Raw genomic sequence first — 72,089 nt, 5'->3', positions numbered from 1 at the left:
AACTTAAGGTACACATGAATCAATAACTCTCTGCTTCTTTCATTCTTGTCGAACTCAAACAATCACCACCATCCACCACAAATCACAACCATCACCTCCACCACCTTTGTCTCTCTTCTATACTTGTTCAAGAACCAACAACTTATATCATCATACATGCATCATGATTCATGAGAACCATAAAAACCCCTTCACTTACTCATTGTTGACGTCTATGTCTCCTGCTCGAACTGCAAACAACACCAACTTCAACAACATTAGTTAACTACTAACACTTTTTGTTGGATGTCGATCAACCAAACAACCACCACTCCGATTTCCTCCTTCATTTTCTGTTTTGAATCACCATACCACACAAACACTGTGAACTTTTGATGTTCGGTTACATATCATTATTTCTGTTCGATCACCCTTATTACTGCTACCGTTGCCTTATGATGATGAAGACCACCATTAACGCACCTGCAACCTTTGTACAACCGTCACCATGAACACCCACAATCGCTCCTATCATAACTGGCAACCATCTACATTTACACAACCGCCATCATCATGTTTGATCAACAATCACGTCCATCATTGTTGCCACTCTTATTATCATTTCTGTCTGTTTTGAATTCACAATCAAGCATCATCATCAACCGTAATCATCCAATCACCACCATTCTGGCTGTCCTCAACAGCCACCAAGAACCATCACCACCGTCTCTAACGCCACCATCAACCCACCATAAAATACTCGATACTTTTTATGTTTCAGTAAAGAGAACATAACAAACACCACCACCCTTTTCTTCAACCACTACCTTCACCATGATAAAATACCACCACTTCACCCATCGTTGAACTCACCTACATGACCACCATCATAATTTAATCACCACCACCATCGGTTTTATTCACTTTCTATTTCTAATTAATATCTTCGAAACAACTTATTTCTGTTTTGATTCAACACGAGCACCATCTTTCCAGCGAGACATGTTGTCTTCCACTGGCTACTGTTGCATTATTTTTGTTATTTCAAATCAAAAAAAGAAAAGAAAAGGTAGCTAGTGACTTGATAAAGTTATGGACAGCATTTAACAATTACATCCACTTGTTAAAGTGGTAAGGTGGTTGTACAATATATATATATTTTTTTTCTTCAAGCTATGCAGAAGGAAAAATTACGGCCTAATAAACTTGTATAATTGGGCTGATTTTCCTATATTGAGCCGTATATTTGTTTTCTAAGTTGGGCCGAAGGAAGATTGGGCCATTTAAACTTGCTTATTAGACTAAAAATCTAATTGGGTATAACTTGGCCCATTTCCTACTTCTTAATTCTTGTTTGATGACAACACCACACACACATACATTATTTAGGGAATAACGAGAATGATGTTTATGTTGGTGACGATTAGATCATGATGATTATGATTGTAAAAGGTGACGATGTTATGATGTCAATGATGTATGATGTTGGTGAATGTTATGATGATAATAATGAAGGATGATGGTGATGAATTTTTGAGAAAGATGAAAACAATTTTGTATATATTAATTAATGACGCGAATCAATACAAGAAAAGTAACAACGGTTCAATGGTTAGGGGTGTTGGGGTTAAGCGAGAGGTTGCGGGTTCGAGCCCAGTTTGGGGCATTCATTTTTGAAAATACTTTCAAAGGTAGTTTTATTAGTTTTGTTTTTATTATTATTATTATTATTATTATTATTATTATTATTATTATTATTATTATTATTATTATTATTATTATTATAATATTATAATTATTAGAATAGAATTAGAATTAAAATTTAAAATTAGAATTATTATTATTATTATTATTATTATTATTATTATTATTATTATTATTATCATTATTATTATTATCATTATTTTTATTACTAGTATTATCATTATTATTATTTTTACAACAAATAAATATTATGCATATAAAATTATACTTATAATAATATTACATATAATAAACATATTTTTTATATAAACATTCATATATAACAAATGATGTATTTTTAATATAATATTAATCATATATAAATATTAATATAATTATATAGATATTAGTCATTTTTAAAGATACATACAAATTAAATATATATAACATATAATTTAAGATATAAAAAATTTGTTCGATTACAAATATATGTGTTAATATATATAAATGATATAGGTTCGTGAATCTGAGATCAACCCTACACTTGTTAAATGATGTCATATGTATTTTTACTACAAAATACATTATGGTGAGTTCATTTGCTCCTTTTTACTCTTTACATTTTTGGGACTGAGAATACATGCGCTGTTTTTACAACTGCTTTATTAAATGCTTTTGAAATATATTTTGAATTTCGAATACATGAAATGCTTTTATAAATGTTTGACGAGATAGACACAAGCAAAACATTCCTCGAATGAATTATTATGCAGACAGAAGTTCTGCGGATTATTATTGAATTATGTGGATATGATAATTGCCACTAATGAATTATGTGGACATGATAATTGCCACCATTGAATTATGTGGACATGATAATTGCCACCATTGAATTATGTGGACATGATAATTGCCACTAATTGATATGAATGTTATGTATCGAGAGAATGATTTTATACACAGGTTATGTGTATGATATTTTTGTGCACGAGATATGTGTACGGTTACTAAGATTTATGAAAGATGATTTCGTACACGAGAAATGTGAAATGTATTTAAAAGATATCGCATGTACATTACAAGTGGGTATAGGATTCGGGCCCATTTGTACCATGCAGCATTTAAACCTTGTGGTATATCAAAATGATGAATTTTATTGTTTTATGATAAACCTATGAACTCACCAACCTTTTGGTTGACACTTGAAAACATGTTTATTCTCAGGTATAAAAGAAATATTCCGCTGTGCATTTGCTCATTGTAAAGACATTATTTGGAGTCGATCATCGCAATGGAAGCAGATGTTGGTGACTTTGTCCAGACAGATTAGGACGGGGTATGACAAAACGTGTGCAAGAACGAATGCTAGTCTTGACCTAAACAAATAGGTTGTATCAATATCGGTAAACACGGTCGGTCAAAGTGTTCAATTAGTCCTATAGCTCGTTACGACTCGATTACTAAAGCATGTGAGTCAAATTGTCACGTTTCATGCAAGATACAAGTATAAAAGCATGTTAGAATGATTGCACAAACATTTGGTTAAGTTTGATTAAAAGTCAACTTTGGTCGGTCAAAGTCAACGAAAAAGTCAACACGTTCGGGTCGAGTCCCAAACTATTTTTCTGAGGTTTTTATTCATATATAAGCATGTTAGAACAAGTTACATGTGAATCGTAGGTGCGTAGCATAGCAAACATTTTTCGAATTTTGACCATGTAGGTCAGAACCCAAACACGGCAAATGCCGCGCCGCGACCAAGGAGGGCCGCGCCGTGACATTTAACGTGGTCTGGTGCCTGGTTAGTTTCAATTGTTTAAGTCAAAATTCAATCTTCAAATTAGCACAAATCACAAACCGTAAACACTTAGAATACGTATCTTATATCATTGGAAAGGTAATTTGACGAGGAACACAACTAAACATGTTTCATCAATCAAAAATATCATTTGCAAATATCGAGTTTCCAAATTAAATGATCAAATAAATGCTCATCATTAATGTTCAAGTTCATCAATGCACATTCTTGATTCGGGCATTTAATGCATACATATAACACGCCGTTTTGTAGGTAATCAAGCATACAATACAACTAACTACTTACCAACAACAATTCATGGCATTCAATACATTAAATGTTCACATTTAAATCTATCAAACCCTAACCAACATCATCAAAACCACTAATCGAGTTTATGAAGTTTTCTAAAGCAACCTACACATCAAATTGAAGCTAGTGATGTTAGGAATACATTTAATACATGCATTTATAACATTAAACAACATTCAAGCAACAAAATCACCAAATCTAACACACCAAAGTTCATGTTCATGCTAGTTGTTTAAAATAACAAGATCGAACATATAAATTACATATTTACGTTAGACTTGAGCCATAGACACTAATTAACAACTTTATAAGTTAAAAATATCAAGAACACAAAATCTAGTGATTTTAGAAAGTTACCCAAATGAGATGTAATCGGTATGGAATCGAAGAGGAAGTTGTAAGGATTCCAAATATGTAATTTGTTTGGATTGAAGCTTGCAAGATTTGATTTAGATGATGAATATTTGTAATGGAGAATTAGAGAAAAATGTGGAAGTATGAAAGAAAATGGAAAATGAAAATGGAAAATGAAAGGAGGTGGGTGTGACTAGTCCATCTAGTCACATCTTTGCTCAGTTGGCGAAAATAGTCCCTCGAGTTCGGTTGCGGGTGCATGAATTACCTAAACAAGATAATTTAAATGCGTATCAATGGGAGATGTTATAAATATATAACGGACTTTGAAATAGTTATACGAAAAGTAAACGGAAAAAGGAGGGATGTTACATTACCTACTCCTTAAAAGAAATTTCGTCCCGAAATTTAAGTAGGCGTAGTAGTCGTTGTTTCTTCCTCGGAATCTTGCGTTTCCAGAACCGGGAAAAGATGAGGGTATTTCCTTTGCATTTGATCTTGTCTTTCCCAAGTAAACTCGGGTCCCCTTTTGGCATTCCAGCGGACCTTGACAATCGGGATTCGGCTTTGTTTTAGCGTCTTGACAGAGGTGTCCACGATTTCAACCGGTTCCTCCACAAAATGAAGTTTGTCATCAATAGTAGGTTCCTCAAGAGGGATGACGATATCGGGTTCGGCAAGACACTTTTTCAAGTTGGATACATGAAAGGTAGGATGAACGGAACTCAATTGAGATGGAAGATCTAAACGATAAGCAACGGTTCCAACACGCTCCAAGATTTCAAAAGGACCAATATACCGCGGGTTTAGCTTCCCGCACTTCCCGAATCGGATTACACCTTTCCAAGGTGCGACTTTTAACATTACGCGATCACCGACTTGAAATTCAAGGTCGTTGCGTCTTTTGTCGGTATAGCTCTTTTGACGACTACCGGCCGTCCTAAGCGTATCTCGGATTTGAACAATTTTCTCGGTTGTTTCATGAATGAGTTCGGGTCCGGTGATTTGTGTGTCGCCTACTTCGGCCCAACAAAGAGGAGAACAACATTTTCGGCCATATAAAGCTTCGAATGGTGCGGCGTTAATACTCGCATGATAACTATTGTTGTAGGAGAATTCGGCGAGAGGCAAGTGCTTATCCCAAGCTTTTCCAAAGTCGACAACGCAAGCTCGTAGCATGTCTTCCAAAGTTTGAATTGTGCGTTCGCTTTGTCCGTCAGTTTGTGGATGATATGCGGTGCTCATGTCTAAACGCGTTCCCAACGCTTCTTGTAAAGTACGCCAAAATCTAGAAATAAAACGGCCATCTCGATCGGAGATAATCGATAAGGGTACACCGTGTCGGGCTACGATTTCTTTAATGTAAAGTTGTGCGAGTTTCTTCATGTTGTCGGTTTCCTTCATGGATAGGAAATGTGCGGATTTGGTGAGACGGTCAACAATAACCCAAATAGTATCGTAACCACCAACCGTCTTTGGTAGTTTGGTGATAAAATCCATCGTTATCCTTTCCCACTTCCATTGCGGGATCTTGGGTTGTTGAAGTAGTTCGGACGGTCTTTGATGTTCGGCTTTGACTTTGGAGCAAGTTAGGTACTTTCCAACATAAGTAGCAACGTCCTTTTTAATGTTCGGCCACCAATATTGTTCTTTGAGGTCGTGGTACATCTTATTGGCACCGGGGTGAATCGAATATCTTGACTTATGGGGTTCGTCTAAAATAAGGCTTCGCAAGTCCCCATAACCAGGCACCCAAATTCTTCCGGCGAAATATCGGAGTCCGGTTTCTTTAACTTCGAATCGAGAGGTGAGGACGTTCAAGTGTTCGAGAGAGATGTTTTCATCCTTGAGAGCCTCGTCTTGGGCTACACGAATTTGACTATTTAGGTTGGTGTGAATGATGATGTTTAAAGCTCGGACACGAAGAGGCACAGCTCTTTCTTTTCGACTCAAGGCATCGGCTACTATGTTTGCCTTCCCGGGATGGTAACGAAGCTCACAATCATAATCATTTAAAGTTTCAATCCACCGTCGTTGTCTCATGTTTAGTTGCTTTTGATCAAAGATGTGTTGGAGGCTTTTGTGATCGGTGAAGATGGTACTTTTGGTTTCATAAAGATAGTTTCTCCACATTTCAAGTGCGAAGACAACGGCTCCGAGTTCGAGATCATGTGTTGTATAGTTCCGTTCGTGAATTTTGAGTTGTTGGGAGGCATAAGCAATGACTTTCTTTTGTTGCATCAATACGCACCCAAAACCATGTTTCGAGGCATCGCAATATACAACAAAATCATCATTGCCTTCAAGAAGTGACAAGATAGGAGCGGTGGTTAGCTTTGTCTTCAAGATTTGAAATGCGGATTCTTGTTCGGTTGACCAAATGAATTTCTTTCCCTTGTGAGTTAACGCGGTTAGAGGTCGAGTAACCAAAGAGAAATCCTTGATGAATCTACGGTAGTATCCGGAGAGACCCAAAAATTGAAGAATGTGAGTAGGAGTAGTAGGAGTCTCCCATTTACTAATGGCTTCGATTTTTGATGGTTCGACTTTAATACCATGATCACTTACAACATGACCAAGAAATTGAACTTCCTTCAACCAAAATTCACACTTGGAGAATTTGGCATAGAGTCGTTCTTGTCTCAAAAGTTCAAGCACAAGTCGGAGATGTTGTTCGTGTTCTTCTTCGCTTTTAGAATAGACCAAGATGTCATCGATGAACACAATAACGAATTTATCGAGATACGGTTTGCACACGCGGTTCATAAGATCCATGAACACCGCCGGTGCATTAGTGAGACCAAATGGCATAACAAGAAATTCATAACTACCATAACGAGTTCGGAAAGCGGTTTTGGAGACATCTTCCCCCTTAACCCTTAATTGATGATAACCCGAGCGGAGATCGATTTTCGAATATACACAAGACCCTTGTAGTTGATCAAAGAGGTCATCGATGCGAGGAAGAGGATATTAGTTCTTAACCGTCAATTTATTTAGTTCACGATAATCAATGCACATTCATAGGGATCCGTCTTTTTTTTAACAAACAAAATCGGAGCGCCCCATGGTGAATGGCTAGGTTGGATAAAACCACGGTCAAGTAGTTCTTGGATTTGACTTTGCAATTTTTGCATTTTGGATAGAGCAAGTCTATATGGTGCACGTGCTATGGGTGCGGCTCCCGGAATAAGATCGATTTGGAATTCTATCGGTCGATGAGGTTGAAGACCCGGCAATTCATCGGGAAATACATCGAAAAAGTCACTAACAATTGGCACATCATCGATATACTTCTCATCGGACTCGACTTTCTTAACGTGGGTAAGGATCGCAAAACAACCCTTAAGGAGTAGTTTTCTAACTTTAAGGCACGAAACGAGGTTGAGTCCGGTGCAACTCTTATCGCCATAAACAATCAAGGGTTCACCATTCTCGATAGGAATTCGGATTGCGTTAAGATCACAAAGGATGTGAGATTTCGTTTTGGCTAACCAATTCATACCGATTATTACATCGAAGCTTCCTAGTTCCATGGGTATCAAGTCAATTTCAAACTCATTACCCAAAATGTTTAACGTACACCCCCGGTAATATGTGTCGGCACTCAATAGTTTCCCGTTAGCCACTTCAATGGTATAAGTGGTATCTAATGAAAGTGGGAGAGTGCTAAAAGAATGAGTCAAAGTCTTGGATACAAAACTCTTATCGGCACCCGAATCGAATAAACAAGTAACATAAGTGTTGTTGAGAAGAAACGTACCCGTGACTAATTCATTTTCATATCGGGCTTCCTCGGTGTTGATGTTGAAAGCTCGGCCGCGTGTATTTGGATTATCTTTATTCTTCGGGCATGCATTCCTATAATGGCCCGTTTGGCCATATTCGTAACAAGTGCCCATCTTTGGTGCATTGGGCCCCTTTCGAGCGATGGGGGCGACACTTTTACATTCGTTGGCCTTATGATCAACTCCTTGGCACCGATAGCAAATTAGCTTGCCACATTCACCAAAGTGATGCTTGTTGCATTTGTTGCAAAGAGGTAGGTTTCCGGCATAACCCTTCTTGCCGTCGGAGGTGTAAGGCTTTTTGGCAAAGTTGTTGTTGCTTGATTGAGGGGATTCCCATTTTCTTTTGTTGTTACCCGACTTATCCTCGGCTTTAGGTGCCGGCACTACGATTTCGTCCACCGTTTCTATCAACTTGCGGGCCATGTTCAAAGCTTCTTGATGATTAGTGGGTTTGGATGACATTACTCCGTGTTTAATGCTCTTTGGAAGACCATCCATGTAAAGTTCAACCCTTAAAGCTTCGGGGTTCACAAGGTTTGGGCACATCAAGGCTAGTTCGGAAAATCGTTGATTATAGGACTTGAGATCGTTTTCGACCGCCTTTAAAGTTCTTAGCTCTTGTTCGAGCCTTCGGGTTTCTTCACGAGGGAAATATTCGACGATCATCTTTTCCCTTAAGTCGGCCCAAGAGAGGGCGTGAGCTTCATCGGTACCCACCGATTGTACATAGGTGTTCCACCATGTGAAGGCGACACCGGCGAAAGTGTGAGTGGAGTATTTGACTTTATCTTGGTCCCGACAATCGCTTATGCTAAAGACGGCCTCCGTTTTTTCGAACCATTGAGTGAGAGTAACCGGTCCCCCGGTCCCATCAAAAGTATGAGGTTTGCACCCCATTATGGCTTTATAGGAGCATCCCTCACTTGAGTTACCGGCTCCTTGATTGTTGTTGTTGTGGTTGTTGTTATTGTTGTTGTTGGAGGAGTGATCGGCCATGGCAGCATCCACGGCGGTGGCTATCATTCGTTGTAGAGCTTGTTCGGGAGTCTCATGGCGTGGCACGCGATGAGGAGGCATTGTTCCTTTAAAACACAAGAATACCGTTGATTAGTATTTTTAATAATACTAATCATGATATGGAATAAGGATAGAGAAAAAAATTTCTTGACTCGCCTTAAATTCTTTATGCCATAATGTCGGAACGTTCATATGAGTCACCGTAATATAATCCCGAAAATTATATTACCCTGATTCATATGTGCATTCGACATCATTTCATATAGTCAAGGTGGCGTGTCAATCAAATTAAACAACGTGATATTAAGATGAAATTAGAGTAGATATGAGTAGAAACGTTCGAGTATAAATGCACAAGTAGTCAAGTAATTCCTACTTCAAGCCTATATGCCGGTTGTAGTCTAGACTCACTAATGCACCCTATGACTCGGGGTTGACACCAATGAACTCTAAATCCCTACAACCAACGCTCTGATACCATCTGTAACGACTCGACAAAATCATCATTTGACGGCACCGTCTACTTAGGTCCAGTTACGTGGTTATAAGTCTTTAAAACAACGTTTGACCTAAAGTATGTCGCATTCATTTCAAAAGTATAGATGTTTCAAGGTTTACAAAGTAGTTCGACAACTAGTTACGTTACAAAGTTTAAAGTACAAATGAAACATATGCGACACAATTTGAAAGTAGCCAAAAGACGCTCCACGTATGCATGTATACTCGACATCCAAGCAAGTATCAAAAGAAATGAGCGAAAGCATGTATCACAAAATGTTCAAGAACCTGAGAAAAACATAGAAATCTATCAACGAAAATGTTGGTGAAATCATAGGTTTAAGTAAGTAAGTACAAGTGAACCACAAGATTTGTAACATTGATATAATAGTAATACATTCCAAAAGTTAATATTCACGAGCACCCAATTATCAATGCTTAAAATTCCTGTCATAGAACCCCATCACAATAGTGTTAGAACATACACTATTTCTCGAAAATATATTCCATTCGTAAACGGTAACGAACCGTTTGAATGAGGGTTTGTCAAACCCATATGGCCATATAACATAAGTTCTCGCTTACACCCGGCAAGTGTAACTAATGATAATCGAATTGAGGATTTTTGTTCAAACTCGTATGTAGAATGTTTGTTTTCATGTACTTGTGTTCACTTAGTAAAAAGAAACGTTTATGTTTTCTCATCCCAAATGTAAGTTCAAAAGAGTAAAAGTGGGACTATGATCTCACCTTGAGTGCACGTATGTAAAGATACTTCAACAAGTAAACGTGTGCAAGAACGAATGCTAGTCTTGACCTAAACAAATAGGTTGTATCAATATCGGTAAACACGGTCGGTCAAAGTGTTCAATTAGTCATATGGCTCGTTACGACTCGATTACTAAAGCATGTGAGTCAAATTGTCACGTTTCATGCAAGATACAAGTATAAAAGCATGTTAGAATGATTGCACAAACATTTGGTTAAGTTTGATTAAAAGTCAACTTTGGTCGGTCAAAGTCAACGAAAAAGTCAACACGTTCGGGTCGGGTCCAGAACTATTTTTCTGAGATTTTTATTCATATATAAGCATGTTAGAACAAGTTACATGTGAATCGGAGGTGCGCATAGCAAACATTTTTCGAATTTTGACCATGTAGGTCAGAACCTAAACACGGCAAATGCCGCGCCGCGACCAAGGAGGGCCACGTCGCGACATTTAACGTGGTCTGGTGCCTGGTTAGTTTCAATTGTTCAAGTCAAAATTCAATCTTCAAATTAGCACAAATCACAAACCGTAAACACTTAGAATACGTATCTTATATCATTGGAAAGGTAATTTGACGAGGAACACAACTAAACACGTTTCATCAATCAAAAACATCATTTGCAAATATCGAGTTTCCAAATTAAATGATCAAATAAATGCTCATCATTAATGTTCAAGTTCATCAATGCACATTCTTGATTCGGGCATTTAATGCATACATATAACACGCCGTTTTGTAGGTAATCAAGCATACAATACAACTAACTACTTACCAACAACAATTCATGGCATTCAATACATTAAATGTTCACATTTAAATCTATCAAACCCTAACCAACATTATCAAAACCACTAATCGAGTTTATGAAGTTTTCTAAAGCAACCTACACATCAAATTGAAGCTAGTGATGTTAGGAACACATTTAATACATGCATTTATAACATTAAACAACATTCAAGCAACAAAATCACCAAATCAAACACACCAAAATTCATATTCATGCTAGTTGTTTAAAATAACAAGATCGAACATATAAATCACATATTCATGTTAGACTTGAGCCATAGACACTAATTAACAACTTTATCAGTTAAAAACATCAAGAACACAAAAACTAGTGATTTTAGAAAGTTGCCCAAATGAGATTAATCGGTATGGAATCGAAGAGGAAGTTGCAAGGATTCCAAATATGTAATTTGTTTGGATTGAAGCTTGCTAGATTTGATTTAGATGATGAATCTTTGTAATGGAGAATTAGAGAAAAATGTGGAAGTATGAAAGAAAATGGAAAATGAAAATGGAAAATGAAAGGAGGTGGGTGTGACTAGTCCATCTAGTCACATCTTTACTTAGTTGGCGAAAATAGTCCCTCGAGTTCGGTTGCGGGTGCGTGAATTACCTAAACAAGATAATTTAAATGCGTATCAACGGGAGATGTTATAAATATATAACGGACTTTGAAATAGCTATACGGAAAGTAAACGGAAAAAGGCGGGATGTTACATTATGTACTATAAAGTTATTATAAACGACCTTTTATTTACTTTTTTATATTGCACGCACAAAAATTATGGATAAAAAAAGCTTTATTACCTAATTAATAATTATTGTGAAATTAAACAATTATTTTGAGACATCCAAAGGTAAAACATGGGACAATGCAACACGGCCGGATGTTTGTAAAATTAATGTTGATATAAAAATTGTCAAGGGATTTAAGCGACTTGAGATAGGTGTCTAGACTTAGACTTTTGTGTGTGCTTATTTGTTGCGGGACTTTTGTGTGTGCTTATTTCATTTGATCGATGACCTTACGATGACACCCTTAGGTGCAAAGATTTGGCAAGAGGTAGAGTGGATGTGCGCTTATTTTATTTGAAAAAACCGCAACTAAAAGTGTTCAAAAACAAAAATTGAAACATTCTGGTTGCACTTTGTGAAATTCAAGTCAAAAACTATGAGTCGATTGCAAAGAGATGTAAAAAGATCGAGATCGGGTGGCATAGTTGGATTCATAACCCGAAAGAGATTATTGTTTCATCATGATAGTATCTTTAGAATTCTAGCTTAGTATCCTATTATATCTTCACGAATTGTATTCTGTGCGAATTTTGGCTACTTGCAATCTTTTCTTCTAGCCATCTTGTACATTGTTGTGATTATAATATGTTGCTTTTCCAAAACAAAATAAAAATAAATAAATAAAATAAAAAAAATATAGAAAATAAATAGAAAAAAATAGTTGTCAACGTATATTATTTTTAAATGTTTAATTCTTATTATACTAGTTTATAATCCGCGAATTCGCGGGACTTAAACAAAAAAATATTATATCGAACAAAGTGTGTGAGCGCACACACACACATACACATACACATATAATTGTAACTGTAAATGATATAAAAAGACCACTTGTGATATTTCCTAAAACTTGAAAAGATTTTTTGGCACATCAAAAAGGAGTGACAACAGACTGAAAGAGGCAAACATGTCAGGCAGTTTCGATCCATACTAAAATAATAGGTGTGCTCAACATATTCATGTATAACTCATAAGCAAATGATTTGAATATAACGCTCCTCCATTACCTGCATTAGAATTGCATTGGACCACTTATATTTGAATAAATGTTGAACAATTAAACCCATAAATAACCTTTTTGATAACGTAATGCGACACAAGACAAATTTACTACCTTCTAAAACATATAGTTTAGAATGTAACATGCTCAAATGTTTAAAGATGCCAAACGGGTTTAAAGTTTCGATTGTAGGCATACATGACATTACACACAATATGACATATGACAATATGAGAGTAAGACTAAAGGTGGCGTTCTTGACACATTTGCTTATGAATGTGACTTGAGTCATTCTTAACGCTCATATAAAAGGTCAAATGAGTCGAAAAAGTTTTCTGACCCGCTTTTTTTTTACCCTCATTTTGGCATAAATATTAAATATGTATATTGGCTAACCTGAATAAGACAAATAATACACGGACTCCTTCCCAAGTTCCCATTATTATATCTCTAAGCAAAACTCGAAAGCTATAGACGTCACTTCCCTCATTAAGGATCTCTGCACTCACACAGCAAGGGTTTTATACATATAAGCATTGGTTTCCAGTAATTACTTAATCATGAGGTCAGAAATTGTAATATATAATAAATTGCATTTCAACATAAAAAAAAATTGTAATAAATTACTAATGCAATTAATCATCCAAATAAGTAATAGTAGTAAAAACCCTTATACAGAACTACAAAATAAAAGTTCAGAAAACTTACGATCAATCCAGCTAGTGAACATATTTGAAGTATTAAATTAATACGAGGACTTACAAAATAATCATCCAACGTCATATGCTGTTCTAGGCAAATTTGAGGACCAAAAAATCCCCATTCCATACTGATGATAATCTGATTGGAAAAATAAAAATAAAAAAAATTAGTGAGTTAAAAATTTTTTAGCTACTTTTATTCTTAGTTGAATATTATTAATAACCCAAGATACCATGCCTCATGAACCCACTGCAGCATGTATGTAAAGTGCATGAAAATTCTCAGCCATTGTAGGCACAACATCCGTAAATAATCTGCAAATTTTAGATCGTAACTATATTTTATCTTTTTCTACAAGTCCAAAAACATAAAATGATTTTTTCTTCTTACTCATCTCTTGAAGCTAGAGATACTAAATCAAACTCAAGAACAATCACTATAAGCATACATGTCCTCATATATAAATTGATTATAATAGCCATATGTTTTAAATAGTTCTAGAAAGTAACTCATAGGTTAAGTGACATGCTAATGGTGAATCGAAATGCTTCACCATGACTTCTAAGCACAAAGATTGCCTAAGAGGACCTGTTTTTTATTGTATGAAATAGCAAAACATTACTTGCAAAATTTGTAAAACACACATGCATATAATAATATAATCCAAATTAGTGACAGATTAAGCTGACTCAGCTACTATTCTTATTAGCTTTGCAAGTTGCAGCAACTACAAAGGTTTCATATTAGATGTTGTTTGAATATGTTTGATCATTAATTTTATCAAAACATTACTAACTTGGTCAATTTTAAAATTTAAAAATTTAGCCGTATGCTTTGGTTTAAACTAAATGAAAACCAAAGAATAAATATGAAACCCTTTGAACCGTGAATGTTTCATCTGCTATTTTATTTTACCCATTCAAGTAAAACATAACCAGAATCAACTCATTCATATATAAACTGATAAAAATAGCTAAAATCATCAAATTTGAAGTTCATGATTAACAAATCCGATTCATGGAAGCATATTATCATAATCATAAATTTGATTCATATAAAATAGCGAGGAAACCAATTTGTTTGAATTTTACTTCTATACTACCCTAAATAAGTTGATCAGTTTTTTTATTAACATGTAGTGAATCTAAGTGTAACTATGAACCCTAATTTCAGATAATATAGAATAAATTGAAATTGACATACCTGAAACGAAGATCATGCTCTTTGGAAGAAACGTAATCGCAATTTATGTATCGTAAAAGTACATATGATGAATTAATTTTAAAAAAAACCCAATAAAAACCCTATTTCAACACAAATAAAACAACACACCTTGATTTCCATTATAGGGAACCAAACATCTTGAAGATACTTAGGGCAAACGATCGCAGGTAAGAATATGGCATGACTGAATATCGAAATTAGGGAAAAATATAGCAGGTATGAATATCGGTTGACTGGGAAAACACATAAATTAGGTTTTCTGATAGTTCCATCGTTCTCATGAGTTTGTATTAGTAAAAAAACTTTGATTGGAGAATTCTTCATCATCGTGTAATTAACATAATCAAGAACTGGATTTTGAGTTATTCAACGTTAATGGTTCTAGTGATGCGCTGATTTTTTTCAAAAGATTATAAGATCCGTGAAATTTGAAAGTGAGGAGCATACAGGGATAGATATGTAATTGGCTTTTGTGCGTGACGTTTCTCAGAAGGGATAAACGTACGATTCATTTTGTAGGGCTGAGATTAAAAGGGTTTTTTCATCTAAGGGGGGAGGTTTTTCCAGCTAGGATTTTTTGAATAAGGGTGATGTAATTATAGTTTTGTAATAAAAGAGATAAAAGAGATTTTATATAAATAATTAAATATGCATGTTTTAAAGTTTTACTACATAGTATATATTTGAACCTATGTATTCGTCTTTATTAAGAATGGAGCTTTTTAGGAGGAAGACTGATGTTATGCGAGGTGTATACGAAATAGTTATATTTTTATTGCGAAATACTATTAAATACGACACAATTTTACACAAGTTATTTATTTATTATTAGAGTGGATATACCTAAACCTTGCTACAACACTATAGGCAGTGTACCTAATCGTACAGTAGTGTAGTTTTTTAGTAAGTCCGGTTCGTCCACAGGAAACTAGTCAAGTTTAACACTATATTTTTAAAAACTATATATATATATATATATATATATATATATATATATATATATATATATATATATATAAGTAGTATTATTATTATTATAAAAAGGGGGTTTTACCGTTTAATGACCGGTTTGTCGATTTTATGTCTTAAGTCGCAATTAAAACCTAATGTAAAATATTAAATATACAAATGACTTAATTTAAAGCGTAAAGTAAATGACGATAAATAAAAATGCGATAATTGAAAGTACGATAATTAAAAGTACAATAAATAAAATGACAGTAAATAAAAGTGCGATGAGATATAAAATAAAGGAATTATGCTTATTTAAACTTCCGTAATCATGATGTTTGACGTGTTGATTTTAATTTATTACCATGAGTTAATTGTCCTTTATCCTGGATTATTCGATATGTCCATCTGGTTTTTGTCCATAACAGTCCATCAGTCATAAATATAAAGTGCGAGTGTCCTCGTCAAATTATCCTTATACCCGAAGTCAAATATTCCAACTAATTGGAGACTTAAACTGTAATAAGGTTTTTATACATTGTTAATGATTACACCAGGTTATCGACTGTGTTCAATCTAAAGTTTTAATACTTTATTAACAATTACACCAAGTATCCTTGTATGTAATCCACCCCTGTTTTAATGAGTCCATTGACTATTAATCCATCCCCGTGTCCGGTTAAATGAACGATTATTAGTACTTATAAATATCCCGTCCATCGTATCCGATGGAGTGTATGTGATTATTTATAATTACTTCAAATTGTAAATCTCTATATTAAATTAACGAACTATCATTCAGTTAAACAAATATAAAGCCCATTAATAGTTCAATTTCCACAAGTGTCGATCTTTTGTCCAAACCCCAATTATGGTCTAAAGCCCAATAACCCCGTCTTTAATATTTAGCCCAACATCATGATTACTTCGATTTAAATAAGCATAATAATAACTTAGCTACGAGACATTAATTTAAAAAGGTTGAACATAACTTACAATGATTATTAATAGCGTAGCGTTACACGGACAGAATTTCGACTTACAAACTTAAAACATTCGCCAACATAACCTTATTATTATTAAACTTTAAATTAAAATTTAAATTTAAATTATATATATATATATATATATATATATATATATATATATATATATATATATATATATATATATATATATATATATATATATATATATTTTACGTAGATAGAAAGAAGGAAAAGGAATGATTAATCGAGCAGAATGCGTGGCCTTTTATAGGCCCACTTGATCACTGTGTGCTCCGTGAGTGCGGTATTTTTATTCTTCATAGTTCCGCAGTCGCGGAGCTTTGGATTCCAGCTCATAGATCAAATCCAAAACGTGGGCTGCGGATAAATATAATATATAATATATATATATATAATTAATGATATATTATATTATATTCTCGTGCATAGTTGACTTGTAATTTTTAGTCCGTTGCGTCGCACGTTGATAGTTGGTTCATGTCTCGGTTCCGGATTTTCGAACGCCTTTTTGTACGATTTAATATCTTGTACTTTGCGTTTCACGGCTTGTACTCTTGTCATTTTTAGACGTTTCTCATCAATAATTTGAACCACTTGGATTGTACTTTGTACTTTTTATCTTTTTGGTCGTTTGCGTCTTCAAATCGTCGAATCTGTCTTTTGTCTTCACCTTTTATTATTTAAACGAATATCACTTGTAAATAGAATAATTGCAACTAAAAGCTTGTCTTTCTTGAAGGATAATGCTATGAAATATATGTTCGTTTTTAGCATTATCAAATATTCCCACACTTGAGCGTTGCTTGTCCTCAAGCAATATAGAACTTGAATATAACTTTACTAGAATCACTTCTTTATTCTTCACACTTTGTACATCAGTGATTTTAATATGGCGGTATGAACAATGATAGTAACGATGTAGTTTACAGTCCCACATGACTATAAAAATTTAGATCCTTTAGGAAATTGGATCTTTATGAAAATATTTGATCTTTTGAAAATTCAATCTAGCTTTTACCCTAGATAAGTTTTCCGGAATAACCCTTCACCGGTGTTTGTAAATTGTTTTTGTGGGTTTCGTGGGTTTCAGAATTGAAAATTTTAGCTCAAAACTTGCGATTTTGTGTCATCCACTTGCTAACCTTGTATTGGAAAAACAACACGTCCAGTATACTTGCTCCGTATATTACCTTTCGGTAAACTACCGTCCGGTTGTAAAAGAAAGTGTTGAACAAGCAACTGTTAAGGCAATGTCTAATGACATGCTTTTGATTATGGTCTATATTGTGTCGGATGCAATTACTATCCTTTGTAGGAGCAATAGTAAAGATCACCCTATAGTTTTTCAGTCTGGCACAAGGTTCTGTCTTCGACCATGCTATGCAACTACCGTTCTTACGGTTGACACCCGATTTGGTTCAGGTGACCTAATGAATTTTAGTGAATTCTTAGGATTTTACGTTCAATGGTAATGAACGCATTGAAAATAGGGTTTCAGAAAATAAATCGGTTTGTATTGATCAAAATATTTTCTCGTTCAAGCTCGAGTTTAGATATCATCGAATTTCATGAGTTTGAATTCTCAATCTTTAAGGTCAATCTCAAGGATTGAGTAATATCAGGCTTAAAAGCTGATTTTTTGATCTTTAAGGAGATTATCCTTTCTGGGGATCTGATTCATTAGTCTTATAAGCTAATTTGCACGGTGCCCCCCCCCATTGTACGAGACAGATCCTCTCATGGTTAAGATAAGTCTGACCACTTGGCGACCCTGTTTGATGCTGAGGTCCGTGGATTTCCAGCTGATTTTTGAGAAAACTTTTCAAGGTTTTTCGTAAACTCTACAACTGGTCTGGACGACAACTTCCTGACCTAAATCAAGAAGCGTGTGTCTTTTTCTCGGAAGACTTTACTTCCTTTTAAATCAAGTGGCACATTTCTTTCAAATATATTATAAAAAATATCGGGTAAAACTGATTAAATCGTTCAAAACAAAAGTATCTTCAATTATTTGTACAAAAATATGTGATATATGTAATTTGAATAATTTGGTAAATTTTTCCCACACTTGACTTTTATTTTCCTTTCTTTGCCTTTTTATTTTCCTCTATTCCATTTTTAAATGAATTCAAGCATTTTGGGCTGTTTCTCAATTTATGTCCTTTACGAGGTAACGACAATTTCGGTGTTAATACCTAGTTTTATCGTTCATAAATATGTATAAACATGATTTTGAATTCATTTAGTTGAAATTTTTTAAAAATTTTACTAGAAGTGGGTAGTCAGTATATAAGACTAGGGCTGTTCTTTATTATCAGAGAGCACTAGATTCTAATACAACTACCGCGTTACTAGTATTTTTAATGGTAATCAAGTGTTTAAATTAAAATTTTTAAAAATCCGAACGAATTTAACCCCTTCCCACACTTAAGATCTTGTAATACCCTTATTTGCAACAAATCAGTAACAATTTAAATTATTGAGGGTAATTAGCGTAGAAAAACAATTAAAATTTTACCAAAGTTTCCAAACATATTGGCTTTTGTTTTGAATGATAAATGGTGCACTTCATTTGTTCATTCCGTCTGTTGTTATTTCGCATATATTTTGCATCTTGTCGTCAAAATTAGTTGCTTTTACTGAACTTAATGCCAGTCTTTGAAAATGCGCTGTTTTACCATGTTTTGTACATGAGATAAACTACAAACATATATATACATATTTTTTAAGTTGGGTATATCACCCCACATTCAAAAATTATTAAAATCTAATAATAAAAGTTAGAAAATTATAAAAACTATTATAGTATCAAAAGAAGTATTAAAAGTATACAATTACAACTTACCAAATAAATAAAAATAGGCATAAAAGAAAATTAGGGTTGATGAGGATGGTTCCAGTAGGGATTCCATTCATAGCCGTAAGTGCTGTAGAATGCTTGAGCTGGATCATATGTAGGGTACGGTGGTCGGGTCTGTATAGTCCAGGGAGGAAATATGAGCATTGGAGTAGGAATGTAGTTTGTATTTATGTATGCACAATGACTTATGATTTGGCTTTGATGATACTGCCAATCTTAAAATGCTCGTTGTCTAGCAATTTTATACTCATGTTGAGCCATAAAAATTTGCATTTCTGTCATCTGATTCCCCCCTCCCGCATTACCTTGCTGCTGATCTCTTTCGACCTGTAGATGATTGCCATCATATGGTGCTGCAGCGTTATGTCGTTTCTTTAAAATCTTAGCACCATGATACACGCGTAAATCTATTCTATCACGGGGTTCTGGTTCTGCCATTAATAATCCCCCCGACTTCTATCCACACCAAGATGCTCAGAAATTAAAGTAATAAAGATACCACCTCCTATTATACTATTAGGCCGCATACCCCTAACCATAGCCGATAAATAATAACCCACACAATAAGGTATACTTACAGCGCTTTGTGGGTCTCGAATACACATATGGTAAAATAAATCTTGTTCATTTACCTTTTCTTTGTTCCTACCTCGCTGTGTAATCTAGTTTGCTAAAAACCTGTGGATCACTCTTAACTCAGCTCTATCAATATCAATATAAGAGTAAGATCCTCCACGAAATCGGTTATGGCTAGTCATTCTACTCCATATTCCATTCATATCAAAATTTTCATCAACCCTCCTACCATTAACTATCAACCTTTGACAATCAGTAGATGCTAGTTCCTCAGGCGTATATATACGTAAAGCCTGAGCCATATCTAGTAGAGACATATGGCGCATCTCACCTCCTAATAAAAATCTAATAAAGCTCTGATCGGTTAAGGTAGCTACCCGATCATTTATTTCAATACTACATAATAATTCCACACACCATTCTCTATATACAGGCCTACGTATATTGAACAAACGTTCTCAATCATTAAAAGTAGAATAACCATACCTTTGTGTAAGTAATTCTCTGATTGGATTGGCCAATCACACTGCTTCTAACGGTTCCCAATCTATTACCCTGGGTACTTCAACATCATTAGACTGAAGGGTGTGTAAGTTCCTCTGATATTTTGGATAGTCTATCCAAAATCTGTCAAACCTCAAGTTTGGATGTAAATTTTCCTCAGTGATATTTGAAAATGAAATGACTTCATGAGGTATATTTTGTCTGTATTGATCGTTAATCTCCTGCTCATCTGCATTTGGAGGAGCATTGCGAGCCTGAGATGAAGATTCACCCCTTTCAGTCTGCAAAAACACATTAAACACAATTTTTGTGCATCCAAATATGCATTAGTGTTAGCAAAATCATTAATCAAAACAATCATAATGACATGTTTAATCCATATTAAACTTTATACGCATTTTCATAATATTAACAATTCTACACTTTTACAAATAAACATATATGAAAATATATACAATGTTCCTTAGCATTCATTTTCTAAAACATGTCAAAAATAATCATTATAGCAATTAAACAAGTTCCTCATGGCATTCATATCAATTAAATCGAGTTCATGCATTTTTGACTCAAAAAGTCCACTTTAATACTCAAAAATCATGTTTAGGATCAAAGTTTTGATCATTTAGCAACCTATACATGTTACACTACTTAATTTAGCAAAAACCAACAACAAAATTCGGCCATAACCTGTTTATATCAAAAAAGCCCCAATTTTGCTCAACAACACAAACCATAGATTACTCAAAATTTGAAGTTTAAGGCTTCTAATCATGTTAAATAGCATCAATCTTGGTTATACAAGCATAATATACAATCAATTTAAGCACAATCAAACTAGAAATCATCAAAATCAAATTAGGTAAATTTTTGCTCAAGAACACTAAAAATTCGGATTAAAGAGTGTTTAGATGTAGAAATTACCGATTTCCTTGAGTAACTTCTTGGGAAGAATCTCCTCATCGTGATTTTAACAAAAAATTTGATGATTAACGGTGAAAAATCTTGATTTTGAGAGTATTTTTGTGGGTATTTTCGCAGCAATTTTTGGGTGTGGTGTGTTTGGGGACTGGTCTGTCGACCAGTTAACCCTTTCTGAATTTTCATTGCTCCGCGAGTGCGGATGTGGGACCCTTTCAAGCTCCGCGAGTGCGGATTTCCCTTTTTTTATTAAATCTTTAATAATGAAACAATTAATGGAGTAGTTTTTAAAATTTTGTTTTCCTTTTTATTTAGGATGAGGTTGTTTCGGTACGTTTATCTAGTCCGTCCCTCGACAAAATTTTAAAATTTGATTGTTTAAAAAGTAAAAATTTTGGGTTTTTTTAATGTTTTGGCATACTTTAATTCAATAAGATTAAAAATAATGATAATAAAATTTATCGTCCCTCCCTTGGGTAAAGCAATTTCGGTTCCATGACCTAGTCTTCAACTTACGACGAATTTTAGAAATCATATTTTTAACTTAATGAAATAAAGTACATTTTTGTTTTTAAATTCACACCAAACTTAAATTTAAAATGCATAAGATTTCATATAAATATTATTAATATTTATATATATTAGTTTTACAAACTTATATTAAAAATATTGGTTTTTTTTTAAATATTTAAAAACTTAAATATATTGGTTTTAAAAAATTTACAATAATAATTTAATATTAATTTAAAAACAAGGTAAAAATTAAAATTAAAAATCTTTTTGGTCTTTTATCCCACTTTAATCAATCAAATATTAACAAAAATATACGTCCCTCTTTTGGGTAAGGTAATTTCGGCTATATTATCTAGTTTTACTCCTGACGAATTTTTGAAATATTTTAGATTGATTGATTAAAGATATTTATACCTTATGAATAAACGGTAAATTTCGCAGTGATGTAATAAATTTTTGTATGATATCAATAGTTTCGGTTTCGCATACCTAATTTTATTGAATATCAATTTAATACTTTATAGCGAACGATTCAGCGTTTATTATCAAAAGGTTAAAGCAATAAATAAAAATAAAAATAAAACTGTACACACTTACCTGTGAGGTAGAATTCTCAGTGACCAGCTTTAGCCGACTCATAGGAGAGTCGTGTGATTTGGTTTTCCATAGCTACGTAAGCGTAACCTCAATTTTTCAATAACTTTTCTTCTAAACATATGAACGGTCCTTCTCTGCATAGAGTAACAAATTCGGTATTTGAATATGTTTGATTGTTCGAACATTTACCTTCGTGTGACCATTTTCCACATTTATGACATCTTTCAAGGTGTCGTGCTCTTCTTTTTATTGCAGATTTTGATTTTCCTTTACCAAAATGTATCTTATTATGATTGTTCCTGAGTTCTCTCCTTACTCCGTCCATTTTGCCTCTTATGAATGATACTAATTCACTCGGGAAGATGTTATTATTACGTTTAGTAATCATAGCTTGTAGTAGTAGACCATGGTTCAGATCAAAGGAATTCTTCATCTCGTAAAACCTAAAAAAAATTAAAAATTCAGAATGGGGGGAAGACTAGTTCTTTAGGGTCTGCTAGGGAAACATCATTCGGATTTCATTTTCAGAAACTACACGAAAATAGAAAATCTAACGCTAACAGAAATATATATTATCCTTAAAAGATTTGAATCTTCCCACACTTAGTTAGCTGTGGTGTCGAAATTGTGATTAACTTCATCTTCAACTTCCATTGGATTATCTATATAATGTTTAACTCTGTGACCATTAATTATTAATTCTACTGTTCAGTATGGGAAAACTCTTTTGACTATGAATGGTCCAGACCATCTTGATTTCAATTTTCCAGGAAATAGCTTGAATCGTGAATTGAAAAGAAGAACTCTGTCTCCTTCCTTAAATTCTTTTGAACTTCTGATTTTTTTTTATCATGTCATTTCTTCGTTCTTTCCTTATAGATTAACGAATTTTCATATGCATCATGTCTCAATTCTTCTAATTCGTTTAATTGACTTAACCGTAGACGTCCGGCTTCATGTAAATCAAGATTACATGTCTTCAAAGCCCAAAATGCTTTGTGCTCAATTTCTACTGGAAGGTGACATGTTTTTCTGTAAACAAGTTTAAAATGTGTGGTTCCAATTGGAGTTTTGTAGGCTGTTCTAAAAGCCCATAGTGCATCCTCCAATTTCATGGACCATTCCTTTGGATTTGATCCTACAGTTTTCTCTAGAATACGTTTTAAAGCTCGATTGGTATTTTCAACTTGTCCACTTGTTTGTGGATGATAAGCGGTTGAGATTTTATGAGTTACTCCATATCTTTTGAGAACTTTCTCAAGTTGATTATTACATAAATGAGTACCCCGATCACTTATTAAAGCTTTCGGTGTTCCGAACCTTGCAAAAAGACGTTTTAAGAAGTTGACTACAACTCGTGCATCGTTAGTTGGGAGAGCTTGTGCTTCCGCCCATTTAGATACATAATCAACGGCAACGAGAATGTAAAGATTATTATGAGATTTTGGAAATGGACCCATAAAGTCAATACCCCAAATGTCAAATACTTCACATACTTGAATGACATTTTGTGGCATTTCATCACGTTGACTTATTTTTCCGGCCCTTTGACAAGCATCACAGGATTTACAAAGAAGGTGCGCGTCTTTGAAAATTGTAGGCCAATAGAATCCAGCGTCATAGACTTTTCTTGCTGTAAGTTAGGGCCCATAATGCCCTCCTGTTGGTCCTGTGTTACAATGGTTTAAGATTTGACTAGCTTCACTTCCGAATACGCATCGGCGTATTATTCTATCGGGACAACTTTTAAATAAATGTGGATCTTTCCAGAAATAGTGTTTTATATCACTAAAGAATTTCTTTCGTTTTTGGTACGACAACCTTTTTTCAAGGAATCCACATACTAAGTAGTTTGCATAGTCTGCAAACCATGGAATTTCACTATAATCGATTTTCAAAAGTATTCATCAGGAAAGTTATCTTGTATGGCCAATTCATTTAGAACTTCTAATTCGGGATTTTCAAGACGAGAAAGATGATCAGCGGCGAGATTTTCTGCTCCCTTTTTGTCTTGGATTTCAATATCGAACTCTTGTAAAAGTAAGATCCAACGGATTAAATGTGGTTTGGCATCTTGTTTCGAAAATAGGTATCTAAGAGCAGAATGGTCAGTATAGACCATCGTTTTAGCTAGAACGAGATATGAACGAAATTTGTCAAAAGCAAAGACAATAGCAAGTAGTTCTTTTTCAGTAGTTGTGTAATTCGTTTGTGCTCCTTATAATGTCTTACTAGCGTAATAGATAGGTTGAAATCGTTTTTCAATCCTTTGTCCTAAAACGGCTCCCATTGCAAAATCACTTGCATCGCACATAAGTTCAAATGGTAGATTCCAATTTGGAGTTATCATGATCGGCGCATTAGTGAGTTTTTCTTTAAGAATATTAAAAGATTTGATGCATTCATCTGAAAATATGAATGGAGCGTCCTTTTCTAGGAGTTTATTCATATGAGTGGCAATTTTAGAAAAGTATTTTATGAAACGTCGGTAAAAATCGGCATGCCCTAGAAAACTCCTAACTCCTCTAACATTGGTGGGATATGGAAGTTTAGCAATTACATCTACTTTAGCTCTATCCACTTCAATTCCTTTCTTTGAGATTTTATGACCAAGAACGATGCCTTCTTTAACAATGAAATGACATTTCTCCCAATTAAGTACTAGATTTGATTGTTCTCATCTAATAAGCATTCGTTCAAGATTAACTAGACATGATTCAAAAGTATCACCGAAGACTGAAAAGTCATCCATGAATACTTCCATGCATTCTTCTATCATGTCGTGAAAAATCGCCATCATGCACCTTTGAAAGGTTGCAGGGGCGTTGCAAAGTCCAAATGGCATGCGTTTATAAGCAAAAGTACCATAAGGGCACGTGAACGTGGTTTTTTCTTGGTCTTCAGGTGCGGTTGGAATTTGAAAGTATCCGGAGAAACTGTCAAGAAAACAATAGTAAATATTCCCGGCTAATCTTTTCAACATTTGATCAATGAAAGGTAAGGGAAAGTGATCTTTTCTGGTGGCGTCATTTAATTTTCTATAATCAATACAAACACGCCATCATGTTACAGTCCTAGTAGGAATAAGCTCATTTTTTTCATTTGTGATGACAGTCATGCCACCCTTCTTAGGTACGCATTGAATTGAGCTTACCCATTGACTATCAGAGATTGGATAAATTAAACCTGCATATAGCAGTTTAATAATTTCTTTCTTAACAACATCTTGCATATTAGAATTTAGTCTTCGTTGACGTTGTACATATGTTTTATGACCTTCTTCCATAAGGATTTTATGTGTGCAATACGAAAGACTTATGCCTTTAATGTCATGAATCTTCCATGCAATAGCTGTTTTATGAGCTTTTAGCACAAAAATGAGTTGAGATTTTTTATTTTTCGCAAGAGAAAACGATATTATTATAGGTAATTCAGATTCACCATGTAAATAAGCATATTCCAAATGGTTTGGAAGTGGCTTTAACTCTAATATTGGTGATTCTTCTATCGATGATTTGTATCGATATCTGTCCTCTTCTTTTAGCATTTGAAGTTCTTCTGTTGTTGGTTCATATTCATTAGCCATAAGTATAGCTAATATTTCAGCTTCATCAATTAGTTCAGTTCCTTCTCCTAAAGAACATTCTCCTGTTCCTTGTAATTCTAGAAATTCTTCTAACAATTCTGCATGTGAATCTATAGTTTGAATATAATAACATGTATCATCTGCATATTGCGGTTGTTGCATGGCTCTATCAACAGAAAAGGTAACACTCTCGTCCTCTATACTTAGGGTCAGTTTCTTATCAAACACGTCTATTATTGCTTTAGCCGTGTTTAAGAATGGTCTTCCTAATATGAGAAGAACTCGAGAATCTTCTTCCATGTCCAGAATAACAAAATCTACTGGAAATACTAAAGTACCAACTTTAACTAGCATGTTCTCCATTATCCCTCTAGGATATTTTACTGATCGATCTGCTAGTTGTATGCTTATTCGTATTGATTTCAATTCTCCAAGGTCTAGTTTAGCGTATAGTGAATACGGCATTAAATTTATACTAGCACCTAAGTCTGCCAATGCTTCTATTGAACTAAGACTTCCCAGAAATCATGAAATTGTGAAACTTCCTGGATCTGAAAGTTTTTCTGGTAGCTTATTCAACAACACTGTAGAACAATTAGCATTCATAGTAACAGCCGAGAGTTCTTTCATTTTCTTTCTATTTGTGATTAGATCTTTCAAGAATTTAGCATATCTTGGCATTCCTGAAATCACATCAATGAAAGGAAGATTGACATTTATTTGTTTAAACATATCCAAGAATTTGGATTGCTCGGCTTCAAATCTTTCTTTTCTCATTTTACTCGGGTAAGGAAGTGGTGGTTGGTATGGTTTAACATAAGGTTTAGCTTTAACTGTGTTATCTTCATTAACCTTTTCAACTACCGGTTCTGATTCCTTCTCTTGTTCAGGTTGTGGTGCATGTGTAGTAGGAATAGCGTCATCAGAAATTTCAGGCATTTTAGGTGGTTTAAGTGTAATACCACTTCTCATGGTAATGGCTTTAGCTGTTTCATTCAGGGGGTTAGCATTTGTATCGCTAGGTAGACTTCCCGGTTTTCTTTCACCTATCAACCTTGCTAGGTTACTTACTTCTTGTTCCAGATTTTGAATAGAAGCTTGTTGATTTCTAAATGCTTGAGCATTTTGTTCATTGGTTTGTTTCTGAAATGTGAAAAATTGCGTTTGAGATTCAACTAGCTTTGACATCATATCTTCTAAATTTGTCTTTTTATCATCGATTTGTGGTGGTTTATTTTAAAAAATAGGTCTTTGCTGATTGTAAGTATTGTTAGATACTTGTTGATTGCTAGGACCTTGGTGGTTGTTGTATGGAACATTTCGGTTATAATTCTGATTTTGATTGTAGTTTGGTCTTGGCGGTTGATAATTACCTTGGTAATTATTTCCAGGCCTTTGGTTCATGTATGAAACATTCTCTCTTTGTTTCATTGTTTGTTCAATACTGAGACAATCTTTTATCAAATGTGGTCCTCCACACTGCTCACAACTAATTCGCATTGCATGAATATCTTTAGTCATCTTTTTCATTCGTCTCTCGAAAGCATCTAACTTTACGGACATGGAATCAAAGTCATGGCTAGAATCGACTCTAGCCGCTTTAGATGATCTAACGATGTCTTTTTCTTGATGCCACTCATGTGAGTGGGAGGCTGTGTTATCAATAATTTTGTAAGCTTCAGTTGCGGTTTTCTTCATAATGGAACCACCAGCTGCTATGTCGATGTCTTTTCGTGTAGTATTGTCGCATCCTTGATAGAATATTTGTACTATTTGATAAGTGTCTAAACCATGTTGAGGACATCCTCTCAACAACTTTCCAAATCTTGTCCACGCCTCATATAGAGTTTCATTTGGCTTTTGCGTGAACGTAACAATTTCTCCTTGAAGTCTCACGGCTTTAGATGCCGGAAAGAATTGTTTAAGAAATTTTTCAACTAAAACATTCCATGTATCAATCGCCCTTCAGGTAACGATTCTAACCAATCTTTGGCTTCTCCCTTTAAAGTCCAGGGAAATAACATGAGATAGATCTGTTCATCCTCAACTTCTCTGATTTTGAATAGGGTACAGATCCTATTAAAGGTTCGAAGATGTTCGTTTGGATCTTCCTTCGGTGCACCACTAAATTGGCATTGATTAGTTACCATGTGTAGGATTTGTCCTTTGATTTCATAATCTGGTGCATTAATGTCTGGTTGAGTAATTGCATGACCTTGGCCAGTGCGTTTAGCTCTCATTTGGTCTTCCATACTTAGAGGTTCCAGATTTTTCATGATTGAAATTGTTGAATCTGAATCACTAGAGGATTCTGACTTAATGGTTTCTTCCTCGACAATCTCTGGATGAGTGATTTGTGGTTCAGGAGGAATGATTAGTGGTTCAGGATATCTGAATTGTCCCTGAATATCCTCCGGATTCTCAATTGTGAGGTTGGGTTCAAAAAATGGATTATCGAAAATTTGAATTGGAGTACTTGGTCGACTAGATGATGATTCTAAATAAAAATCAACGGCGACAATGTTGGCTAGATGTCTTGATCGAGTTACAGGTGGTGAACGTATGAAAGGCGGTGAACGTATTGCTCGGTGTATTCACTGAATATCCTATTAGTTATAAAAGAGAAAAATTATTAAAGCTATCAAATTAATAGACTTTTCTGATTTTGCCCACGTTTCGAATAGCCAATAGATGCAGCAGGTAGCCAGGACCCTTTAAATCAGAAGCCCACAACTCGCCACTAACAAATCCAACTATTACTACGAATCAGAAAATTTTGGATGTCTATCAATTTAACCGCTTAAAATAATTTTTTTCGTCGAAGTTTAAAGAAAATAAAGAAAATTCTATGTCCTAAAGACTAGAGCGTAGAAATGAGAAAGAAGAAGAGTGCGTCGAAAAACAAGAGTCGAAAAACAAATGTCGAAAAACAAACAGTCGAAAAATAAAAATAAGAAAATAAAGCGTCGAAACTTAGAATTCTAAAAACTTAAGTCTAAAAGTTGCGTCTAAAGGTATTAAAGCTTAAAAGAAATTCTATATCCAAAACGGCAATAACTTAAAAGGCACTAAAATCTATTTAATACTAAAGCGATAAGCGACGTCGTACAATTCTAAAACGCCTAAATCTTAATCTAAAGAAAAATCACTTATGGGATTTTACGGCAATGCCTAAAAATCTAGAAATAGAAATAACTATGGCAAAATACTAATCTTAAAACTAATTACGAATGATAAATATACAAATTACGAATTATATGTTTAAAAGGATACGAAGAAAAAAAAACTAATAAGTAAAATTTTTTTTATTCAAATTATTTTATTTCTATAAATTAAAAATCAGAAAAAAATAATATTAAAAACTAAACCTGTCGAACGAATTTGAGCCTGCTACTCATCTGAATCTGCGACCTCCGCGCCAAAAATACTTGATGTTATGCGAGGTGTATACGAAATAGTTATATTTTTATTGCGAAATACTATTAAATATGATACAATTTTACACAAGTTATTTATTTATTATTAGAGTGGATACACTTAAACCTTGCTACCACACTATAGGTAGTGTACCTAATCGTACAGTAGTGTAGTTTTTAGTAAGTCCGGTTCGTCCACAGGAAACTAGCCAAGTTTAACGCTATATTTTTAAACTATATTTGTATGTATATATATATATATATATATATATATATATATATATATATATATATATATATATAAGTAGTATTATTATTATTATTATAAAAAGGGGGTTTTACCATTTAATGACCGGTTTGTCGATTTTATGTCTTAAGTCGCAATTAAAACCTAATGTAAAATATTAAATATACAAATGACTTAATTTAAAGAGTAAAGTAAATGACGATAAATAAAAATGCGATAATCGAAAGTACGATAATTAAAAGTACAATAAATAAAATGACAGTAAATAAAAGTGCGATGAGATATAAAATAAAGGAATTATGCTTATTTAAACTTCCATAATCATGATGTTTGACGTGTTGATTTTAATTTATTACCATGGGTTAATTGTCCTTTGTCCTGGATTATTTGATATGTCCATCTGGTTTTTGTCCATAACAGTCCATCAGTCATAAGTATAAAGTGCGAGTGTCCTCGTCAAATTATCCTTATACCCGAAGTCAAATATTCCAACTAATTGGGGACTTAAACTGTAATAAGGTTTTAATACATTGTTAATGATTACACCAGGTTATCGACTGTGTGCAATCTAAAGTTTTAATACTTTATTAACAATTACACCAAGTATCCTTGTATGTAATCCACCCCTGTTTTAATGAGTCCATTGACTATTAATCCATCCCCGTGTCCGGTTAAATGAACGATTATTAGTACTTATAAATATCCCGCTCATCGTATCCGATGGAGTGTATGTGGTTATTTATAATTACTTCAAATTGTAAATCTCTATATTAAATTAACGAACTATCATTCAGTTAAACAAATATAAAGCCCATTAATAGTCCATAGTCCAATTTCCACAAGTGTCGATCTTTTGTCCAAACCCCAATTATGGTCCAAAGCCCAATAACCCCGTCTTTAATATTTAGCCCAACATCACGATTACTTCGATTTAAATAAGTATAATAATAACTTAACTACGAGACATTAATTTAAAAAGGTTGAACATAACTTACAATGATTATTAATAGCGTAGCGTTACACGGACAGAATTTCGACTTACAAACTTAAAACATTCGCCAACATAACCTTATTATTATTAAACTTTAAATTAAAATTAAAATTATAATTATATATATATATTTTACGTAGATATAAAGAAGGAAAAGGAATCATGAATCGAGTAGAATGCGCGGCCTTTTATAGGCCCACTTGATCACTGTGTGCTCATCGAGTGCGGTATTTTTGTTCTTCATAGCTCCGCAGACGCGGAGCTTTGGATTCCAGCTCATAGATCAAATCCAAAACGTGGGCTGCGGATAAATATAATATATATATATATATATATATATATATATATATATATATATATATAAAATTAATTATATATTATATTATATTCTCGTGCATAGTTGACTTGTAATTTTTGGTCCGTTGCATCGCATGTTGATAGTTGGTTCATGTCTCGGTTCCGTATTTTCGAACGCCTTTTTGTACGATTTAATATCTTGTGCTTTGCGTTTCACGGCTTGTACTCTTGTCATTTTTAGACGTTTCTCATCAATAATTTGAACCACTTGGATTGTACTTTGTACTTTTTAGCTTTTTGGTCGTTTGCGTCTTCAAATCGTCGAATCTGTCTTTTGTCTTCACCTTTTATTATTTAAACGAATATCACTTGTAAATAGAACAATTGCAGCTAAAAGCTTGTCTTTCTTGAAGGATAATGCTATGAAATATATGTTCATTTTTAATATTATCAAATACTGATTCCCCTAATAGTAAGGAACTTGTATTACTATGAACCAAGTAGTTTGAGATTTTAAATCAATATAATTGAAGTCCGTATAAATAAGATATGATAAACTGGTGAATGTTCGTAAAATCTGCGAGTTGTCATCGTTTTTGTCATGTATCCATCATACAAATTGGAATTTATTTGATTCAAAAGCACAAATACTCATAGCTCAAAATGTTACAATTTATAATTTCATAATTACCTTAATCATAACTTCTTCATACAAATTCGAATTTAGTTGACTCAAAGGCTCAATTACTCGTAATTCAATGCTACAAATTTCAATGTTATGATTACTTTAAGTTTAGATTCTTCCGTCCGGGCTCCACGAGAGGCCCTGTCCAAGTATCCTATATGGAATATATTATCAATGTACTAAAAGTTAATATTTCAAACTAAATTTATTGTAATATTTTTCTGATCAAACATGTTATATCCGGTCTTCTATTAAATTTTTCAATCTACGTCTTGTCATATGATGTTTATAGTTTACGTGATATGTAACTCGAGAATTAGAGCTGAAGTTGAAACTTATTTTCTTCATAAGTATTTGAATTAAAATAGTTGTGCGAAAGCTTAAACGTGTTAAGCTATGTAAGAGGATACATATAAAAAATTATATTTATTATTATTATATATAATTATAATTAGAACAAGAGCTTGCACTGATACAACTAAAATCCTCTCTACCTAATCTGGCTACCTTTCTAAACATTTTCCGGTATCAACTTTCAACACACCGCCCAATTGTTGCACCTCCCTTCTTCGGCCAGATTCTGGTTGACGATGAGGTAACATCCATGTCGAAGCCAAATGGCTACTCGCCCTCAAAGTCGTGTGATAATCGAGTTATATCATTTTTAATTTTCAACTTTCCGGAGACATGGTCTCGAGTTGATTGCCGGAAGATTTTCGAAAACTATGGAACTCTTAGAGACGTGTATTTTGCACGTAAAAGATTGTCGAGCGGGCAACGCTTCGAATATGTTCGTCTTGAGGACATTAACGATGTCGATTCCTTCACAAAGGTTTTGAACACCATACAAGTTAATGGTAAATGGATTCGTGCTTACAAGGCATTGGAGAGGAATCGAGTCAATCGTCCATCGAGTAAAGATCGTGTAAACTTCCTGAATGATGAGGACTTTCCTCCTGCTCCTTGGAACCATGGCAAGGATAATACCATTACTTGGGAAGTCAAAAAGTACGCTGATTTGATTGGAGGAGGAAAACAAGAACCCAAAAATTTTCAGCTTCCTATGTCCGAACATATTGAGATTAAGGTCGGAGGTAAATGCTTCGATTTTAACCTTCCTGTGACGTTAAGCAACCACAATCTTGTGTTCAGTTTTAGCAACGATCGGATGTCTTGGTCTCTGATTGAAATCAACAATAACCGGGTTGCTGATGATGGTGGTGACGAGTCAAAGAGCTCTAAAATCTGGGTTGCTGATGAGGGTGGTATCGAGTCGAATCCCATTAAAATCAATTCTAAATCAGAAACTGCAATTGATAATTGTGTGGGAGATAACGATTTATCTAGGGAGAGCGTGATTAATAGATCCTGTACTGAAGATGCCAAAGTTAGCTCTGGTGCAGGATCGATCTATGAATCAGAAGAGGCGTTAGATGATGTTGAAGATTGTGAGTTTATCCCGGATGAAAGCTTTGATTCGTCAGTTCAGCTTGATGATTCTTCAGCTGTTACCTCCTCACCGGAGCCTAATACAAGCGTGGGTCAGATGGAAGGTCTCGAGGAGGAAGGTGAAGCACAAGGGTCGAGGGAAAATGTGAATTCCAATGTCGACATTCCAGGTCTCGAGGAGGGCTGCACGCATGACAGTAACATCAATGTCGAGGAGGTTACAATTGCCAATAAAAGTGATGGCCTGGTATTTTCAAAGATATTTCAAAATCCTGTTGGGCCTGATCAGGTTATTGGACCAACAGCTGCCCCATTTTCCCCCAATGGGCCGGACTTGCTCTCACCCCAATCGAGATGTGCCCAAAATCAAAATGGGCCAGAAACTCTAGCCCATAAAAGAGATGTGGGTGACCCTAGCCCACAAAAAAGTGATTGTCTAGCACATACCGCGGTTGCTCATTTTCGTGTTAAAAAGAAAAAAGTCCCTCCTTTGATCAAAAGTCGTTTTATTAAATATGTGTGGGGTAGGTGTAATATGAAACGTAACATTCACCGAGACAACTTTCGGTGGCACGATAGATACTTTATCGAGAATGTGATGAACGACTCGGATGAGGATATTGGGTGCTGCTCATGCTGCTCTTCGTGCGCATCATCGGACTCGGAAACTTAGTTTTGCTTTTTACTTTTTTGTCGTGTCACCTCTTTTGTCCTTGTGTTTGTGAGTCTTATATAGTGTCGAGCTTAGTGTGTGCTTGTGCGTCTTAATTATGCGGTTGCGTGTTGTTGTGTTTTTTGTCTAGCTCCTGGCTAGTTTGTTTTTCGTGTATTGTTTTCTTATATCAATATATTTTTCTTGCCTTTCAAAACAAATATATAATTATAATTATATTATATATATATATATATATATATATATATATATATATAATTATATAAAAAGTATTCATTAATTTTTATTTTTTTTAATAAGTTTCTAGCTTATTCTAATAAGTTACCACAACTAGATTAATCTAATACTACGTAAGACACTTCATCTAATTTTTTTTAACCAAACATACAAATAAAAGACTTAGGTTGTGTTTGATAAAATTGACTAAATTAAATGTTGAATGGTTTTTGATCTGAATGATTCAAAGCCTCTGTGTAAAGTTAGTTCTGAATGAAAATAAGATGTTTGATAATAATTTCGATTTTTTTTCTTTTTGAATGAACGATATAAATTGGTAAACAAAAACACTGAATGTTGAACCATTTAGCGTCATATGTCATTTAGAGGTAAGAAATAAAGACACTTAATGTTGAATAGTTCAACATTCATAGCTGAACAATTCATTAAGAGGCAGAAAAAACACTGTTATATTAGAGTGCTCACATACCGGGCATTTGCAATCATATGGTAAACCAATACGGAATACGAAAGGGTGAGTAGGTTACCAAAAAAATAATAAAAAATTAGAGTACTCCCAGTGGTGATAGCTTAGTCGTCCATTACTAGTTGGTACATCAGCACTTCCATCCCGTAACTAAACCCATGACTAAACACTCCCAACAGTTACATTTTTCTTCCATATTTTTATTTTTTATTTTTTTATAAAATCAAATAATTATAATTATTTATATTATAAAATTGTTATTTAAATTAAACTAAACATTCAGCAAAAATAAAAAACATTACAATAATTAAAATTAAAAGTATATTTAAATTAAAACATACACTTAAAAATAAAATACATAAAAAATTGAAAAACTATTCGTCGTCAACGTCTTCCTCTTGATTTTCTTCATGTTCGTCATCGAAAATGTGTGAAGGTCCTGCTTCATCTTTATTGTTTGGGTTTATTGTCGGGTCATGTCGAATTCGATAATTAGGTGGAAGACTATATACGTGTTCCACAAGCATTTCTCGTAGTAGTCAATGAATGCCCACATCTCTTAATTCTGCGTCCGCCCGCATATGCGCTTCAACCCTTTCTTGGAATGTTCCTCGTGCACGTCGAACCGGACAATAATTCTCCTCTAGTCCACAAAATGCACGCCCGTTGTCATCGACTGTCATATTATTTAATATCACACATGTTAACATAATCCTTCTAGTTTTGTGGATATAATATGGTTTTGCCGGATGTTGAACAATGGTCCATCGGCCTTGTAGTATTCCAAATGGTCGTTCAAAATCTTTTCTTGCCGATTCTTAATACTTTGAGAATTTTGATTGTTTCGGGTCTATCGGATTTCTGAATGACTTAACTAGTGTTGACCATTCCGGGTAAATTCCACCCGCCAAATAATAACCCTTGCTAAACGTGCACATTCGTTAACCGTAAATAGGAATGGCAATGGATCGGATATGGGTCGGATTACGCCATATCCACATCCATATCCATTAACCAAAGTTTCATCCATATCCATATCTATATCCGTTAACCAAAGTTTCATCCATCCATATCCATATCCGGTGGATTATTCGGGTTAATGGATATCCATTGGATAAGTCGTCGTTAATTTTTTTTCAACTTAATACTAGTTAAAGTCATCGCTTGTTATAAACTTACTTAAAAATAAGTCATATTGTATATAACCTAAAAGCTCGGTATAACTTAATCGACTAGTATGTCATAACTTGTGTGTATATCGGCATATATACGATATGATAACAACAAATAAACATCGTAAATATAAGAATATGATCACCTCTATGGGTACGTTGATCGAAATATCAATTAACTTTGTAGAAAAATATCCCGACGTTAAGACTTAGACGTATTGAAAATTTAATGTAATACAAAGTGAACGGAATATGTATATATATATGTGTGTGTGTGTGTGTATATATATATATATATATATATATATATAGTGAAATATTATATATAATTGAGAGTAATTATAACGATATATCTGTATTTATATATATTATATGTATATATATTTAAGCATTTCGGGTGAAATCGGGTTCATCCATGGATTACAAATTGTCATCCATATCCGATCCAATAAACATCCATATCCAATATTCATCCATTTAGATCATCCATATCTGCTTTAAGCGGATCAGATCGCATAGATATCTATCGGAACGGATGATCATTGCCATCCCTAACCGTAAACGTACATGGTGGAGCTTCACCGGCTAATAAGTCGTTAAACTAATCAGGTTGATTAAGTACGTTGATATCATTATTTGATCCCGCAGTTCCAAAATAAGCATGCCAAAACCATCCATCATACGACGCTACTGTTTCAAGCATAATTGACGGGTATTCATGGTCACATCGTGTATAATGACCCTTCCAACGTGCCGGATTATTTCTCCATCTCCAATGCATACAATCGAGACTTCCCAACGTCCCTGGAAAATCATGTATTTGAGCATGTTTAACGATCAAATGTTGCACATCTTGTGCATTTGTTTTTCTCAAATATTCTGTTGCGTACAAGTGAAAACACATTTGCAAAATTGTTTAAACAATCATATTAGGTTTGTTCACCCATATGCAAATACTCATCAAAAAGTTCGGCCGAAGCAATATAAGCTAGTTGCCGTATGGTGGATGTTACTTTTTGGACAATATTAAAACCAAGTAATCCGGTAGCATCACGTTTTTGAATAAAATAAGTAAAATACGAAAGAATCAGTGTTTGAGAAAAGGCCAAAATACATTGACATAAACGAAGAAATAAAGGTTTGCTCATTCGATAACGTTTACGGAAATAATCAACGTACAATTGTCGGAGAAATAATCATTCCATAAAGCTCTTGCGCGACATTCACGATCTCTATGTAGATATCTTCTAGGTGCTCTAGGTACGAGTTCAACTTCTTCATTATTGCTTAATTCATCTAATGCATCAAGTAATTCGAGTGCTCGGTTATTAGTTTTATTTGTGATCGTTAATATCACATCCAGATCGGGATCGAAATTTGTTTTATCAGGATTCATATTAATTTGGATGAATGAGTTAATTAAAATGTAAAATATGAATGTGAATGTGTGAAATAAAATGTGAAATATGAATGAAGAATGAGTAGGAACATACGTGTATATATATAGTGTAAAAGGAATAAAAAATTCAAAAAATAGCCGTTGTTTGCCGTTGAAAAATGTTTTTTTTTTTTTCCTAACGGTCTAAAAAACTCATTTTTGTCCATCTAAAAATATATATGATGAAAATGGACAATAACTGGGCGATGAGCTGGGTGACATGGTGAGCGGCACCTTGGACGGTCCACTGCTATCGGCGACCTCCTAGACGGATGGTTGGCGGCACCTATAACCAACCGGAGCAACCTTAAAAACACCTAAATTTATAAAATAGTCCGTAGTAAAACAAAAAAAGCAGATCATATATTTTACTGTATTCTATTTTACAAATTAACAGAGGGCACGATTTGAATTTTGGCAAACAAGGTGTTCTTCAATCGCCCAAAAAGGTACTGATCGACGCTTCAAATCCATTCTTCGGTGCAAACTTTTCAGGTAACTATCTTTATTCATAATCGATTATCGTATATCTGATTCATCTGTAATACGTTGTCATCGATCTGTTTATATATATATATATAGTGTTTATGTATATAGCGCTTCATAAGTATCGTTTTTAATGATTAATATTAATGCAATTCTTTTGTTTATAGTTTGAGTTTAGTTTTCCGGAATTAAAGTAATAAATAACTTCATAAGTCTGAAAAAATTGCATCTTCTAGTTTTTTAAATTTTCAATTTTCAAAATTAGGTTTAGGGCACACTGTACTGTACTCAATTCACAGTATTCATATCAATTCACCTTCAGTATCTCCATTACTCTATCTTTATATTGGTGCATATAACATCAATTACACAAGCTCATATAACATCCATTATTCTGTTATTGTCAAGCTCATACTAGTAATAAGTTGTGCTTGCTGTAGCTACAAGGTAAGTTGTTACTAAGAATGAACTTGGAATACAAATCAGGACCAGTTATACATCTGGATGTTACAGTAGATGTGTATAGATGGTTGTAGTTGTGTGTGTGCATATAAAGCTGAATTGCATCCATACTTTAGATATATGCAGAGGTTAAAAGTTGATGCAGCATTGTGTCAATGAGTAGAATTACATAGGTAGTAACCATTAATAACTTGTTTTAAGGCTTTCCACGACTTCTGCAGGCAGATGGTTTATGGCAGATTAATGTTAGGATTATACTTATGTATCGATCTGTTTGTATATGTTTTGATTTATCTTCTAAACATTCATGTGCATGTTTTGTCAGTTTTAATGGTCGTTTTCTGCACATTATTGCTAACAGAAAATGGATTGGACTGAAGAGCAACAATGTGTAATATGTGATAGAGGTGGAGACTTGTTGGTTTGTAATGGCGATGGCTGCCCTATATCGGTTCATAAAAGCTGCATGGGTTGTAAGACGTATTTGGATGATGGGGGTAACTTTTACTGTCCGTATTGTACTTATAAACAATTCATGGCACAAATATCTAAGTCAAGGGAAAAGGCGTTGTTGACCAAGAAAAATTTATCAGCCTTTTTAGAAAAAGAAACGGGAAATATCAAACAGCAGGAGCCAATAGTTGGGATGACTAGTAAAGAGAAAGAAACTTCATCGAAAGAACAAAATGTAGATGTGAATAATCTCGTTCAAAATCGTTGGGTCAAGAATCATCAACAGTCTGAAACCCCTTTACCAAGCGAAGAAACTCGTGACACTCTCATATCTGAACAAGTTAATACATGTAGGATAATGGTTGTTTACAATCCAAACTCAAATGCTGATGATGCGTCTGGTCTTGATTGTAAAGCTGACCAACTTGAATCGGATATTAGTTTAAAGACCAAAGTTGACAATCAAACAGGAACTACTAATCACCAGCCTGATACATATGTGCAGTCCAAAAGTGTTGAAATTGTGTCCATAGAAAAGGAAATTACATCAAGAAAAAGAAAGCAGACAGTGGCATTTAATAAGAGTGGAATAAGCAAAAAACAAAAGGAATGCATAATGGAAGATGGTGCAGATAAATTGAAATCTTCACAAAATGTGGTGCAGTTACAATCAAAACCTCATAGCAGGATTGACCCAAAAGATATAAACATAAGCAAAAGCGACCCAAAAGAACTTAAAGATTCTTGTAATCCGCAGTTGAAACCTACTAGGCAGACCAATGAAGGACTTAAAGATGGTTCTCTTGACAGGTTAGCTTGATTTTTGTTCTCTCTTGTAATGTTTATATTGAACTTAAAGTTTGTTTGTGCTAATTTTTGTACATTTTGGTTTATCTACAGAAGTATAAAACTACCATTGCAGACAGAAAAGCGAAGAGTACTCTGGACTGAACAAGAAGAATATATGCTTAAGGTATGTTGTTGATGAACATTATTTAATATGAGTTCTCGTTCATTGTTAAGAACTAATACTGGATTATTCTAATAACGATTTACTATTTACTATTAATATTGTAGGAAGGAGTTGAAAAATTCTCATCATCAGGACGCAAAAACCTCCCATGGAAGAAAATACTGGATTTTGGACGTCATGTATTTCATCCGTATCGCAACCCTTCTGACCTGAAGGATAAATGGAGGAAAATTGGAAAGTAGAACTTAAAAGGGACAACTTTTTGTTTGGTTTGTGTATACTTTAGCTTGAACATGAACAGGTAGAACTGATATTAGCGTTTTGACCTTCTCCTTAGGTGATTTTGATTGACCGAAACCTTCGAAAGTAATAGATGAAGTCATTGGCACATGGTCGTTTTGATTCCTTTCTCTGTAGATAAAGATGGTTACCTCAGAAGTGAATGCTTGTTCATTTAGACTTTACTCACTTTAGAGTACAACTTGGTATGAAGTATTCTGTTTATTTTACTGTGTTCATAATTGTCAATTCAAATGGCTATTATTTTGCTATGTTTTGATTGTCATTGATTTATAATTTTATTTAGTTCAAAAAGTTAAGAGCTTTTCACTTTGTGGCATGTAACTATGTAAGGGATTTGTCAGTTAATTAAGTTGGGAGTTTAATCCTCGTGCATCCTTCGTTGTAAATTTTGGTCTTCGATCAATTTGTTTATAAAGCCATAAGTTCGAATCGAATCAGCATAATAAGGTTTTAAGCCGTAAGATATTTGGACGAGGCTATTATGAATAGTTTCATCATGTTTGGGCCAAATTGAGTATTCTGGGCCAGTCACAGGTTAAAGCTCGGACTAGCCCATTTCTGCACCTCTACTCTCGCATATTGCTTCTCCTAAATAGCCAGTGATGCAATGACTGGTTTCGCCTCAAAATGAATCAAGCAAGTTTTATTTTCTCCATTCAAATTAATTCGAATAATGCGATTATTTTTACTTAGAAATACTTCATCTACTGATTCAGGTTATAATATTCACATGTGATTGAATTTGACATGTATTGTAAGCATTTCTAACCATTTTTAAAGGCTAGTTAAAGAAGTTTGAACATAGAAACATTCATTGTGAATATTATAACCTGAATCAGTAGACATTCTTGTAAGACCACTTGGAGTAAGGGGTCGGCGTCCGGCATTATGGTTGGGGAGTGCCATGATCCGAAAATTCTAGCAATCCCTAGTCATCGGCGTTTCAAGGTCGGTGTTTTTTTGTGTTCTATTTTTGGCATTGCCTCCCTGTAACTTAAAATTAATTTTCTATATTTTTTCAAGTTCTGTTTTCTTAAGGTTTATATACATTTATATTTTATATTTGGTTTATTGTAACTCATGAACATTGAAATTGAACACTGAAATACTTTCTCATTAAATTACTTTTTATAGTTCTAGGAAACTTTGAGCTGAAACCAAAAATAGAAAGTAACAACTCCTAACCATCTTCCAAATTTAAAGTCATTTTCTTACGGAGTATTATTTTAAGAAATAAAAAGAAAGAAAAAATCATCAATCAAAACCCTCATTAATAGGATGGACCACGTGATAACACAACCAGTGTTAACAATAAACACCACCAAACCCCCACACTCACCTCTCAAATCTCAACATCTCACCCTTCATTAACGGACCTGCACATAAATTTGTGTCACACTGAAAAATAAAAAATGGCCAACAAGGTGTCCAATATTTCAGATCTGATCCAACGAGTTACATCCAACTGTTTGATCAATCCTATCGGTTCCGCCCGTCATTACGCCGACGACCTCACCGACATTCAGTCCTCCGATTCCGATTCCAATTCCGACTACGAACAAGAAATTAAAACGGCGTCGTCTGCGGTACCAAAGACGGAGTATAATAATAGTAAAGTCGATAACAGTAAACAAATGGAAATGGTGATGTTTATGACCGAAGTCTTCGAAACGGTGTCGTTGTTGAAGAAAGCTTATGTTAGTTTACAGGAAGCGCATTGTCCATATGATCAGGATAAAATGAGGTCGTCTGACGTGGCGGTTGTTGCTGAGCTGAGGAAGTTAGGTGTTTTGAGAGAGCGGTTTCGTCGGAGTGTGGTTAAATTTGGCGGCGGTGACGCCGCTGCCGGAAGAGTGGTGGCCGGAGTGACGTTGAGGGAGGTGGTGGCGCCGTATGAGGCGGCGATGGAGAAACTGAAGAATGAGGTGAAGAGTAAAGAAGTGGAGATTCAGAATTTGAAAGAGAAATTGAATTCGCCGGCGGTGAGTAGCGGCGGGAGTGGTGGCCGGAAAAGTAGGTCGCATCAGTCAAAGAAAAAAGTCAACTATAGTAGTCAATTAGTACAAGGTAATGATAATTATTTACTTTACCTATGCATGCATTGTGTTACTTGTACTGTACAAGTATTTATTGTTTAGTTATTGTAATATTTCTATGGACTTATGGAGTAATATAAGCACAACTATTAAACTTCACATGACTAAAATTAGACCCGAATTAAAATTCACATTTCTGCATTGTTACTTGTACTGTACAACTATTTACTTGTACGGCATTCTTATGCTTATGCATAAGCATAAGCATAAGAATGGGCCAATAGCCTAGTGGTGAATGACTCACTCTCCCCCTTAGGGGAGGTGAGGGTTCGATTCCCACTAGGTGAGGATTTTTCAAATAATCGGATCAAAAACCATTCTTACCGGGCCCAAATGATCCCTTGGTCTCACGCATGCGAAGATTGAAACAATGACAATGCAGGTTCGTTTATCGGGCCTGGCATGTTGTGGTGAAATGGGTGATGGTGTTTCGCCAGGCTTCAGTGGGCTACCAGGGACCGCTGGATGGGTTGACAAAGTCAACACAGGGCTAACATGTCCCTGCCGATACACATGTTTTTTTTTTTGAAACAATAAGCTAGTTTAGACCATTTTTGATTATGTGTGTGAATGCAGGTGAAAAGGGTGTGTGAAAGCTGGATTTAGTACGAGTATGATTTTGGTTTAAATGTGATTACTTTATAACATGAAAAAATAAAGTATGCTTTTGTTACTAGTATTAATAGTCAACCTGGTTATATAACAGTTACTGTTTGTTAATGCAGTATCGCCATCTCCTATGCCGGAGCTTTTCGAATCATCCATAAGCTCCGTAAAAGAAGGATCAAAATCATTTACATCACTGCTTCTCTCGCTTATGAAATCAGCACATTGGGACATTGCAGCCACCGTGAGATCTATCGAAGCCTCGGCCACTACGAATGGTACACCAGCTGACACACGAGATTCAATAGTCGGACCTAACCACGCTAAATACGCTCTCGAATCCTACGTGAACCGAAAGATCTTCCAAGGTTTTGACCACGAGACGTTTTATATGGACGGAAGTCTTTCGTCTCTCCTAAACCCTAACCAATTCCGGACCGAGTGTTTTACTCAATATCGTGACATGAAAGCAATGGACCCAATCGAGCTCCTCGGGATCCTTCCGACTTGCCAGTTCGGAAGTTTTTGCTCGAAAAAGTATCTTTCGATCGTGCACCCGAAAATGGAAGAATCGTTATTCGGTGATCTAGAACAACGGAGACAAGTTTTGGCGGGAAACCACCCGAGGACGCGATTCTATGGCGAGTTTTTAGTGCTGGCGAAAGCAGTTTGGCTTCTGCATTTGCTTGCATTTTCACTAGACCAGCCACCGACTCATTTTGAAGGAAGTAGGGGAGCAGAGTTTCATCCGGAGTATATGGAGAGCGTGGTGAGGTTTCCTGGAGGTCGAGTTGCCGCGGGCCACGTTGTCGGGTTTCCGGTGAGCCCGGGGTTTAAGGTTGGGAATGGGTCAATTGTAAAAGCAAGGGTGTATGTTGTTCCTAAGGGTGAATTGTAGGGGTGTGAAATGTAACATTATGTAATTTAGATATTAGGAGTACATGGTCTCGTAATGTTAGGTGGAGGATGGAATAGTGGATAAGGGGAGTTGGTTGTGTAAGTTTTCTTGAAAGAGAAAATGAAAGCAACAAGACTAATGTATGGTTTATTGTATATGTACAAAATCGTTATCCTTGTAGGCAAGGTTGTAAAAAACGCTATTCGGGGATTAATCGGTCGAGACATTGAAAGGATTAATCGGCAATTTGGAGATTAATCGGGGATTAATCGGATGTTGACCAATGTTGACTTTTATAAATAAATATAATAAAAATAAATAATAAATATAAATATATTAAAAATAACAGTTTCAAAAATGAATATTTTATTAAATAAATTTTTTTTTGGCCGAATTAATCCGTTTAATCCCGAATTAATCCGGTTTAATCGTGTTTGACCGAATTAATCGGCGTTGACCGTTTTTTATAGCGAATTACATTAAACTTAACGGAAGTGTTAAATTTTCGTTTAATTACCGATTAATCGCCGTTTAATCCCGCTTTTTGCAACACTGCTTGTAGGGATTATTTTATTAAGTTATTTAAGGCTTTTTTTTATATGTATCAGGAGGAGAAAATAATTTGGTGCCCATTTTTTCCTATAAAAGTTGATGTGTTTTTTTAGCGCTTGGTTAATAATCGTGTGGTGGATGAGGTAAATGGTATGGAATCCAATGTAGCTTCGGTCTCTTCTTTTACAAAGTTTGATGAGATGATGAATAAGATGGAGGGTGTTAAGGTCAATGATATTCTTATTAGTTTGAGCAATCCTCTAAAACTTCATATTAAAGTTAAAAAACAAAGAAGAAGGAGGTCCGTGCAAGGTGAAAAATGAAAAATTTCTCTGAATTCGTCAAAGATGTATGATTTTGTGTCCGTTGGTTCTTTTGATTTAATTGGCGATATGCTTTAGATGGACTCTAATATCTATTTCGTGCTTAGATTGGGTTCACTCTTTTGGTAATTATGGTTTTAGTCGATCTATTTTGGTTGTGCTCATTTTCGGTCTTTGTTTATTGTCGTGAGTTCTCGTTGGGTTTTTGTTAGTTGAGCTTCCAAGTTAACGTTGAGATTGTATGTTTGTAGGCGTTTTATTCTATTTTTCATGAAACTTCGTATTGGTTACATAAGTTCTTGTTTTTTTCGTAAAAATAAATTAATAAAAATAATCGTTTAAGGAACGTTATTGGCTGAAATATTGATGTTCCAGATATTGTGCCATTGATCATCAACACGTTTTTATTGATTACAGTTTGACCTCACAAATTTGGTCTCGCATTTAGTTTTGGATTCAAGTGTCTTGCCAAAACTGGACTAATCTTGATGACATTTGGCTTTGGATTGAGCAATGGAGGACAAAAATTTGTGTTTGAAGTCATTATTAGGTTATTATGTTTTGTTTTTGTTTTGTTTATGATCACTAAAAAATGTGATGTTGATACTAAATAGTGGTGTATATAAATATAATTATAATTAAAAATTATATTGCCAACTTACCTTGATAATAAATTGCTTATTCTTTAAGAAAAATTAACGCATAAAGCTAGAGGTTACCAATTCACCGAACAAGTGCGGCTTTATTTTATTTTATTTTTTTATTTTTATTTTTATTTTTTTGCCAAACATAAAGCTAGATGTTTTCTTATTTTTTAAGAAAACTATAAATATGAGATCTTCATCGAAGTATGAAGATCCTAAATGAAACGAACAAAGACAAGAGAACGGGAAGGCTCGAAACTAATAAACGTTACAAGTCGACATTCACTTCAACCGAGCCAAACGTTGACTTCCAAAACCTAAACCAATAAAAACTACCAATCTAACAAATGCTATTTGAAAAAACATTATAAATAGCAACAACAAAGACATAAAACTAAAAATAACCGAATTAAGAAGGCTTGTTATCATTCCTCTTCTCCGATTGATTTGTGAAATCATCAATTTTGTCAATACGAATCCCTTTGCCACCACGGGATTCGAAATTGTTCCTTAAAGTATATGTTCCTGAAATTATAGACGATATTGACTTCGTTGTCATGAAATAAAAAATATGATTGGTTTGTAGAATTGTAGATATTAACGAATTAAATTTTTACACATGAATGTCACGTTTTTGGTTGGTTGGTTCTTTTTCACATGGAATTTGCGTTTTCTTTTATTTTTTATTATTAATTATTAATTATTACAAAAAAATTGTAACTGATTATTACATATTAAATTATCAATATTAATTATTAATTCAACTATTAATTGTACCTTGATTGATAATCATATCCTTGGTAATATTCCCGGTATGAAAAAATCTTTGAAAAACAACCTTGTGCCTAAAAAGATAGAAATTTTCATGTGGAGAACGTTGAAGAAAAGAATCCCGGTTCGGATAGAACTCGACAAAAGGGGCATTGACCTTCATAGTGTTCGATGCCCCGTTTGCGATAATGATCTTGAATCGGTCGACCACTCAATTGTTAATTGCAAATTCGCTTCGGATATATGGTCTCGGATGTTTAAATGGTGGAATTTAGGTCCGTGTTCCCTCTCAAATGTTGACATTCTTGAAGGTTCTTTGGTTCATTCCTCTTCCGACCTTGGTAAAAAAATTTGGCAAATTGTCGTTTGGGTGTGTGCATATTACATATGGAAAAATCGCAATATGAAAGTCTTTCGCAATGATTCGTTGTCCCCTTCGGTTTTAGTAAGCGAAATCCAAGTAAAAGCTTTCGAATGGATATCGGGTCGACTTAAGGGGTCATCCATCGATTGGCTAATGTGGCTTACAAGTCCTCAATCTTATCTTGTTTTGTAACCTTTGTTTTGTTTTTTTTAGGGTGGTGCTTATTTGCACAATTCATATAATCGTTTGCTTTTTTGGGTTGGTCATTCGTTTGTGACCGGCGCCGTGCCTTGTTCATTCTTCGTGTTTTTATTTAATCATCTTGCTTTTCAAAAAAAAAAAAAAAAAAACATTGAACAAATGAGCAAGGAATAACAAATTTAAGATTGTGGTTTATTTTGAATAAATTATTTCATAAGAAATTGTTCATGCATATATTTTCAGGGCGAAAAATAAACAACAATACGAGAATGATTTTTTTCAGGCGTCAATGTCATTGACCTATGGTCCATAAACCATAGATAACTCGTGGCTGAGATGATGATCTCGGGAGGGGGTCACGAATTGTCCGCCGGTCAATTGTCCGAATCGATCGTCGGAAAAAGGAAGAAAACCCTACGAGATCTGTGGGTAAAAATGCTAGTATTGATGGTGATCTCCGATCGTAGAGGAAGAAGTTCGGCGATTGGAGCCGTATGCATTGTTTTGAGGAGAGTGTGTGTGAACTTATGTAGGTTTTAGCCCCATATTTATACATATAAATTAGGATTTGAATGACTTGCGAGTAAAATCAATCGTGTAGCTTCAATCCAGATAAATCCTACGTAATCAGAAATGAAGACTTAAACTCATACTAAGTAATAAGAATTATATTCGAAGATGGTTTTGTTTCGTGAAGGCATATATAAATGAGTTACTGTTATAATTCAGTAGGCTTATAACTACCTTTAGTGGTTTGATTCTCGGTGTTATAATTCAGTAGGCTTATAACTACCTTTAGTGATTTGATTCTTGATTAAGAATACTAATAATGAAGTGTAAGAAAAAAGATGATAATGGAGAGAAAGAAAGAAACACTTTGTAAGTGTGAGAAATGGTGCAAGTTTAATGCTTGCATTCATGGCTATTTATAGCAAAAATATCACAAGTTTAGGTAATACAATAATATTACTTTTGTGTATCAATAATTGACTATCCATTTATATATATATATATATATATATATATATATATATATATATATATATATATATATATTTATATATTATAACACTCCCCCTTGGATAGCAATTTTGTTTGTTGAAGATCAACTGTAAGTTACTGCCTCGTTAAAAACCTTGCTAAAGAAAACCCAGTGGGAAAAACTTTAGCTAAGGGAAAAAGAGTGCAGCATGGAGTTGACTCCCCCTCAAGTAGACATCGCTTCGGTTGTTACATCTTTTGAACATGTCTCATGCCAATGTTATGAACGTGTGTTCTGAAAATAGCAGTTGGAAGTGCTTTCGTGAAAAGATCAGCAGAGTTTTTGCTGGATTGAACATATCTCATTTCAATCTCGTTGTCCTTAATGAGATTTTGAGTGTATGAGAAGAATCTAGGAGGTATGTGTTGTAGTGACCCGAACTTTTCCATGTTTATATATATTAATTGAGATTGATATTTACATGATTAAATGTTTCCAACATGTTAAGCAATCAAACTTGTTAAGACTTGATTAATTGAAATATGTTTCATATAGACAATTGACCACCCAAGTTGACCGGCGATTCACGAACGTTAAAACTTGTAAAAATGACATGACGATATATATGGATATACATATGGTTAACATGAGATTATGATAAGTAAGTATCTCCATAAGTATATTAACAATGAGTTATATACATATAAACAAGACTACTAACTTAAGGATTTCGAAACGAGACATATATGTAACGATTATCGTTGTAACGACATTTAAATGTATATATATCATATTAAGATATATTAATATATCATAATATCATGATAATATAATAATTTAACATCTCATTAGATATAATAAACAATGGGTTAACAACATTAATTGAGATCGTTAACTTAAAGGTTTCAAAACAACACTTACATGTAACGACTAACGATGACTTAACGACTCAGTTAAAATGTATATACCTGTAGTGTATTTAGATGTATTAAAAAACTTTTGGAAGACTTCAAGACATATATCAAAACACTCATACTTAACGAAAATGGTTACAGTTACTTTTCCATTCTTTTCTTTCATCAAGAATTCTAGTCGTATTCTTACCCGTATTATACACAGCTTCAAAACGTACTTACTATGAGTATATACCAATAGGAACTAGCATGGGATTCCACTCTTGATTATGTCATGTATGACTAATCAATTTTAACTTCTACCATGAGCTAGTCAACTAACTAGAACTCCTTTTAACCCCAATCACCACTCACCAATTACCACTCATCATTCACTCCATTTCACTTCCAATTCTCTTTCTAATTCTCTCTTAACACACACACACTATTATGAACGTATTTTTCCAGTAGTTAATCATCATCTTCATCAAAAATCACTTCAAGAATCAAGCTATAATCATCATAGGAAGAACACTTCAAGAACACTTCAAAAATCCCTTCAAGTTTACTAATTTACTTCCAAGCTTTCTAATCCATTCCAAGTAATCATCTAAGATCAAGAAACCTTTGTTATATACAGTAGGTTATCTTTCTTATTCAAGGTAATATTCATATTCAAACTTTGATTCAATTTCTATAACTATAAACTATCTTAATTTGAGTAAAAATCTTACTTGAACTTGTTTTTGTGTCATGATCCTACTTCAAGAACTTTCAAGCCATCCAAGATCCTTTGAAGCTAGATCATTTCTTGTCACTTCCAATAGGTTTACCTACTAAACTTGAGATAGTAATGATGTTCATAACATCATTCGATTCATATATATAAAACTATCTTATTCGAAGGTTTAAACTCGTAATCATTAGAACATAGTTTAGTTAATTCTAAACTTGTTCGCAAACAAAAGTTAATCCTTCTAACTTGACTTTTAAAATTAACTACACACATGTTCTATATCTATATGATATGCTAACTTAATGATTTAAAACCTGGAAACACGAAAAACACCGTAAAACCGGATTTACGCCGTCGTAGTAACACCGCGGGCTGTTTTGGATTAGTTAATTAAAAACTATGATAAACTTTGATTTAAAAGTTGTTATTCTGAGAAAATGATTTTTATTATGAACATGAAACTATATCCAAAAATTATGGTTAAACTCAAAGTGGAAGTATGTTTTCTAAAATGGTCATCTAGACGTCGTTCTTTCGACTGAAATGACTACCTTTACAAAAATGACTTGTAACTTATTTTTCCGACTATAAACCTATACTTTTCTGTTTAGATTCATAAAATAGAGTTCAATATGAAACCATAGCAATTTGATTCACTCAAAACGGATTTAAAATGAAGAAGTTATGGGTAAAACAAGATTGGATAATTTTTCTCATTTTAGCTACGTGAAAATTGGTAACAAATCTATTCCAACCATAACTTAATCAACTTGTATTGTATATTATGTAATCTTGAGATACCATAGACACGTATACAATGTTTCGACCTATCATGTCGACACATCTATATATATTTCGGAACAACCATAGACACTCTATATGTGAATGTTGGAGTTAGCTATACAGGGTTGAGGTTGATTCCAAAATATATATAGTTTGAGTTGTGATCAATACTGAGATACGTATACACTGGGTCGTGGATTGATTCAAGATAATATTTATCGATTTATTTCTGTACATCTAACTGTGGACAACTAGTTGTAGGTTACTAACGAGGACAGCTGACTTAATAAACTTAATACATCAAAATATATTAAAAGTGTTGTAAATATATTTTAAACATACTTTGATATATATGTATATATTGTTATAGGTTCGTGAATCAACCAGTGGCCAAGTCTTACTTCCCGACGAAGTAAAAATCTGTGAAAGTGAGTTATAGTCCCACTTTTAAAATCTAATATTTTTGGGATGAGAATACATGCAGGTTTTATAAATGATTTACAAAATAGACACAAGTACGTGAAACTACATTCTATGGTTGAATTATCGAAATCGAATATGCCCCTTTTTATTAAGTCTGGTAATCTAAGAATTAGGGAACAGACACCCTAATTGACGTGAATCCTAAAGATAGATCTATTGGGCTTAACAAACCCCATCCAAAGTACTGGATGCTTTAGTACTTCGAAATTTATATCATATCCGAAGGGTGTCCCGGAATGATGGGGATATTCTTATATATATGCATCTTGTTAATGTCGGTTACCAGGTGTTCACCATATGAATGATTTTTATCTCTATGTATGGGATGTGTATTGAAATATGAAATCTTGTGGTCTATTGTTACGATTTGATATATATAGGTTAAACCTATAACTCACCAACATTTTTGTTGACGTTTAAAGCATGTTTATTCTCAGGTGAATACTAAGAGCTTCCGCTGTTGCATACTAAAATAAGGACAAGATTTGGAGTCCATGTTTGTATGATATTGTGTAAAAACTGCATTCAAGAAACTGATTTCGATGTAACATATTTGTATTGTAAACCATTATGTAATGGTCGTGTGTAAACAGGATATTTTAGATTATCATTATTTGATAATCTACGTAAAGCTTTTTAAATCTTCATTTATGAAATAAAGGTTATGGTTTGTTTTAAAAATGAATGCAGTCTTTGAAAAACGTCTCATATAGAGGTCAAAACCTCGCAACGAAATCAATTAATATGGAACGTTTTTAATCAATAAGAACGGGACATTTCAGTTGGTATCCGAGCGTTGGTCTTAGAGAACCAGAAAATTTGCATTAGTGTATCTTATCGAGTTTGTTAGGATGCATTAGTGAGTCTGGACTTCGACCGTGTTTTCTTTAAAAATGATTGCTTAACATTTTTGTTGGAAACTATATATTTTTAACATATGAATATTATGTGATATATTAATCTCTTAACGTGTTTGATATTATGTGATAGATGTCTACCTCTAGAACAAGTCCCATTGACTCACCTAATAATAATGAAGAGTCAAATGTAAATTGGAATGATTCGTGGACTGATTCACAAGTTCCCGAAGAGGAACCGGAAGAAGAGTCGGAACCGGAAGAAGAATCGGAACCGGAAGAAGAATCGAAACCGGAAGAAGAAATAGAACCGGTGGGGGAAATAATAAAACGGTTAAGTAAAAGAGAATCCTCAACCAACCGACCAAGGTTAATTATGGTCAATGGTGTTTTCGCCAAGGAAGCAAAATATTGGGAGGATTACCAATTCTCCGATGAATCGGATTCCGACGAGAATTCCGATGATGTTATAGAAATTACCCCAACTGAATTTAAAAAGGCAAAAGAAAATAATAAGGGAAAGGGCATAAAAATAGAGAAATCTAATTCCAACCCCGATGAACTTTATATGTATCGTCAACCCCCGAAGTCCTTAAGTTGTAACAATGACCCGGGAACCTCTAAACCACCAGGTTTTTCTAAACCAATGTGGACAACGACGGCTCGTATTAGGGGAACATCATATATCCCTAGAAACTTGGCAAAACGAACCAAAACCGAACAAGAAGAAATGAGCGAGTCGGAATAAGATAGTTGAATTCGTGTGGTGTAATATATGTAATATAGTGTGCTTATGCTTTATGATATATGTAAAAATTGCTTGTATTAATAAGTATTTTTTTATGAATCTAACTCTTGTCTATTTTACAGTATAAAAATACAAAATGGATAGACAACCCAATATTTTAAGAGACCTACCCGGAGACATGATTGATGAAATCTTGTCTAGAGTCGGTCAGAATTTCTCGGCACAACTATTTAAGGCGAGATCAGTTTGTAAGACATTCGAAGAACGTTCCAAGAATGCCTTGGTTTATAAAAGGCTTTCGTTCGAAAGATGGGGGATATCACATTGGGAAATCCATAAGTTACGATGTGTTTACTTTGACGCATATATTGCGGGGAACCCAAATGCTATTTTACGCAACGGGTTAAGAAATTATTTTGACTCAGTATATCCGAATATAGGACTTCGTGATTTAGAAAAAGCGGCTAACATGCAACATAAAGAAGCATGTTATGCTTACGGGTTAGTAATGTTCTCTTCTCACCAAAGTGAGAACATGAACATCGGGCTACAACTATTAAACAAAACGTTCCCACAAGTGACGGAGTCGGTAATTGGGGTAAGAAATGAGGTTTTTAGGTTATTACGAGACTGTTGGTCATTACGTAACCATCGTCCCTTTGACGACGTTACAACACGCTGTCTTATCAACGGCCATAACGGTTATGTTCCACAAGACCAAGGATGGGAAGTAGTCCTAGTAAAACCAGAATGCATGACTTGTTTCTGGACGTATGAATTACGTGTCTTTATTGCCTTTGCTGAACGACTTGTGTACTAGCTAGAATTATCTTCACAACTATCTTGTATCAAAGTTATTGTGTGCTATATTTCATGCTTTATGTAAAATAAGCGGTATTGTAAGTTTGTAAAATATTGTATAAAAGTTTGAACGCGAAATATTATTACAATCAGTTTTTCATATAGAATTGTAGTAGTTGAATTGTATATTAGCTACTAAGTATGAACTTAACGGGTAGGTACTACCCGAATTTAAACTTATAAAACGCTAATATGAAGAAAAAGCTTTTATAAATGAGTTCATATTATGCTACAAAATACTATTAACTACTCTTAATATTCTGTATGATTAACTTGTTCCATTTGACTATTTTGAAGGAAATGGCACCGACTACTCGACACACCGTGAATATGAATGAAGAGGAATTCCGTACTTTTCTAGCTTCAAACATAGCCGCAGTACAGGCTGCGCTACATACCAACAATAACCTTGGATCTGGCAGTACAGGAAATCGTGTAGGATGCACCTACAAAGAATTCACTGCCTGCAAACCTTTGGAATTTGATGGAACTGAAGGACCGATCGGATTGAAACGGTGGACCGAGAAGGTCGAATCGGTGTTTGCCATAAGTAAGTGTACTGAAGAGGACAAAGTGAAGTACGCTATGCATACCTTCACAGGTTCTGCGTTAACATGGTGGAATACCTATCTAGAGCAAGTGGGACAAGATGATGCGTACGCACTACCGTGGTCAGCATTCAAGCACTTGATGAACGAGAAGTACCGTCCCAGAACCGAGGTCAATAAGCTCAAGACAGAACTTAGAGGGTTACGAACCCAAGGATTTGATATTACCACGTACGAAAGACAATTCACAGAATTGTGCCTATTGTGTCCGGGAGCATTCGAAGATGAGGAAGAGAAGATCGACGCGTTTGTGAAAGGATTATCGGAAAGAATCCAAGAAGATATAAGTTCACACGAGCCCGCCTCCATACAACAGGCATGTAGAATGGCTCACAAACTAGTGAACCAGATTGAAGAAAGAATTAAAGAACAGACTGCTGAAGAGGCCAATGTGAAGCAAGTCAAAAGAAAGTGGGAGGAAAATTGATGTTTCGCGAGGTGTATATAAAATAGCTTATATTTTTACAGGAAACACTATTAAATACGATACAATTTTACACAAGATATTTATTTATTTAGAGAATGGATATACTTAAACCTTGATACAACACTTATAGGCAGTGTACCTAATCGTACAGTAGTGTAGTTATTAGTAAGTCCGGTTCGTTCCACAGGGAAAATCTTTAAACAAAGCTTAACGCTATATTAGTTTACTTTTATAAAAATACAAATTTATATATAAGTAATATTATTATTATAAAGGGGGGTTTTTACCGTTTAATGACTGGTTTGTCGATTTTAAAACTTTAGTCGCAGTTAAAACCAAATGTAAAATAAAAAATAAATACAAGACTTAAATTAAAGCGTAAAGTAAATAACGATAATGAAATTGCGATTAATAAAAATGCGATAAAATAAACTTGCGATAATTAAAAAGTACGATAATTAAAAGTGCAATTAAATACAATAACAATAAAAATTCGATAATTAGAAGTGCAATTAAATATAAAATAAAGGAAATTAAATATGAAATAAAAGAATTATGCTTATTTAAACTTCCGTAATCATGATGTTTGACGTGTTGATTTTAGTTTTATGCCCATGGGTTAATTGTCCTTTGTCCTGGATTATTTAATATGTCCGTCTGGTTTTTGTCCATAACAGTCCATCAGTCATAAATATAAAGTGCGAGTGTCCTCGTCAAATTATCCTTATACCCGAAGTTAAATATTCCAACTAATTGGGGACTTAAACTGTAACAAGATTTTAATACTTTGTTTAATAATTACACCAGGATGTCGACTGAGTGTAACCCAAGGTTTTAATATTTTGTTATCAATTATACCAAGTGTCCTTGTACATAATTTCACCCCTGTTTTAATTATTCTAGTGGCTATTAATCCATTCCCGTGTCCGGTTAATGAACGATTATTCGTACATATAAATACCCCGCCCATCGTGTCCGATCGAGTGTATATGGTAACTTATAGGGACGCCCAATTGTAAATCTTTATATTAACATTAACAAACTATCATTTAGTTAAACAAATATAAAGCCCATTAATAGCCCATAGTCTAAATTCCATAAGTGTCGTTCTTTTGTCCAAACCCCAATTATGGTACAAAGCCCAATTACCCAATTTTAGTAATTAGCCCAACATCATGATTACTTCATTTTAAATAAGCATAATAATAACTTAGCTACGAGACATTAAATTAAAAAGGTTGAACATAACTTACAATGATTAAAAATAGCGTAGTGTTACACGGACAGAATTTCGACTTACACCCTTACAACATTCGCTAACATACCCTTATTATTAGAATTATAATTAAAATTAAAATTAAAATATAAATTATAAATATAAATATATCGTATGAATGGAGAAAAGAGAAAGATGGATTTGTGGTGCACCAAAGCTCGATTTTTATAGGCATGTGGGCTGGAACTGGGCTCATGCGATCGCATGGATTTATGCCTTCCAGGCCATGCGATCGCATGGCCAGCTGGGGAGGCTCATATTTGGTTGTTTTCTTCTGCCGACGGTTTTATAAATAATATAATATATTAAATAATTATAAGAATTATTTAAATATTATATTATATTTATGTGCATAGTTGACTTGTAATTTTTAGTCCGTTGCGTCGAGCGTTGAGAGTTGACTCTGGTCCCGGTTCTGGATTTTCGAACGTACTTGCGTACAATTTAATATCTTGTACTTTATGTTTTGAATCTTGTACTCTTGTAATTTTGAGACGTTTCTTATCAATAATTTGAACCTCATTGATTGTATTTTGTACTTTTGAGCTTTTTGGTCGTTTGCGTCTTCAATTCGTCGAATCTGTCTTTTGTCTTCACCTTTTATTATTTAAACGAATATCACTTGTAAATAGAACAATTGCAACTAAAAGCTTGTCTTTCTTGAGGAATAATGCTATGAAATATATGTTCGTTTTTAGCATTATCAAATATTCCCACACTTAAGCGTTGCTTGTCCTCAAGTAATATCGTCTTGAAATACTAGAATCACTTCTTTATTCTTCACACTTTGTACATCAGTGATTTCTATACGGCGGTATAAACAATTGTAGTAACGATAGAACCATGGTTAAAGGTGGGTGTGTCATCCACAGTTGCCTCGGGTTTAGGTCAACGACACTTGCAATCAAATAGCCGATTTACTTTCGGTTTCCAAAGCAAAGTGCACATTTGAAAGGCGGTTTACAGTCCCACATGACTATGAAAATGTAGATCCTTAAGAAAATTAGATCTTTATGAAAATATTTGATCTTTTGAAAATTCAATCTAGCTTTTACCCTAGATAAGTTTTTCGGAATAACCCTTCACCGGTGTTTGCAAAATATTTTTGTGGGTTTGGTGGGTTTCAGATTTAAAAATTTTAGCTCAAAACTTGATGTTTTGTGTCACCCACTTGCTAACCTTGTATTAGGAAAGCAACACGTCCAGTTTACTTGTCTCGTATATTACCTTTCGATAAACTACCGTCCGGTTGTAAAGGAAAGCATTGAACAAGCAACTGTTAAGGCAATGTCCCCTGACATGCTTTTAATTATGGTCTATAACGTGTCGGACGCAATTACTATCCTTGGTAGGAGCAATAGTAAAGCTCACCCTTATGATTTTTCGGTCTGGCACAAGGTCCTGTCTTTGACCATGCTATGCAACCACCGTTCTTACGGTTGACACCCGATTTGGTTCAGGTGACCTAATGAATTCCAGGTGAATTCCTAGGATTTTACGTTCAATGGTAATGAACGCATTGAAAATAGGGTTTTCAGAAAACAAATCGGTTTGTAATTTTGATCAAAATATTTTCTCGTTCAAGCTCGAGTTTAGATATCATTGAATTCCATGAGTTTGAATTCTCAATCTTTAAGGTCAATCTCTAGGATTGAGTAATATCAGGCTTAAAAGCTGATTTTTAATCTTTAAGGAGATTATCCTTTCTGGGGATCTGATTCATTAGTCTTATCCAGCTAATTTGCACGGTGCCCCCCATTTTACGAGATAAATTCTTCTCATGGTTAGGATAAATCTGACCACTTGGCGACCCTGTTTTATGCTGAGGTCCGTGGATTTCCTGCTGATTTTAGTGATGACTTTTCTAGATTTTTCGTCAACCTACAGCTGGTCTGGACGACAACTTCCTGACTTAAATCAAGAAGCGCGTGTCTTTTTTGGAAGACTTTACTTCCTTTTAATGATGGAATTGATTCATCGTGTAGATCCATCTCTTCTTTTCTTTCATCGAGTAAAACAGTCTAGTTTAGTCCAAAGCAAAAGTATTTTCAGTTATTTGTTACAGATATATGTGACATATGTTTAAGATAACTTGGTAAATATTCCCACACTTGGCTTTTATTTTCCTTTTTATCGTCCTCTATTCCATTTTAAATGAATTTTAACATTTTGGTTTGTTTCTCAATTTATGTCCTTTTTGAGGTAACAATAATTTCGGTGTTAAAACCTAGTTTTATCGTTCATAAATATGTATAAACATGATTTTGAGTTCATTTAATTGAAAATTTTTAAAAATTTTACTAGAATTAGGTAGTCAGTATATAAGACTAGGGCTGTTCTTTATTATCAGAGAGCACTAGATTCTAATACAACTACTGCTTTACTAGTATTTTTAATGGTAACCAAGTGTATAAAGTAAAAAATTTTAAAATCCGAAAGAATTTAACCCCTTCCCACACTTAAGATCTTGCAATGCCCTCATTTGCAAGAAATCAGTAACAATTTAAATTATTGAGGGTGATTTGTGTGAAATTGATTAAATTTTACCAAAGTTTCCAAACATATTGGCGTTTGTTTGCTGAATGATAAATGGTGCACATCATTTGTTCATTCCGTCTTGTTGTTATTTCACATATATTTTGCATCTTGTCGTCAAAATTAGTTGCTTTTGCTGAACTTAATGCCAGTCTTTGAAAATGCGTTGTTTTACCCCTGTTGTGTACATAAGATAAACTGCAAACATATATACATATTTTTGAAGTTTAGTATATTACCCCACATTCAAAAATTATTAAAATCTAAGAATAAAACTTAGAAAATTATAAAAACTATTACAATATTAACATAAGTATTAAACGTATCAACATTACAAATTACAAAATAAATAAAACTAAGTAGACTAGGGATGATATTGGTACCAATAGGGGTTCCAGGCATAACCATAGGTTCTATAGAATGCTTCGGCAGGGTTATACGTAGGATACGGTGGCTGCATCTCTATAGACCAGGGAGGGAATATGGGTTTTGGTGTAGGAATATAGTTTCTACCTATATGTTGGCAATGAGCTATGATTTGGTTCTGATGAACTTGCCAATCTTCAAATGCTCTCTGTCTAGCATTTTCGTACTCCTGTGAAGCTATAAACCTTTGCATTTCTTGCATCTCATTTCCCCCTCCTACATTACCTTGCTGTTGGTTTCTCTCAACCTGTGGATGTCTACCATGGTATGGTACTGCGGCATTATTTCGCCTCTTCAAAACTTTCGCACCATGGTATACATTTAAACCTATAGTATCGCGGGGTTCTGGTTCTTCCACTAATAATCCCCCCCGAATTATATCCACCCCGAGATATTCAGCAATCAAAGTAATAAAAATACCACCTCCTATTATGTTATGCGATCTCATCCCCCTAACCATAGCTGATAAATAATAACCCACACAATAAGGTATACTTACAGCGCTTTGTGGGTCTCGAATACACATATGGTAAAACAAATCCTGTTCATTTACCTTTTCCTTGTTCTTACCCCTTTGTGTAATCGAATTAGCTAAAAACCTATGAATTACTCTTAATTCAGCTCTATCTATATCCAAATAAGAGTAATTTCCCCCTTTGAAACGGTGATGGCTTGTCATTTGACTCCACACACCGTGTGTATCAAAATTTTCATCTATCTTTCTACCGTTTAGTATCAACCCTCTACAATCAGCAGATGCTAACTCCTCAGGCGTATATATACGTAAAGCCTGAGCCATGTCTAGTAAAGACATGTGGCGCATCGAACTGCCTAACAAAAATCTAATAAAAGAACGACCGGTTAAACTAGCTACCCGATCATTCAACTCTATACTACACAACAATTCTTCACACCATACTTTATATACAGGTCTACGCATGGTGAATAAACGTACCCAGTCATTAAAAGTAGAATTACCATACCTCTGTACAAGTAATTCCCTAATTGGCCCGGCCAATTCCACAGCTTCTAAGGGTCCCCATTCTATGACCCTCGGTACCTCAACAACCTTAGAATGAAGAGTATGCAAACCCCTTTGGTATTTTGGATAATCAATCCAAAGTCTGTCAAATCTCAGGTTCGGGTGCAACTCTTCCAAGTGCATATCAGAAAATGTCATGACTGGATGAGGTATATCCTGCTTGTAGTAGTTATCTACCTCCTGTTGTTCCGCATTCTCAGCAGGAGCATTGCGGGCTTGGGATGAAGATTCACCCCTTTCAGTCTGCAAAACACATCAAACACAATTTTTGTGCATCCAAATATGCATTAGTGTCAGCAAAATCATCAATCAAAATAATTACAATGACATGATCAATTTATATCAAACTTAAGCTTATTTTCATATTTTCATCAAATCTACACTTTTTCAAATAAGCATATACGAAAATGTTCGCCAAGTTCATAAGCATTCAACTCAAATAACATGTCAAAATAATCATTACTAGCAATTAAACAAGTTTCAAATGGCATTATCTCTCAAAAATCAAGTTCATGAATTTTAAACTTGAAAAAGTCCACTTTAATTCTCAAAATCATGTTTAGGCTCAAAGTTTGGATCATTTAACTACCTAGACATGTTACACTACTTAATTTAGCAATAATTCATGACAAAAATCGGCCATAACCTGTTTATATCAAAAAGCCCCAAATTGCTCAAGAACACAAACCCTAGATTACTCAAAATTTGAAGTTTAAGGCTTCTAATCATGTTAAATTGCATCAATCTAGGTTATACAAGCATAATGCATAAACAATTTAAGCCTAATTACACTAAAAAGCATCAAAATCAAATTGGGGGGAAAATTGCTCAAGAACACCAAATTTCGAATTAAATGGTGTTTAGGTGTAGAAATTTACCATTTTTCTTGAGTAATTCCTTGATAGCATCCTTCTCAACATGATTTTAGTAAAAAATTTGGTGATTAACGGTTAAATATTGTGATTTTTGGGGGTGTTTTAGGGGTTTTTTCGGCAGTTATTTTCGCAGTTTTCTTTGAGTTTGTGGTGTGTGGTTTCAAACTGATCAGTTTTTTACGTTTTATTTTTTTTTGGGTTTTGGTCCCTCCGCGAGTCGCGGAGATTTCCCCTTCAAACTCCGCGAGTCGCGGAGTTTGGTATTTTTTTTATTTTTTTTTAAATCTTGTACTAATTAAAACAATTAATTAATTAATTTAAAATTTTGTTTCCCTTGTTATTTAGGACGAGGTCGTTTCGGATCGATGTCCTAGTCCGTCCCTCGACAAAATTTTAAAATTTGTCTTTTTGTAGCGATTGTTTTAAAAGCTAAGATTTTTGGTTTTTTAATGTTTTTGGCATAATTTAATTCAATAAGATTAAAAATAATGATAATAAAAGTTCTCGTCCCTCCCTTGGGTAAAGCAATTTCGGTTCAAAGACCTAGTCTTCAACTTACGACGAATTTTAAAAATCATATTTTTAACTTAATGAGATAAAGTAAATTTTTTTGTTTTTAAATTCACACAACTTAAATATTTAAAATGCATAAAATTAAAAATTCATATTTTAAAAATAAAAAATTCACAACAATCTTAATTTAAAAATTCATATTATAAATTCACACCAAACTTATATTAATTTTTCAAATATTTACAATTTTAAATATATTGTTTTTACAAAGTTTACAATATTAATTTAAGATTTAAATATTAATTTTAAAAACATGGTAAAAATAAAATTAAAAATCTTTTTGGCTTTTTATCCCACTTTAATCAATCAAATATTATCAAAAATATGCGCCCCTCTTTTCGGTAAAGTAATTTCGGTTCCAGGACCTAATTTAACTCATGACGAATTTTTGAAATATTTTGTGTTGATTGATTAAAGATATTTATACCTTAAGAATAAACGTTAAATTTCGCAGTGATGTAATAAATTTTTGAATGATATCAATAATTTCGGTCGCCAAACATAATTTTATTCAATACCAATTTAATACTTTATAGCGAACAAATTAGCGTTTATTATCAAAAGGTTAAAAATAAAAAAAATAAAAAATAAAAACTGTACAAACATACCTGTGAAATAGATTTCTTAGTTATATGATCTATCCCATTCATAAGATAGTTGGTTTAATTGGTTTTCCATGGCTACATAGGCGTAACCTCGAGCATTCAGTGTCTTTTCTTCTAAACATATGAACGGTCCGTCTCTGCATAAAGTAACAAATTCGGTGTTTGAATAGGTTTGATTATTTGAACATTTACCTCCATGTGATCATTTTTCGCATTTGTGACATCTTTCTAGGTGTCGTGCTCTTCTTTTTGCTGCGGATTTTAATTTTCCTTTACCAAATTGTAACTTATTATCTTCGCATCTGGATTCTTTTCTAACTCCGTCCATTCTTTCTCTGATTACTGATACTATTTCACTCGGAAGTGTGTCATTATTACGTTTAGTGATCAAAGCGTGTAGCATTAGACCATGGTTTAGTTCACAGGCAGTCTTCATTTCCTAAAAAAATAAAAATTCAGAATGGGAGGAGAAGACTAGTTCTTTAGGGTCTGCTAGGGAAAGACCATTCGGGTTCCATTTTCGAGAACTACACGAAAACAGACAATCTAACTCTAACAGATTTACATATTATCCTTTAAAGACTTGATTCTCCCCACACTTAGTTAGCTGTGGTGTCGAAATTGTGATTAACTTCGTTGTCGACTTCCATCGGACTATCTATATAATGTTTAACTCTGTGACCATTAACTTTAAATTCAATCCCATTTGAATTTATTAATTCTATTGTTCCGTATGGGAAAATTCTTTTGACTATGAATGGTCCAGACCATCTTGATTTCAATTTTCCAGGAAATAGCTTGAATCGCGAATTGAAAAGAAGAACTCTGTCTCCTTCTTTAAATTCTTTTAAACTTCTGATTCTTTTATCATGCCATTTCTTCGTTCTTTCTTTATAGATTAACGAATTTTCGTATACTTCATGTCTTAATTCTTCTAATTCGTTTAGTTGACTTAATCGTAGACGTCCGGCTTCATGTAAATCAAGATTACATGTCTTCAAAGCCCAAAATGCTTTGTGCTCAATTTCTACTGGAAGATGACATGCTTTTCCATAAACAAGTCTAAAAGGTATGGTTCCAATTGGAGTTTTGTAGGCTGTTCTAAAAGCCCAGAGTGCATCCTCCAATTTAATGGACCATTCATTCGGATTTGATCCTACGGTTTTCTCTAGAATACGTTTTAAAGCTCGGTTGGTATTTTCAACTTGTCCACTTGTTTGTGGATGATATGCGGTGGAGATTTTATGAGTTACTCCATATCTTTTAAGTACTTTCTCAAGTTGATTATTACATAAATGAGTTCCCCGATCACTTATTAAAGCTTTCGGTGTTCCAAACCTTGCAAAAAGACGTTTTAAAAAGTTGACTACAACTCGTGCATCGTTAGTTGGGAGAGCTTGTGCTTCCGCCCATTTAGATACATAATCAATGGCTACGAGTATATATAGATTATTATGAGATTTTGGAAATGGACCCATAAAGTCAATACCCCAAATGTCAAATACTTCACATACTTGGATGACATTTTGTGGCATTTCATCACGTTGACTTATTTTTCCGGCCCTTTGACATGCATCACAGGATTTGCAAAGAAGGTGTGCGTCTTTGTAAATTGTAGGCCAATAGAATCCAGCTTCATAAACTTTTCTTGCTGTTAGTTGAGGCCCATAATGCCCTCCTGTTGGTCCTGTGTGACAATGGTTTAATATTTTACTGGCTTCCTCTCCAAATACACATCGGCGTATTATTCCATCGGGACAACTTTTAAACAAATGTGGATCTTCCCAGAAATAGTGTTTTATATCACTGAAGAATTTCTTTCGTTTTTGGTACGATAATCCTTTTTCAAGGAATCCACAAACTAAGTAGTTTGCATAGTCTGCAAATCATGGAATTTCTTTATAATCTATCTTCAATAGATATTCATCAGGAAAGTTGTCTTGTATGGCCGATTCATTTAGAACTTCTAATTCGGGATTTTCAAGACGAGAAAGATGATCAGCGGCGAGATTTTCTGCTCCTCTTTTATCTCGGATTTCAATATCAAACTCTTGTAAGAGTAAGATCCAACGGATTAATCTTGGTTTAGCATCTTGTTTCGAAAATAGGTAGATTCCAATTTGGTGTTATCATGATCGGCGCATTAGTTAGTTTTTCTTTAAGAATATTAAAAGATTTGATACACTCATCTTAAAAGATGAATGGAGCATCCTTTTCTAGGAGTTTATTCATAGGAGTGGCAATTTTAGAAAAATCTTTTATGAAACGTCGGTAAAAACCGGCATGCCCTAGAAAACTCCTAACTCCTCTAACATTGGTGGGATGTGGAAGTTTAGCAATTACATCTACTTTAGCTCTATCCACTTCAATTCCTTCTTTTGAAATTTTATGTCCAAGAACGTTGCCTTCTTTAACCATGAAATGGCATTTCTCCCAATTAAGTACTAGATTTGATTGTTCGCATCTAATAAGCATTCGTTCCAGATTAACTAGACATGATTCAAATGTATCACCGAAGACTGAAAAGTCATCCATGAAAACTTTCATGCATTCTTCTATCATGTCATGAAAAATCGCCATCATACACCTTTGAAAGGTTGCAGGGGCGTTACAAAGTCTAAATGGCATGCGTTTGTAAGAAAAAGTACCATAAGGGCACGTGAATGTGGTTTTCTCTTGGTCTTCGGGTGCTATTGGAATTTGAAAATATCCGGAAAATCCATCTAGAAAACAATAGTAACTATTTCCGGCTAATCTTTCCAACATTTGATCTATAAAAGGTAAGGGAAAGTGATCTTTTCTGGTGGCGTCATTTAATTTTCTATAATCAATACACACACGCCATCCTGTTACAGTCCTAGTAGGAATAAGCTCATTTTTCTCATTTGTAATGACAGTCATGCCACCCTTCTTAGGCACGCATTGAACTGGGCTTACCCATGGACTATCAGAGATTGGATAAATTAGACCTGCGTCTAGCAGTTTAATAATCTCTTTCTTAACTACATCTTGCATATTAGGATTTAGTCTTCGTTGGCGTTGCACATACGTTTTATGACCTTCTTCCATAAGGATTTTATGTGTGCAATACGAAGGACTTATTCCTTTAATATCATGAATCTTCCATGCAATGGCTGGTTTATGAGCTTTCAACACAGAAATGAGTTGTGATTTCTCATTTTCAGTAAGAGAAGACGATATTATTACAGGTAATTCAGATTCACCATGTAAATAAGCGTATTCCAAATGGTTTGGAAGTGGCTTTAACTCTAATTTCGAAGGTTCTTCTATCGATGATTTATATCGATATCTGTCTTCTTCTTTTAGCATTTGAATTTCTTCTGTTGTTGGTTCATATCCATTAGCTATAAGTGTAGCTAACATTTCAGCTTCATCAATTGGTTCATTACCTTCTCCTAAAGAACATTCTCCTGTTCCTTGTAATTCTGGAAATTCTTCTAATAATTCTGCATGTGCATCTATAGTTTGAATATAATAACATGTATCATCTGCAGATTGCGGTTGTTGCATTGCTCTATCAACTGAAAAGGTAACACTCTCATCCTCTATACTTAGGGTCAATTTCTTACCGAACACGTCTATCATTGCTTTAGCCGTGTTTAAGAATGGTCTTCCTAATATGAGAGGAACTTGAGAATCTTCTTCCATGTCTAAAACAACAAAATCTACTGGAAATACTAAAGTACCAACTTTAACTAGCATGTTCTCCATTATCCCTCTAGGATATTTTATTGATCTATCGGCTAGTTGTATGCTTATTCTGGTTGGTTTCAATTCTCCAAGGTCTAGTTTAGCGTATAGTGAATACGGCATTAGATTTATACTAGCACCTAAGTCTGCCAATGCTTCTATTGAACTAAGACTACCCAGAAAACATGGAATTGTGAAACTTCCTGGATCAGATAATTTTTCTGGTATCTTATTCAACAGCACTGCTGAACAATTAGCATTCATAGTAACAGCCGAGAGTTCTTCCATTTTCTTTCTATTTGAGATTAGATCTTTCAAGAATTTAGCATATCTAGGCATTCCTGAAATCACATCAATGAAAGGAAGATTTACATTTATCTGTTTAAACATATCCAAGAATTTGGATTGCTCGGCTTCACGTTTCTCTTTCTTCATTTTACTCGGGTAAGGAAGTGGTGGTTGGTATGGTTTAACATAAGGTTTAGCCTTAACTGTGTTATCTTCATTAACCTTTTCAACTACCAGTTCTTTTTCCTTATCTTGATCAGGTTGTGGTTCTTGTGGAGTAGGAATAGCTTCATCAGAAGTTACAGGTATTTCAGGTGGTTTAAGTGTTGTACCACTTCTTGTGGTAATGGCTTTAGCTGTTTCATTCCGGGGGTTAGCATTTGTATCACTAGGTAGACTTCTCGGTTTTCTTTCACCTATTAACCTTGCTAGGTTACTTACTTCTTGTTCCAGATTTTGAATAGAAGCTTGTTGATTTCTAAATGCTTGAGCATTTTGTTCATTGGTTTGTTTCTGAGATGTGAAAAACTGCGTTTGAGTTTCAACTAGCTTCGTCATCATATCTTCTAAATTCGGCTTTTTATCATCGGTTTGTTGTGGTGGTTTGTTTTGAAAATTAGGTCTTTGCTGATTGTAATTATTATTAGATACTTGTTGATTGCTAGGACCTTGTTGGTTGTTGTATGGAATATTTCAGTTATAATTCTAGTTTTGATTGTAAATCGGTCTTGGCGGTTGATAATTATTCTGATAATTATTTCCAGGCCTTTGGTTTATGTATGAAATATTCTCTCTTTGTTCCATTGTTAATTCAATACTGAGACAATCTTTTGTCAAATGTGGTCCTCCACACTGCTCACAACTAATTCGTATTGAGTGAATATCTTTAGTCATCTTTTCCATTTGTCTCTCGACAACATCTATCTTTGCGGAAATGGAATCTAAGTCATGGCTAGAATCGGCTCTAGCTGCTTTAGATGATCTAACGATATCTTTTTCTTGGTGCCACTCATGTGAGTGGGAAGCAGTGTTATCAATAATTTTGTAAGCATCAGTTTCGGTTTTCTTCATAATAGAACCACCAGCTGCTATATCTATGTCTTTTCTTGTAGTGATGTCGCATCCTTGGTAGAATATTTGTACTATTTGACAGGTGTCTAAACCATGTTGCGGACATCCTCTTAATAACTTTCCATATCTAGTCCACGCTTCATATAGAGTTTCATTTGGTTTCTGTGTAAACGTAACAATTTCTGCTTGAAGTCTTACGGCTTTAGATGCAGGAAAGAATTGTTTAAGAAATTTTTCAACTAAAACGTCCCATGTATCAATCGCCCCTTCAGGTAATGATTCCAACCAATCTTTGGCTTCTCCCTTTAAAGTCCAGGGAAATAACATGAGATATATCTGTTCATCCTCTACTTCTCGGATTTTAAATAGTGTGCAGATCCTATTAAAGGTACGTAGATGTTCATTTGGATCTTCCTTCGGCGCACCACTAAATTGGCATTGATTAGTCACCATGTGTAGAATTTGTCCTTTGATTTCATAATCTGGTGCATTAATGTCTGGATGAGTTATTGCGTGACCTTAGCCAGTGCGTTTAGCTCTCATTCGGTCTTCCATACTTAAAGGTTCCAGATTCTCCATAATTGAATTTGTTGAATCGGAATCACTAGAGGATTCTGATTTAATGGTTCGTTCCTCAACAATCTCTGTTTGAATGATTGGTGGTTCCGGGGGAAAGTTTAGTGGTTCAGGATCTACGAACCGTTCCTGAATATTCTCCGGATTCTCAATTGTGAGGTCGGGTTCAAAAAATGGATTATTGGAAATTTGAACTGAAGTACTTGGTCGACTGGATGACGTTTCTAAAGAAAAATCAACGGTGGTAATATTTGCTAAATGTCTTGATCTAGTTACAGGTGGTGAACGTACAAAAGGTGGTGAACGTCTTGCTCGGTGCATTCACTGAATATCCTATTAGTTTTTAAAAGGAAAGAAAAATTATAATAAGTTATCCAATCAATAGACTTTTCTGATTTTGCCCACGTTTCGAATAGCCAAAAGATGCAGCAGAGGGGCAGGATTCGTTTGGTCTCAATATAATTGAGGACAGTTTGGCTCCAATAACCCGGTCCACGTACAAATCCAACTATTACTACGAACCAGAAAATTTTGATGTCTATCAATTTAACCACTTAAAATAAATTTTCGTAATTTTAAGAAATTTAGATAAGAAGTAGAATAAAAATCTATGTCCTAAAACTAGAATAGTGAGAAATAAGAAAGAAAAAGAGTTCGTCGAAAAGGGTCGAATAAGAAAAATGGTTGAAAAATAAAAGGTGACGGAAAAATAAAAGAAACTTATAAAACTTAAAAATACTTGACTAACCTAACCTTATTACTACAACTAACTTAAAATTATAATCGCAAATTGAGATTACTAATTGGAATGATAATTGATACATAGGAAAAAGTCGTCTAAAAATATTAAAGCTTACAGGAAAAACTAAATCCCAAATGGAAATAACTTAAAAAGGTACTGAAATCTAAAAAACTGTGTCGCAAAATTCTAAAGCACTTAAATCTTAGTCTAAAGAAAAAGCACTTAAGGAATTCTACGGCAAAGCCTAAAATTCTCGAAGTAAAAATAACTATGGCAAAGACTATGAATTAAAACTAAATATGAGCGAAAAATACAAAAGTTACGCTAAAACGATTAAAAAGGGAAAAAATATAAAAATATATAAAAAGTTGTAAAAATTACAATTTTTATAAAAATATTATAAAAATATTATTTATTTTATAAAACTATTAATTTTACAATTTAAATAAACTAATTAAACTAAAAATACAAATTAATTAATATCTAAAATTAATTAATATAATAACTAAACCTAATTAGGGTTTAATATTAATAATAATCCGTAATTAATGCTGTCGGCAGGTTCAGTAGGGCGTGTCAGATGGGCTCATGCGATCGCATGAGTCCTCAGTTGCCCAGCCATGCGATCGCATGGGCTAGGGTTTCGGGCCACAGAGTGGGCTGCTACAGTACAGGCCGAATTAATTTTTTTTTTTTTTCAGTTTTTGCTGTAAAATATAAAATATATTTATTAATTAAATAAAACTTATATTTTTACAAACTAAAAAAAAATAGAAATAAAGAAACTTTATAAAACTTATTTATTTACCAAACTCTAAAAAAAATATTTATGTTTTTGTTTTTCTTTTTATATTTTCGAATATTTAAAACGTATTTTTATAAAAACGAATTTTAATAAAAGTAAACTAAATTTTTTTTTTTTTATTAGCGTTGCGCTTCCGGCTTTTAAGCTAGATTGGTCCCCGACAGCGGCGCCAAAAATACTTGATGTTTCGCGAGGTGTATATAAAATAGCTTATATTTTTACAGGAAACACTATTAAATACGATACAATTTTACACAAGATATTTATTTATTTAGAGAATGGATATACTTAAACCTTGCTACAACACTTATAGGCAGTGTACCTTATCGTACAGTAGTGTAGTTTTTAGTAAGTCCGGTTCGTTCCACAGGGAAAATCTTTAAACAAAGCTTAACGCTATATTAGTTTACTTTTATAAAAATACAAATTTATATATAAGTAATATTATTATTATAAAGGGGGTTTTTACCGTTTAATGACTGGTTTGTCGATTTTAAAACTTTAGTCGCAGTTAAAACCAAATGTAAAATAAAAAATAAATACAAGACTTAAATTAAAGAGTAAAGTAAATAACGATAATGAAATTGCGATTAATAAAAATGCGATAAAATAAACTTGCGATAATTAAAAAGTACGATAATTAAAAGTGCAATTAAATACAATAACAATAAAAATTCGATAATTAGAAGTGCAATTAAATATAAAATAAAGGAAATTAAATATGAAATAAAAGAATTATGCTTATTTAAACTTCCGTAATCATGATGTTTGACGTGTTGATTTTAGTTTTATGCCCATGGGTTAATTGTCCTTTGTCCTGGATTATTTAATATGTCCGTCTGGTTTTTGTCCATAACAGTCCATCAGTCATAAATATAAAGTGCGAGTGTCCTCGTCAAATTATCCTTATACCCGAAGTTAAATATTCCAACTAATTGGGGACTTAAACTGTAACAAGATTTTAATACTTTGTTTAATAATTACACCAGGATGTCGACTGAGTGTAACCCAAGGTTTTAATATTTTGTTATCAATTATACCAAGTGTCCTTGTACATAATTTCACCCCTGTTTTAATTATTCTAGTGGCTATTAATCCATTCCCGTGTCCGGTTAATGAACGATTATTCGTACGTATAAATACCCCGCCCATCGTGTCCGATCGAGTGTATATGGTAACTTATAGGGACGCCCAATTGTAAATCTTTATATTAACATTAACAAACTATCATTTAGTTAAACAAATATAAAGCCCATTAATAGCCCATAGTCTAAATTCCACAAGTGTCGTTCTTTTGTCCAAACCCCAATTATGGTACAAAGCCCAATTACCCAATTTTAGTAATTAGCCCAACATCATGATTACTTCGTTTTAAATAAGCATAATAATAACTTAGCTACGAGACATTAAATTAAAAAGGTTGAACATAACTTACAATGATTAAAAATAGCGTAGTGTTACACGGACAGAATTTCGACTTACACCCTTACAACATTCGCTAACATACCCTTATTATTAGAATTATAATTAAAATTAAAATTAAAATATAAATTATAAATATAAATATATCGTATGAATGGAGAAAAGAGAAAGATAGATGGATTTGTGGTGCACCAAAGCTCGATTTTTATAGGCATGTGGGCTGGAACTGGGCTCATGCGATCGCATGGATTTATGCCTTCCAGGCCATGCGATCGCATGGCCAGCTGGGGAGGCTCATATTTGGTTGTTTTCTTCTGCCGACGGTTTTATAAATAATATAATATATTAAATAATTATAAGAATTATTTAAATATTATATTATATTTATGTGCATAGTTGACTTGTAATTTTTAGTCCGTTGCGTCGAGCGTTGAGAGTTGACTCTGGTCCCGGTTCTAGATTTTCGAACGTACTTGCGTACAATTTAATATCTTGTACTTTATGTTTTGAATCTTGTACTCTTGTAATTTTGAGACGTTTCTTATCAATAATTTTAACCTCATTGATTGTATTTTGTACTTTTGAGCTTTTTGGTCGTTTGCGTCTTCAATTCGTCGAATCTGTCTTTTGTCTTCACCTTTTATTATTTAAACGAATATCACTTGTAAATAGAACAATTGCAACTAAAAGCTTGTCTTTCTTGAGGAATAATGCTATGAAATATATGTTCGTTTTTAGCATTATCAAAAATGGTGATAAGAATCACCAATACAACAACAGCAGCAATTACAACAATAATCGCAACAATTATCCCAACAATCGCAACATCAATCGCAACTACAACAAACGGCCCAACAACAACAACAACAACAACAACAGCAACTACAACAATAATCCCAACAACAATAATAACCGCAACAACAACAATAATCAGAAGCAGCTATGCCAAAGGTGTGAAAAGTATCACTCGGGGTTCTGCACCAAATTTTGCAACAAGTGTAAAAGAAATGGTCATAGCGCGGCGAAGTGTGACGTCTACGGACCAGGGGTTAATAGAACGAAAGGAACAAATGGTGTCGGAACGAGTAATGGCGGAGCAAGTAGTGTCGGAGCAAGTTATGCCAATGTAGTTTGTTATAAATATGGAAAACCGGGCCACATTATTAGAAATTGCCCGAACCAAGAGAACACGAATGGACAAGGCCGCGGAAGAGTTTTCAATATTAATGCGGCAGAGGCACAGGAAGACCCGGAGCTTGTTACGGGTACGTTTCTTATTGACAATAAATCTGCTTACGTTTTATTTGATTCGGGTGCAGATAGAAGCTATATGAGTAGAGATTTTTGTGCTAAATTAAGTTGTCAATTGACGCCTTTGGATAGTAAATTTTTACTCGAATTAGCAAATGGTAAATTAATTTCAGCAGATAATATATGTCGGAATCAAGAAATTAAACTGGTTAGCGAAACATTTAAGATTGATTTGATACCAGTAGAGTTAGGGAGTTTTGATGTGATAATCGGTATGGACTGGTTGAAAGAAGTGAAAGCAGAGATCGTTTGTTACAAAAATGCAATTCGCATTATACGAGAAAAAGGAAAACCCTTAATGGTGTACGGAGAAAAGGGCAACACGAAGCTACATATTATTAGTAATTTGAAGGCACAAAAACTAATAAGAAAAGGTTGCTATGCTGTTCTAGCACACGTCGAGAAAGTACAAACTGAAGAAAAGAGTATCAATGATGTTCCCATTGCAAAAGAATTTCCCGATGTATTTCCGAAAGAATTACCGGGATTACCCCCACAGCGATCCGTTGAATTTCAAATAGATCTTGTACCAGGAGCTGCACCAATAGCTCGTGCTCCTTACAGACTCGCACCCAGCGAGATGAAAGAACTGTAAAGCCAATTACAAGAAGTTTTAGAGTGTGGTTTCATTCGACCAAGTACATCACCGTGGGGAGCTCCTGTTTTGTTTGTGTGATGACCCGGAAATTTCTGACCAAATTTAAACTTAATCTTTGTATGATTAACATTTCTGACACGATAAGCAAAGTCTGTAAAACTGAATCTCAAAATTTTTGAACTACTTTCATATATTCAAATACCTTTCGGTTATTACTATAACTTGAAAATGTCGCAATGTATTAATTGTTTGATAAAGTACATTAAACTTATTGGTTTAAATATTTATTTGAATATATATGATAAGTTGGAATATTAATTATATGAATAACTTGCGACGTATATTTAAAACGTGTTTATGAATGTTGAAAATATATATTAACTTGGTCATAAAATGATTTGTTATTATATATATATTAACAAATAGCA

General features: G+C 34.1%; 2 protein-coding genes across 2 annotated transcripts; both read left to right on the top strand.

Annotated features, from left to right (window-relative positions):
- Nucleotides 1-37,483: 37,483 nt before the first annotated feature.
- On the top strand, nt 37,484-39,936 carry LOC139874444 (uncharacterized). Its single transcript, XM_071861877.1, has 6 exons — nt 37,484-37,518; nt 38,222-38,228; nt 38,465-38,515; nt 38,605-39,506; nt 39,597-39,669; nt 39,774-39,936. The coding sequence occupies exons 1-6, from the start codon at nt 37,484-37,486 to the stop codon at nt 39,909-39,911; spliced, it is 1,206 nt and encodes a 401-aa protein (XP_071717978.1). The 3' UTR covers nt 39,912-39,936.
- Nucleotides 39,937-41,348: 1,412 nt separating this feature from the next.
- Nucleotides 41,349-43,614, top strand: LOC139877464 (protein GRAVITROPIC IN THE LIGHT 1). Its single transcript, XM_071864888.1, has 2 exons — nt 41,349-42,039; nt 42,794-43,614. The coding sequence occupies exons 1-2, from the start codon at nt 41,385-41,387 to the stop codon at nt 43,570-43,572; spliced, it is 1,434 nt and encodes a 477-aa protein (XP_071720989.1). The 5' UTR covers nt 41,349-41,384; the 3' UTR covers nt 43,573-43,614.
- Nucleotides 43,615-72,089: the final 28,475 nt, after the last annotated feature.

The sequence above is a fragment of the Rutidosis leptorrhynchoides genome, chromosome 11 (genome assembly GCF_046630445.1).
Source record: "Rutidosis leptorrhynchoides isolate AG116_Rl617_1_P2 chromosome 11, CSIRO_AGI_Rlap_v1, whole genome shotgun sequence".
NCBI lineage: Eukaryota > Viridiplantae > Streptophyta > Magnoliopsida > Asterales > Asteraceae > Rutidosis > Rutidosis leptorrhynchoides.
This window is presented reverse-complemented; position numbering and strand designations above follow the sequence as displayed.

Excerpts from the sequence above, each read along its gene's own strand:
- LOC139874444 (XM_071861877.1), top strand. The coding sequence starts at position 37,484 with ATGGACAATAACTGGGCGATGAGCTGGGTGACATG. Across the intron at positions 38,516-38,604 it reads TTATACTTATGTATCGATCT|AAAATGGATTGGACTGAAGA; the intron begins GTTTGTATATGT and ends TATTGCTAACAG. Across the intron at positions 39,670-39,773 it reads AAGAAGAATATATGCTTAAG|GAAGGAGTTGAAAAATTCTC; the intron begins GTATGTTGTTGA and ends TTAATATTGTAG.
- LOC139877464 (XM_071864888.1), top strand. The coding sequence starts at position 41,385 with ATGGCCAACAAGGTGTCCAATATTTCAGATCTGATCCAACGAGTTACA. Across the intron at positions 42,040-42,793 it reads TAGTAGTCAATTAGTACAAG|TATCGCCATCTCCTATGCCG; the intron begins GTAATGATAATT and ends TTGTTAATGCAG.